This window comes from Lacerta agilis, chromosome 4 (genome assembly GCF_009819535.1).
Source record: "Lacerta agilis isolate rLacAgi1 chromosome 4, rLacAgi1.pri, whole genome shotgun sequence".
Taxonomy (NCBI): domain Eukaryota; kingdom Metazoa; phylum Chordata; class Lepidosauria; order Squamata; family Lacertidae; genus Lacerta; species Lacerta agilis.
Window position 1 is genome coordinate 15765352 of NC_046315.1, and position 71523 is coordinate 15836874.

The 71523-nt window shown below is 43.0% G+C and overlaps 4 protein-coding genes and 1 pseudogene across 5 annotated transcripts; 4 read left to right on the plus strand and 1 right to left on the minus strand.

Annotated features, from left to right (window-relative positions):
* Nucleotides 1–3967: 3967 nt before the first annotated feature.
* MRE11 (MRE11 homolog, double strand break repair nuclease) lies at nt 3968–28315 on the minus strand. The gene is made up of 20 exons (XM_033146134.1): nt 28245–28315; nt 25157–25257; nt 24841–24979; nt 23823–23983; nt 23559–23646; nt 22479–22620; nt 20380–20494; nt 19270–19455; nt 17347–17518; nt 16739–16819; nt 16119–16245; nt 15565–15665; nt 14158–14331; nt 13525–13587; nt 12278–12500; nt 11283–11324; nt 8738–8796; nt 7648–7715; nt 6328–6406; nt 3968–4407 (listed from the first exon to the last, which is right to left on the minus strand). Exons 2-20 carry the CDS (start codon nt 25174–25176, stop codon nt 4360–4362), a joined length of 2088 nt encoding a protein of 695 aa, XP_033002025.1. The 5' UTR covers nt 25177–25257; nt 28245–28315; the 3' UTR covers nt 3968–4359.
* A 186-nt stretch (nt 28316–28501) lies between these two features.
* Nucleotides 28502–34627, plus strand: ANKRD49 (ankyrin repeat domain 49). Of its 2 annotated transcripts, XM_033146135.1 has the most exons (4): nt 28502–28631; nt 28861–28984; nt 31890–32316; nt 33967–34627. In XM_033146135.1, exons 3-4 carry the CDS (start codon nt 32056–32058, stop codon nt 34426–34428), a joined length of 723 nt encoding a protein of 240 aa, XP_033002026.1. In that variant the 5' UTR covers nt 28502–28631; nt 28861–28984; nt 31890–32055; the 3' UTR covers nt 34429–34627. The 2 variants fall into 2 exon arrangements, with proteins under 2 accessions (XP_033002026.1, XP_033002027.1); XM_033146136.1 differs by lacking the exon at nt 28502–28631 and having other exon boundaries at nt 28810–28984.
* A 4695-nt stretch (nt 34628–39322) lies between these two features.
* Nucleotides 39323–48699, plus strand: C4H11orf97 (chromosome 4 C11orf97 homolog). Its single transcript, XM_033146137.1, is given in 5 exon segments — nt 39323–39406; nt 39409–39553; nt 43245–43349; nt 46935–47060; nt 48559–48699. Coding segments are annotated over 5 exon segments (450 nt in total). The 5' UTR covers nt 39323–39337; the 3' UTR covers nt 48564–48699.
* On the plus strand, nt 47670–48124 carry LOC117045255 (annotated as a pseudogene).
* Nucleotides 48700–61642: 12943 nt separating the features above from the next.
* FUT4 (fucosyltransferase 4) lies at nt 61643–62542 on the plus strand. Its single transcript, XM_033145748.1, has one exon. The coding sequence runs from the start codon at nt 61658–61660 to the stop codon at nt 62540–62542; it is 885 nt and encodes a 294-aa protein (XP_033001639.1). The 5' UTR covers nt 61643–61657.
* Nucleotides 62543–71523: the final 8981 nt, after the last annotated feature.

Below are 71523 nucleotides of genomic sequence, written 5' to 3' on the forward strand. Positions count from 1 at the left end.
TTCACTATGAAATACATTGTTGAAAATATATTTCAGAGAGAAGAATGTATTTCATTTTTATTCATAGCCAATGTTGGGTTTTAATAACTTAGCAGCTTTATTTAAAAAACGTAACCGACATACATTGACCACAGGCTTTCATCTCTGGGGACAAAACGCCTTTTTAAAATCAAAGCTAGCATGTCAAAGCAGGAAGACGTTGATTCTTATAGAGTCATTTGCTGCTAAGCAACAGAGGACAGTAAAAAAAAAATTTTTTTTGCTCGGGGAAAGACAATGCTTCACTATCCATCTTTCTTCATTCACGTGAAAGGATTGAAGTTCTTTTGCAAATAGTGAAAAATGAAGTTTTTCCTACTGCAAGGATAATGGAAAAGCACCAACAAGGCTACAATCTGCAAGTCGTGATTTCAGCTTGTGGGTAAGGTTTCTACATCCAAATTAAAATAAACTAAAATGTTTATGGGGCTCTATATTTCCTGCCAAATCTATGAGTTCCCCTTTATGAATTGATGGCAGTTTTCTTTCATATTTCATTTTTTAATTCATTTTCTTATCCTGGCATGCAAACTTTAGAACCATAAAGCTCCAGATATTACATCTTTCCCCTTAGGTTCTTACAACCATCAAAAGGCTCAAGTTTTAATGTAAACTATCCAGATTTTCCCCTGTAAATATATTTAAGAGAGTCAAATAAGCCTTTTTTTTAAACCACCCACCCCCATTCCAATTATGGCTGAGATTTCATTAAAACCTTCTTCCCAAATTTTGTTACCATACTAATATTTTACTTTTGTTTTTTGCATCGTTCATAATTTCATTAAATAAAATTCTGGGGGTAGTAGTAGGGTCACCCAACCTTTGCAGGGGTTATGTTCCAGCGGCCCTCATGCGTAAGTGAAATCGCATAAAGTGGGGAGCACCCCACTTTAATAGGGAGGGCATGCAGGTAGATTTAATAAATCCACCACTTTTATCACTTTCAAGTAAATTTAAGTTACAGGTTGGTAGCCATGTTGGTCTGCCATAGTCGAAACAAAATTAAAAAATTCCTTCCAGTAAGTGTGCATGCACATGAAAGCTCATACCAAGAACAAACTTAGTTGGTCTATTAAGATGCTACTGGAATTTTTTTATTTTGTTTCAAGTAAATTTAATTGTGTGCATTTTTTCTCAATTTTCTGCCTAATTTTTGTTGAACCTGTTTTCCTATATAGCCTTGTGAATTCTTCTCAGTTTCTTTTCCAGAATTTGATTTTGTTCTGCTTATTAATGAAGCTCATTTCTTTTATGCACATTCCCTTTATTAACTATCTTCACTGCTTCCTGTAATGTTTCCTCTGTGGAAACAGAAAACTGTATTGTTTTTAATATTCGGTTGGGAGCCGCCCAGAGTGGCTGGGGAAACCCAGCAAGATGGGCGGGGTATAAATAATAAATTGTTGTTGTTGTTGTTGTTGTTGTTAACAGTAAATGCAGATCAAAATCAATTTTCAGCTTATTTTCAAAATTCAGCTTTTTAAGCTTTTCATCATGGAGGGTCATTTTGTTGATTCAATTCAAGTATGTAAGTCCCACAGCATTCCATAAGTTCTTGTTTAAAAAGTATGTAAGTCCCACAGCATTCCATAAGTTCTTGTTCTTGCTCTTGGTGTTAGTAGCGTCCCTTCCATTTGACCTCCCTTTGCTATTCACAGGTAACAACCTGAAATCACTTTTAGGAAGCAGGCTTCAGAATTCCCCTCTTCTCATGAGGTTCAAAATACATTGCTGCGTTGTATTCTTTTAATTTACTTGATCCTGATAAATATGGCCTGCTGGGGATATGTTGTAAATATTGCTTCTTGGTCTTCTGCTCGGTTGGGGAGGGCTCGGTTCATGGTTCACAAGGCTTCCAATCTCCACCCCCAACGGTGGGTTTGTATCAGCAACTTTTTTCTTCTGACACTTCTGACACTTTAACTGTATATATTCCATTTATTTTATGTCAGGCAGGGTGTGACGGATTGGCCCTAGGGTGGAGGAGGTATTACATCCCAGCGCAGAAGGAGTTAATCCAACTTCATCTTGACAGACAGTTCATCCTTTGGGGGCGCCCCCCCCCTTTAAAAGGAGGGAACAGCCGTTTTGGCAGTTGAGAAGAGGGAGGGTGTGTGTGGAGACAGGGAAGAAGAAGGGTGTGGGGCCAGGATACTGGTGGTTAGGCTAGGATAGGATGAAGATTAGTCAGTTATACTGAAAGAGTTTATACTTTAGATGTAACTAAGCTGATGAACTATTGAAATACTTGAAACATGATGTTCTGAAATAAATAAAGACTTGTTTTTGTTGAGCCAAGAGAAAAGAGGCATTTATTTGGTCCAGCGATATATGGATGCTCACGAGGAGGTGAACTCAGGGAAAAGACAAAACTGACCTGCAGGGTGATAGTTTGTGTCTTGGAGTTTCCCTCAGGAGGGGCAAAAGGGCAGAAACCTTGGTAAGGCCACACAGTTGCTAAAAGGGATTAGCTAACTGACGCAGTGGTGGGATCTAATGAGAGAGAGCCCCAGAACTGATAGAGCTGAGAGGTGTGTGTGTGTGTGTGTGTGTGTGTGTGTGTGTGTGTGTGTATATATATATATATATATATATATATATATATATATATATATATATAAACAGGCCACAACAGCTGGACAAGAGAACCCCGTTACTAAGTTATCCCTAGTTCTAATAAAAGGGATTATCCACACAGACGGACCTTAAGGCATCAAGGTGGGGTGGATAGAAAAAGTGACCGGAACACCTCAGAAATAATACACTTAGTAACAGAGGGGTAGTTGGCAGGGAGGTTCGTCGCAAGGGTAATCACAATTATTTAAAAAATGGGTAATAGGCAATTATAAGTTAAACCCACCTTGCTATTTTTAATTTACAAAATGGTTGTATACAGAATAATAGTTCCTGAAACACTTCTCTATTCTAGCTGCTAGGTTTGACCAATAAGGAGGCGAAAACAGGTTGTGAATGAAGCAAGGGGAGGTTCTGGGGCTTCAGGTCATGAAGGCACTCCACAGAGAAGTCAAAGGAAATAAGTGCTGCAATGCAGCCTATGCAGACACTATTCACTGTACCTTTCTCCTTACTGCAGTATAATCAAGAGCCTCTATTCTGCTTCTATGTTTGATAAGACCAAACCAAAATTCAGAAGTATTCTAAGAAGGCATTATGAACCCTGTCAAAATCTTGATAACATGAGAAGGAAAAACATAGAATTTTAAGAAAACCCCAGTATTTGACGGTTCCATATCACATACATAACATTATTTGTTCTCCTATGTGTTTTTCTAAGACAGTTAAAATGTCTATTAAAATATCATCATCGTTGCCAATGGACTTTCCATGTAAAAATATACTGTTCCACTCAAACATTTACCAAATCCAAGATGGCTGGCTCTTCATGTTGGAAATTATCTGATGTTTCCAAGTCAATGAAACAATGGCCATAATTTGGGCAGATACAAAACAGAGGAAAAACTGAAAAACAAGAAACACCAGATGGGACTATGCCCTTTTGTCCATGTGCCATCTCAATTTACTTCTTTCTATCCATATCAATTAAATCCCTGCCAATTTTTCTTACAATTACAGGAATCCAACCAGCACCAGCTCAAAGTAGCCAGCAGGTGGAATTCCTAAGAAAGTGTTGCAAAGCATTCAAAATAAGGCATTGCCATAAAGATATTTATGCTTTCTGAGATTCTTCATGCTGAACTGTGCTTTTAAGCTTATAAACAGATTCAGAATGAAAGTCACATTTTATATCCAAGGACTTGGCAAGCCCTGCATACTGCCTCCTGCTTACATGAAGCAACCAAGACGGATTTAATACTTAACACTGTCAGCATTCCCTCTGTGAGGTTTAACAAATAAGGTTTATAAGGTTATAAGGTTTAACAAACATAGAAAGCAAGAATGCTGTCTGTTCACTTACAGAACAGGTCTCATTTATTCCTCTGTAATATAAAAAGGTAATGGAATTTTTAAAACCACTGGCTGTTCCTCAGCAATGGTCTGGGCAATGGGCCCACTGCCTCATCGTCTTCTTTGAGTAGTTATTCTATCTTAAACAAAGGCAGGGAGGAATATGGTTCAGCTCTTAGAAATGCCATTTGGATTACCGGTAAGCGATACTACATATAGAGAATAGGTAATAATTAATCTTCCATCAAGGAAGCAAAACATTTCAAGGCAACATGTAATTAACAGTGAAATTATTGGAGAAAAGCTGCATAGATCGTAAGATTTGTTTACAGAATTTTCAGGGTTTTTTTTTTCTTTCCCCTGTATTATCCTTCCATACAGCAGGCTCTGAAATTATCGCTTGCTTCTTCTTGAAGTACTCTTGAATAACTCAGAATCATTCTGTAAAATAATAAGAGAATTTCATTTTAAGACATCAACAAGGCCACATTTCCAAGGAGAGCAATCTCATTTTGTACATTTAATTTTTTACTGAACCTTTTTCACAAGAATACAAAAAAGCAGTACAGAATCACTGAAGTGACACAAAGCATGAGGAAAAACGAGACAGACAATTATGGATATGGTGCAGAAAATTTGTTATCATTTTGAAATTGGCCAAAACTACTGAGTCAAACTAAAAATAAAAGGAAAGATGAAATGTAAGTATTAGTACACAGCACTTTGTAGAGGGATTTGCGAGGTTTGACCAACAAGGAGACCAAGGGAAAACACCCATGTTGTTTCTGCAAATATACTTAAATCGAAACCAACAAAAGGATCCAGTCAATTCTTTCCCATTGTTATCAGCCTCCAAAATAATTCTAAGATCCCTTGCCAGACTTCCTCAAACTTATCAGTTGCATTCCTCCTGGCATGAGTGCACATGACCTGTATGAGGCAACATGTCAGACTCAGTAGTCCTGCCCTCAGTTGCAAAGCAGGTTGTTTGGTTATTAGAGCTGCCTGCAAAATCCATGCTTACTGCCATACTCCATACTGTGGGAGTCCAGCCTAGAAGCACATGAGTCACCACAATTGGGCAAGAGGAAAGTGGCCTTCCCAGACCTCAGTGACTGTCACACAGCTGTGTCCCACATTAGTTAACTGCACTAAATAACTAGATCTAGAATCCCTACTCCACCAAGAAAAACAAGAACTAAAAAAATGCAGAAAGAGGCTTTCTTCCCAATATGTTTACACAGTTGTGACTGAAACCCAGCATATTTTGACACCCAAGGCAGTTGCCAAATATGGGCCAGCTCTGTCAGGAAGCAGGTGAGGCAGTGGTTGTCTGAAACCATTCACTGAGGAAGAATGACTTTAGGGAGGAGAAATGTGTCTCCTTGTTCAACCAGCGGCGAAATGTTTATTCGAAGAACCTGTTTCCTAGTTCCAGTTACAGGTAGGTAGCCGTGTTGGTCCGCCATAGTCAAAACAAAATAAAATAAAAAATTCCTTCCAGTAGCACCTTAGAGACCAACTAAGTTTGTTCTTGGTATGAGCTTTCGTGTGTATCTGAAGAAGTGTGCATGCACACGAAAGCTTATACCAAGAACAAACTTAGTTGGTCTCTAAGGTGCTACTGGAAGGAATTTTTTATTTTATTTTGTTTTGACTGTTTCCTGGTTGTTTGAGCCATGAAAGGCATTAAGTAGGAGGAATTTGCTCACCTGTCAAAACTGAAGCATATGAATTTAAGCTTTTTGTTTTTAACAGGGTTTTCTCGCCATCACCTAATGACTGACTGCTTTGATTGGCATAATTGGTACTTCTACAAGTGGCAAACAGTACCTGCACTGCATCTGTACGGTAGGAACTTGATGACTTAGTGTGGCAGCACTGACACTTTGGAACTCCCTGCCTATTGAGATCAGGCAGGTACCTATTATATTCCTTTTGGCACCTACTGAAGACATTCTTATTTAGACAAGTCTACCCAGATATTGAGAAAGTCTGTAGGAATTTTAATTTGTCTTAGTCATTTTTTTTTGCGGTTTTAACTTTCTGTATATTTTAAATTGCGGTTGCAAATATTTTTTTCTGATTACCGTTTTATCTTTTCTGTAAACTGCTTTGAGGGTTTTTCCTACAAGTGGTATGTAAATTTTATGAAATAAATAAACGAACACTACCCTTTATCAGAGAGACAAGCTAATGGACATAATGAACTGGGAGCCAATACACAAGTTTTGAAGGTAAAGTTAGGAACAAGCAAGTTATTACTAAACACATATATAAAAACACACATAAACGACATTGTCCAGTAATATTTTATATACAAATTAAAGGAAGTACACTAAAGAGAAAATATTTTTGTACCTCATCAGATTCAAAGTCTACTCCTTTTGATGCCTGGCTCTGTGAGCTCCTATTGCTAGACACTGATGCTCCGAATGATCTAAACAGTATAAATAGGAGATACTGGTCACCATCAATGAAAAGCACAGCACTAAAAATCACAAAGTATAACACTAAAAGTTACACATCATCAATATCAGATTTGAAATAAATGAGAGATTACCCACAGAATCATATAATTATAGAGTTGGGAGGGCCCTCTAAGGACCATGTGGTCCAACGCCCTAAAACAGGCATGTCCAAAGTCAGCCCTCAAGCATGTTCACTTCATCAAATCTGACCCTCTTTGAAAAAAGTTTGGGCACCCCTGGCCTAAAATGAAGGAATCACAGCTATTGAATCCGTGCCAGATGGCCATCCAACCTCTGCTTAAAAATTGCTAGCTTCCGAGGTGGTCTGTTCCACTCTCGAACAGCTCTTACCATCAGAAAGTTCCTCCTAATGTTTAGTCAGAATCTCCTTTCTTGTAACTTGAAGAAGAAGAGGAGTTTGGATTTGATATCCTGCTTTATCACGACTCGAAGGAGTCTCAAAGCGGCTAACATTCTCCTTTCCCTTCCTCTATGTTTTATTATTCTTTATGTGACTGTGTACATTTCAGTTTTGTCTGTTCCCTAGCATCCTTTGGAATGAAGGGAAAGTAGCCTAAATGAATACCGTATTTTTCAATGTGTAAGACTAGTTTTTTTTTTATTTAAAATTAATGCTAAAAAGTTGGGGTCGTCTTGTACACGGGGGCAATCTCCCCCCATTTTCTCTATCTGGAGTCTCATACCGTCTTATACGTGGGGGCGTGTTATACACGTAAAAATACGGTAATTACTCACAGGTTAAAAAAATAATTTGTCTATAAAGAAGCTCATGCAAAATGTGGGCAGATGGAACACCATCCAATTTACAATTCATTACATGAACACATTTTTCAGGCGAAGAAAGTAGAATAAGCTTCAAGGTGCCCAGAATCTTTTGCAATTGTTGTTGTTGTTCAGTCGTTCAGTCGTGTCCGACTCTTTGTGACCCCATGGACCAGAGCACGCCAGGCACCCCTATCCTCCACTGCCTCCGGCAGTTTGACCAAACTCATGCCAGTCAATTCAAGAACACTGTCCAACCATCTCATCCTCTATTGTCCTTTTGCAATTAGACGACACAAAAATATTGTTTGAAAAAACAAGGGGCTCAGCAACCTTCTCCTGTACTTGTTGCCTTTCTGCTTTTTCTTCCTTTGTACGTATTTTTCAAGCAACCTAGAAGATCACAGAAATGAATGCACTAACTAACCTTTGATTTGCAGTGGAGGAAGGAGTAAAAGACACTTCTTCCAAATCTGAGTCATCATCTTCAATTACCTAGAAGAGAAAGAAAAAGGACTGTAGTGTCTAATGGCAATTCTAACACAGATAAAAAAATCACAAGACAGAGAAACAGTAGGAGAACACTTCAGTCTCCCAGGACATTCTATACAAGATCTCAAAGTAGCTGTCTTACTACAAAGGAATTTCAAAAATAGACATGACAAAGCTATCTTTAGCCATCTCACCCCTAGCTTTTTCCTGTAGACCAATTGCAGTAATTAACAGTCGTCAACAGGTTTTCCACACCTATCAGCCAATCACCCATTCCCACCACCCTTCTGAGTAATACCACACCCCACCCTCTCACTATATATAAGGGTCGGGGGGGGGGGGGCTTCAGTGTATCTGAAAACTTAGTTGGTCTCTAACGTGCTACTGGAAGGAATTTTTTTATTTTTTATTTTGTTTTGACAGATAAAAACTGAACAACTTAGGACCAGCTTACCTACGAGATTGTGTGCTTACTCAACCGCTTCACTCAGAGGAATTGGCGCTACTACAAATGCCACAAAATACCTGTTCCGCATTTGTAAGCACCGACTCTTTTAGTATGGCAGCACTTGCACTTTGGAATTCCCTGCATATTAAGATCAAGCAGAGACCTTCACTGTACTCTTTTTTCAGAACCTGCTAAAAACATTCTTGTTCGGACAAGCCTAACCAGGAGCTTAGAAAGTTTAGGTAATTTTAATGAGTTTTGTATATTTTAAAGTATGGTTGCGATTTATGATTTCATCAGTTTTATTATCTTTTTGCATACCGTTTTAAGGTTGTTGTTTTTTTTACAATCAAGCAGAGTATAAATTTTTATGAAATAAACAAACACAAGCTTATATCAAGTAAAATATCAAGTAAAATCCATTTAATCGTTTATTTTGCATTATGAGCTGCTTTTTAGTGGAAAGGAGGTTTGTGTGTGTTTTAAATGCATGCAAGCAAGAATACATATATACAAAGAAGCTGCTAACAGGCAAAAGGAAATCTTCCGCTTTAATAGCCATGAAATAACTACCCACCTCTGAATAACTCTTGATTGGCATATTCCGGGGAGGTTGCTGTCTTGATGACTTAAAAGCTAGAATAAATTATAAGTGAGAAGTTTTACTGTAGGGTGTTATATATGAATCAAAGGAGCTTAGTGGAATTTGTAACACCACAACAACAAATCATACGGAGTGGTTTTTAAGTACACAAAATGCAACAAAAAGCATGCAAGCTTTGAAAACCCACTTACTGCAAGTAACATGGGTTCTTGACAGTTATTCCCATCATTATTATTTTCACCATCATCAATTTATTAATTTCCTCCTAAACAACTGTCTCAATGAAATTTATAAGATAATTAAAAACAGTTAAAAACACCAAAACAAGTTACTTGTGAATTAACTTAATAAGAATGAGACATACTACTGTTACGAGTAAGTTTTTAGAAACCTGAAAGCTGCTCTATCCTCTTGTGCCAAGAGGAATACAGAAGGCAGAATCACTATGCTAGTATTCAGCCTTGAGAAGATACAAAAAGCAGTGGGTTCTTCACTTCTCTTGCTAGAAAGCAAACCGACATGAAACAGGAGAATTAAATGTAAAATATAAAATGTGAAAATCACACTGGCTTACAACCCAAGATAATTCCATGGGAAGCCTACATTTTACAGGTTAACAACATTATCACAATGCACAATCCTGTGCAAGGTCAGCTCCCTACTGTGCTTTATTTTCCTAGCTGCTTGAAAACGTCATTCGCCATTACTACCTGTAGAGCATGAACAACTGGAATTGCTATGAAGGCATATCTAGAAGTAGCTGCTGTGCATCAGATTGCTTTTTACAAAGAAATGGCAAATTACCGGTAACCCATAAGCAAGCAGGTACGTATATAGGCTGACACACACATTATAAATAGTAGCAGCTAGATATTATCAAACCTGCCCATCCTGGACAGAATGCTTCCCTATCATAAGGACAGGGTGGTAGCCCTGTCTTTGCTTGCAGCTACAGTGGTACCTCGTGTTATGGATAGGATCCGTTCCGGAGGCCCGTCCGTAACGTGAAATGCCTGCAACTCGAAGTGCTGCGTCTGCGTAGGTGCGGTGTGGTGCTTCTGCACATGCACGAAGTGCGATTTAGCGCTTCTGCGCATACGTGAGAAGCAAAACCCAGAAGTAACCCATTCCGGTACTGCCGGGTTGCCGTGGGATGTAACGTGAAAAGATACAACATGAAGCAGACGCAACACGAGGTATGACTGTAGTTTCCTTATCTAAAACAATTACCCATCACGGAGAGACCACACAATGGACAATTTAGGATCACACCCTGCAACAAAACCCAGCCACCAACTTTATCCCTGTATCTAACTTGGGCAACTTTTACAGGACCTAATAAAATTAGTAGCAACATCAAGAGCACATTCACCTGCTTATCTTCCAATGTTACATGCACTATCATCTGCCAACAATGCCCTTCAGAGCCGTAACACAACAACCAAGTCAGTCTCTATGCAAAAGATAATAAATGGACACAGGTCTGATATCAGAAAGAAATGTGCAAAATCCAACCGGAGAACATATCAATTTCTAAGGATACTCAACTGCTAACGTGAAAGTACAAAGGCACTTCAAAAGGAAAGCTCCAGTGTGAAATTGCTGAATGAAAACATGTCAAAACGTTCTGTCACTTGTGGTCTAATGCGAGTGGGCTTCTATTTTACTATATGTGTTAATTCACTTGGCAATGCCAGGATATTTGAATTCTCATCACCAATACTGTTTTTGTGACTGGTGACTGTGCTTATTTTACATACATTTACGTTTTAACCTAATTATTACAGACAGTATGCATTGTATTAAATTTCAAACGAACATCCCATGCCAAGTGAGAATAGCATTTCATGCATCTGATTAAGTAAACTCTAATCCACAAAGGTTTATGCCAGGATACATTTGTGAGTCTTTAATGTGCCACAAGACTCTTGTCATTTTGCTGCCACAGACTATGGGAGCAATCCTATGGAAAGATTTGTCAGGATGAACAGTTTAGGATGCAGTGGATCATCAGCTCAGCTGGTGTTAAGTTCCCAGCGCTAGCTCAGTCGAAGATGCATCAAATAACTTGCTCATCCATCTGAGCTGAGGCTAGTGTCAGTCCCCAAATATGGGTGTGGCAGGGTGCGTGGCAGGGGCAGAATCAGAAAAGTTGGCAAATTAGGCTGGATACTAAGCCCATTTGTCACGGTAACATGGCACAGAACACTATATTAAAGGTCTGTTTTCCATCTGCCAGGCTTAGGCAAAACAACAGCAGCAGTCCTATCGCTGGACCAGATTTGGATCTGGAGTAACTTTACACTGGCTTAAATTACATTGACAAACTTTATACCAGCTTCTTGTGCATAGGATTGCTCCCTAAGACTACTAAACCTCTGAAAATGACACATGTACGACACTATGACACATCAAAAACATCAAGTGGATTATTTTCTTAAGGTATCATTAAAGAGAGTAATAATTTCAGACATGCATGTCAATATGATATAGGGGTTCACTTGCATTCTGAACGTACCATCCATGATGGACATATTCTTTGTAGGAACGGATGCGCCTCCTGCAGTAATAGAAAAGTAAATATTTAGATGTTTACATTTCACCAATTGTTAACTGAGCCACTATGGTGCAGCAGACAGAGTGATCCAACCCTTTCCTCTGTGTTTCGCTATGCATGCCTGTTACGACATACCCAGCTCTAAGAATGGTAGCCTGTACCTGAGAAAGGAAGCTCTATTTTGGCCTGGAGAAGTAAGAAGAGGGTCTGAATTGTAGTAACTAGAGTAGCGCATGCTCAAGAAAGCATGTGCATGTGCATGCAAATGTAAGATAGTCTCTGCCATTTCTGTGAATGCATGTGCAGATAGAATTCCTCTAAGGAAAAAGTATGATGAAGAATACAAGCAAGAAATACACAAGGCTATGTGTGCATTGTGCTTCTGTACAGTTGTATCACACGACTCACAATACTGCCCCACAAAACCCTGAAGAAGCAGAGTCTCACCAGCAGAAACTGCTGCCTTGTATCATGGAAACAACAATGGTTGTTTCCTAAAGAACCAGCAAATATTACAGTAGTGGCCAGTGAGAGGTTTCTTGCAATCCTAAGAGCCACAAGTGTCTGGTGTTTTGGGCAGGCATGAAAAGGGTTGACAGAGAAGAGCTAGGGAAGAGAAAATGATCTCAGATTAAAGCTATAAGCAAATGCTTCCTTAAAACTGGAAACTGACCGTGAATCACCTATGCAAATCATCATAGAATGGATGTGTGCTTAAGAAATACCTCTAATTCAATTAGGATGCAATTCCCTCTTTGATCTGTTTAATCATAAGTATCTTTCTCACACAAGGTAAGGATTCCACCAGTTTGGAGGTAACAGGGCACATGGGTAACATATAGCCCTCCCCCCCCCAGCAAACTGAGTTTTATGTATATATGAATATTATTACTATCATCACCATCATAATCCCACAATCTTGGACTGCAATTGCAAAGGACAATAAGACTACTGGCCTCCTCTTCCTCGTCGAGATGCTCCTCTTGCTGTTACGTTCTGCCCTTTACCGCCTCTTGCCCGACCTCTCCCTCTTCCTCTGCTTGGTGGCATATCATCATCATCATCCGAATCATCATTAGCCCTTTGACCAGAGGTAGCCACATCCATAAGGTCATCATCACTATTGACGGAAGCATGATAACCTCCCTGAGATCTATGAGCTTTGGCCCTGTTTAAAGCCTGAGAGAAAAGTATTAACCAATGTTAAAGCATATTAACGGCCTTACTGGAACAAAAATCAAAGTTTCATCTGCTTTCCCCAGGGGGTTGGTTCAGGCATGATACTAAATCAATGCTGATGAACCTTTTTGAGCCCAAGAACTTTTGAGTGCGCACCATGGGCAACACCATCTCTGGTTCTTTCTCTCTTGGAAACCAGAAAGAACAAGTGGCCACCACACAAGTGGTCCCACACATGCACACACAGACACACCTGCCAGGTTCAGAAAAATTAAAACAGATATTCTTAAATTTGCATGATTTTACACAGGGTTCCCATCACCACCATAAAATCTTGAGCTTACATTGGTAGACCACACAGTAAAAATCACAGATCCATTGCTTGCCACAATGAAACATTGATTCAAGACATGCTTTTTACAAAGAATGACCCAAAAAACCCACCCTGTCAACAAATCGCTGAACACATCTGGTGATCTATGATTTGATGGCAAATTTTAGGCAATCCCTTGTAAAAACGATTAAAACCCATAGACTGTGCCTCTTACGAGCCGTGCTTTGGCATCCAGCAGTGATGGAAAACTCTGGATCTTTGGGTTTGCCAATGTAGACAGATACAATTTGTGATTTGATGGTAGCTGAGAGGGGAGAACTCAAAAGTATCTATTTTGCTGGAGCCAACTTGTATTAGCAGCTAAGCCGGAGTTTTGTGCTTCACGAGAATGAGTCTAGACACCCACTGGGGCTCAGAAGGAGTCTGGAAGTTTCTGCTTCCAGTTTTAATTAAACACAACTTGCAACACCATGTGATCAGGGCAAAGTTTGGGGAACATGTTTATTACCAAAGAAATATGAAATGGGTAAAATACTGAAATGAATGTCAACACACTGCAATACACATTTTGGACACAATGGAAGCTACTACTTGAATACTGAAGTTCTCTCTCTTTCTCTCTCTAAAGAAATGTTATTCAAGCCAATCAACTATATTTGCTGGCCTTTTCAATTTTTTCAGATTAATTACCTCTCGAACTTCCTCGTCTTCCTCCATGGTGTTTTTTCTTCTTGACTCTCTAAAGCGTTGCACCTGTATTGAAGTGGTAAAAGGTAACTATGGCAACTATGTATTTTTATACTTTTAGGGTAAAAAAGATAGGCAAAAAAGAGTGGGACTATTTTTCTACCTACCTCCCCTTATGTTTTTATTAGATAAGAAGTTTGTGTGCAGCAGCAGTTTTCTTTCCATTATTAAAACAACAAATACTAGGGGAGGCATATGTTATCAGCTGAGATGCTGATAGGCAGAGCTTGACCTTCATGACTTACATTGGTAAATGCATCCAGCTATTAAGTCATTCATGATTAAGGTTGATGGGTCTGAATCAACTGGAGGGCACCCAGCGGTGTAAAGCCAACTTATGCTATTTTGCTGCCATCTTGTGGCTTAAAATGGCAATGCCACTCAGTTTTAATAAGATGCCACATAAATTAAGAGGCAGAACACACTAGTAAAAAGGATCGGTTTGCTAGAACGCTGAATTGGGGGTGGGCCGGGGACCTTGAATGTTTACAGAAAATAATTGTTCCAATACCTTTCTTTCTCCCAAATACTGCTACCCACTGCCATTTCAAGAAAGGTAAGTCCCTCCATACTAACCTCTTCGTCGATTTTGGCTTCCTCTGCATCTGTATGGCGTTCCTTCAGAAACCGCTGCGTCTTCTCTAGCTGGAATTTCACCAACTCCTCAATTGCATCTTTCTCCTCCTTATCCACAAACTCTTGCACTGCCTCTCCCATGCCTCTCTCAGTCAGGAGGGAAAGCTGCACTTTCTTGCAGAAAGACAAACGAGATACTGCATTGAATACCCCAGATTTATTTAAAACTGGTGTTCTTGGGTAGTGAAACTATGTAACAGGGGGGAGGAGGAGACTCTTAAGATGAGCCGAAATGCAAGTGATTGAAAATTATTGGCTAAAGGCAGGGATGCACAGGGGGAAGTCATTGTGTTCACACAATTATTTAGTTCAATGCTGCCCTACGCTTTATGGTTCTTGACTACAAAAGCACATACTGTAATAAATCAGCCTGCGTTGGTTCAGATGTAACACCAAACCATGGTTTGTACTATGCAGTCCTCCAGGCTTTTCTATCTGACCCTCAGAAAAAGGTTCTCCACCTTTGTGTTAAGATTTGCAAGAGAGGCCCTGCTCATCATTCCAGTCAGTTTGTGGTGTAACAATGCAGAGCAGGGCCTTCTCCGTTGTGGCATGCCATATGCACAACTCCTTCCCCACAGACGTGCAATTGCTCCTTTGTTTTCAGGCCTCAGATTAAAACATACCAATTTTTTCCATGTATAAGACGACCTTTTTCTGAAAATTTTCAGTGATAAATTGGGGGTCATCTTATACACATGTTAATACAGTAAGTAAGCGAGGGCTGGAGCCAAGGGAGATTCCTCAAAAGACAGCTCAACAGCTCAGCAAACTAAGAAATCTTTAATAAAAATATATACATACAGTATATTGTTTAAAAAAACAGCTCAGCAAACTTACAAAAGAAGCCCAACAACTGTTTTTGCAGTGCTTTCTCAGGTCTATGGGAATGATGGTTTTGTGGATCATTTACTTGTTTTGTGTATTTTAATAGACATTATTATCAGACAGTTTGGATGCAATGATGAAAGAGTTTACCCAAACTGGTCTGCAAACCAGCTTCAAATTATGTGATTTTGATCCTGGTTTTGTGTCCACTCGCAATCCATGGTTTATTGGATGGTATCAATTCACACATCAGAACACATTGTGGTTTGCTTGTATAAGAATAATCCCTTTTTGTTGGGGGCACAAGCCTCTGTTGGTATTTTGCTGAAAAAACTTAACACTATTCCTCTTCTAGATATTTCCCTTCCACACAATTTCAGACTCTTAGAATGAAGAATCAATAGCTGTAAGGCTTTGAGAAACAAAATGCCCCTGCCATTGAATTAGTGTTAAAACCAGAAATTCAACCTGAGATAACAAGAAGGAAGCAACATCTCAAATTCTGAATAATAAGTTTACCTTCTCAGCTGTCTGAAAGTATTGTTTAACAAGATCCTCTACCCTCAAAGTTGTTGTCTCTGATGCAGGCTTGTGGACCAGTTTTCCAAAGTTAATCTCATCTTTTGAAAAAAGGAAAAATGATGCAATTTTTAGCCCATGTAGAGAAACTGTTTGCTACCCCAAATTATCATTACAATAAGGCAAAATGCATACCTGCAGGGTGAAATAATTCAGAAGAACAGTCCGTGTGTGTGTGTGTTTGAGAGAGAGAGGAGAATATCTGACCTTAACACAGAACAATTGCTAACCTGTGGTAACTAATATTATATGATATATATTGGTTGGTTACCAGTGTTTAAATCATACTCAGAGAGGTATTAAACTAGCACATCCTGCCAACACAAAGATTTCTGCTTATACAACAATGCTACATTATTGTTGTATAGAAGCATTGCAATGCTTCAAATACATTGTTGCCACACCAAAGTACTTCCATGAATAATATTGTTTCCCCCATCAACAATATTTGTTACAATTCTCTGCAGAAGCAACATTATTGTTCATTCTTTTACCATTTTTCTCTTTTTGCTCCCGGTGCCTGAAAAAATGTATGATATCTTTGGGATTAGCTATCCTATCCATGAACTTTTGGCTGAAGCGCACAATGTTGAATGGTTCAAAGCCTCCGCTGTAATCTACCTTCAAAAAGAGAGAGAAGAAAATAAGCATTAAAGGTGTAGGCTCTGCAACCAAACATATAAAATGATCACATTTTTATCAGTTTAGTTTAATGCCCTTGTGAATATCTAACTATCCATCCTGGTGTTTACAATACAGCACAACATTCAAGATACCCATCTTTAATAATTCATCTCAACATCAGGGTTTTACAGCAAACAGAAATGGTTTCAAACATCGAAAACCGCATTTGTTCTCTCTTTTTTAAATAGCTAGATGGCTTTTAAACCTCTTATTAATTCCCACAAGTGCCGCAGTTACACTGCTTCAAGGAATGCAGACAAGATAGTCATGTACTGCCACTCCACTAAGGGGGGCAGGGAGGCCCTAAAATGTATGCCGAACAAGAACACTTTAAAATACGCAATGTGTTTAACAATATGTTTGCTACATTGCTTTAATTTTAAAAAAACAAACCCATAAACGGCTTTTAGAATTAGGAGCCCCATCTTACTCGTAATCTTATTAGAGGCTTATCTGGTTGTCTGGGATTGTCAAGACGGTCTCTTTCTGAATTGTCCAACATGGCTTCAACCTTTAAAAATGGGAAGGGGAAAAAATGACATACCTGGCTATTTATTTATTGTTTCCATTTATCAACCACTTTACTATCTAAAAGATCTCAAATTGGTTTACATGCAGAATTAAGTACAAAAAACCACATCAAATTTTTCACATAACATAATACAAAGGCAATATATATATTGCCTTTGTATTACGTTATGTTATGTTATATATATATATATATATATAATATAAATTAAATAATAATTCATAATATTTTATTTTTATTTTTACCCTGCCCATCTGGCTGAAAGAACTACAAGGCAGTATGACATAAATATTTCAAACCCCACAACATGCAATTATTCATTCAATCTCACTCACCATCCATTTGACAACACTACTACTATCCACAGCCTCAAACATTAATATCAACCATTCATATTCCACAATATTACAACCCACATACAAAGTGTCCACATACACAATGAGATAGCACTCCTAATATCCGAAACCATAGTGGACTCGAGCCCCACTCCTATCTTTTCCAGCTCCTACCTTTTCCATGCAGAAAGCCTGTATTGCTTGTGTTACTTTAGGATTGTCAGGATTAAAGATGTCAGGATGGTCAGCAAGAACAATGTCCTCAATGTAGAAAGGCCGTACTGTTTGGAGAGCAATCTTTTGCATATTCATTTTTTTGCCTTTGATGCGCAGCAAGCCAACATGCCTGGAATGCATTGAGCAAAGCCGGGTAAATCAAATGTGGCAAAAAAACCTGAGAATTTATTTCAGCCATGATCACTGTTGGGCTCAGAGAGTTGTCAACATGATGGAAAGCTGTAACTTGTTATAGGAGCCTTAGCAGGTGGACAGGCCCATGTTCAAGGTCCATGGCTAGGAAAAGTTCACACTGGGAATAATCAAAATGGATCTGGGTCCTTATACAAATGTGCAGTGATGTGGAGATGTGCAAGAATCCCCTTCTCGTACTTTAGCTTAATGCAGGTCATTGCAGCTAAAGATCTGACTTACATTTTTAACAGAAATAACCTGCCGTTTGTAATCCCTACCCCATCATGAACCCTATTCTGCCTTCACAGGTTCCTTTCACCAAGACCAGTTGACCTTCCATTTTCCTTGCGTTATAGAACCTGTCCTTCCTCCTCAAGTATCTCAGCAGCTCAGCAAATGGTTTGGGAACTCACAGGCACCAGGAAAGCAGTTTTTAGTCTAAAATGTAGTCAGTAAATCTACAATCACAATTCTCTCTTCCTGAGATAAAACAAGGCTACATTACCTAAGCCACAGAAATCTATTTACTTGTATTATCTTCTCTTGAGAAGAGAACAACAATGACAGATTCTTGCACTCTGCATCTTGGATGGCACAGACCTCTTTCCTTCTCTCTCTCTCTCTCTCTCTCTTCTTAATTATTATTTGGTTCTCATGCCACTGCACGAGCTCCTTGAGGTCTGTCTTTCGTCAGAAGGTAGGAAGTTGAACTGGGACTTGAGCCAAAGGCAGTCCAACTTCCTCCAGAAGTTATACCAGAGGCTGCCTCTTAGCCCCAGAGAACAGGGCCTCCTCCAATAATAACTGGCCCCCTATCTTTCCTTCCTTTACTTGAGGAAAGAAATGCCAGATTCTCCCACTCTGCACCTTGCATGGCATAAATGTCCTGTGCAGTTCTCCATGTCTCTGGGTGAATTGCTCCATAGCCATTTGGATTAAGGGTTGCTGGTGCCCATGGAGGCTATTCTGCTACTAAGATTCTGAATGTATGTGTTTGTTTGTCCACAAATTTTATTTATTTATTTATTTATTCATACATACATACATACACATACACACATATATTCATACCCTGCCCTCCCTGGTCAGGACCGGGTTCACAACAATGCAGAGCTTGTTCTCCTTAGCCCAGCATCTTTGCCATCTCTACCTGTCACTTTATATCAAGCTCCACCCCTTGAAAAAACAGGGGACACAGACAAGAGGCTCAGTGCCTTCTCCCTTCTTGTAGACATTTCAGCTGAATGGTATGCGGCATGCTTGTACCAAGACCAGATAGCACAACTGGGGAGTCAGCAGCCACAAGTCAAGTCAGGTCCTGGACCCTTTGGTAAATCAATGAAATTGTAGGAAGGGAGGCGCAAGACAGTCCTAGTACTGTGACAACAGGAATTGCCATTTGTCACAGTGAGAGAGCCCTGAAGCCTTCTCTAGAACAGCCTTTTCGAAGCTGAGCAGATTATGGGGCTCAGGTAGGAGCAAGCAGCTAGAACTAAGGGGCAGGGCTTAAGGGAAGGGGAGATCTTCTAATCCCTCACTAGTTTCCCCTTAATACCAGGAATAAAAATTATAGTCCCCTGCTTTCACCTTATAAACAAGCCGAAAGGGTGAGAGCAAGCAAAGAGTAATTCACAAGGTCTTATTTAGTAAACCAGACAAAATAATAAATAAAACCTATGTACATACTTTTTGGCAGCTTCTCCTGGTGACAAAGATGTAACCACTGAACTTCCTGGCTGAGACACATAGAAAAGTTGTCGTTCATTTCGGGCAGGAGCTATTTTACATTCATGCTCATGACCCCAAATTACAAGATCAATAAAATCATCTAGAAACTGTTCTGGAATATAATTTGTGGCACCATGTTTGCTCCTGTACAAAAGGAAACATACAAACATAATTGCAAAACTGAGGAGGTGGTTTTAAACTGATATTAAACTAAAATATTCCAGTTAAAATATGTGTTTATAAAATATTTAATTCCACTTTAACGAAACACATGCAGAAACATGTGTATCAGGTACAATTTTCCAAAGGTAAGGAAAGGCAAATTAAATCAAAGCTCTAGGACAGACAGAAGTTCAGGTTGCAGATAGATCAACAACGGTCAAAGGTAAGGGTAGCACTGAAGCACAGGAAAATAGCCCAGCAACTCCTTCCATCTGCAAGCTGCTTTGTTGACTCAGAGAGTAGGACACTTGGGTCCTATTGCAAAGTCCCCAGTTCAAGTCCCCCATAGCCTTATGCAATCCTACCACCACTGAACCTCATTTTCTGAATAATCAAAAGTGACCCATCCACACCAAGGAGCCGGAATGAAAAGCAAAATTTACCCACTGTTATTTATAAACACAGGTAACAGAAAAGGTTACTCACTTGGCAAGAGCAAGCCATCATTCAAATGAGCACTTTGGATCCCACATAAACAAAAGTCATTGTTTATTTTTCAAACTGCTAAGGGCAACTATTCCTTACCCTAAGGATTACGGTACTTTAGACCTTCCCTATTAAAGAGTTAAAACCTGTTGCCTAAGGTTATTATTTATGTTCCTCCAAAAGCAGAAAAGTACTCTATATTCACATCAGCTGAGCAGAGTTGGTATCGTAGTCCACCATCTTTTTTCTGTCAGCGAAGAGCAAGCAAAATGACAACTTTAAAGCAAGGCTGAGCAGACAGTGGAATGGGGGGGAGAGAAAGGTACAAATTTCATCATCATCATTTGTACCTCACCCATGTGACTGGGTTGTCCCAGCCCCTCTGGGCCAACAGAATATACAAAAACACAACAGCAGTACCTGTTCTGGTGAATTACAAACAGATTAAACCAACTATCTTCATCTTCCTTTGGTCTCAGCATAGTTACTTGCTTGTTCACAAACATTCTGTGAAGCCTCTCATCTGGAATAGATCCTGGAACGGACATAATAATTACCTTGTAGTGAGTTGTTTGTGATGAAATACCGTGAAAATGACATACTGCAGTAAAAGACTTCCTTCACTGGCAAGAGGTTGGACTAAATTATCCTTGCCAGCCCAATGGTTTGTATTAAAGTTGCCAATATTTAGAAAAGGTCTAAAACTGCCTTGCAATTTACCACTTACATATTCACTTACAGCAAGTAGCATGTCCTGGGTCAGCAGCCAAGCGGCATCTGACACTTTCCTACAGTTTCATCACTGCCCCCAAGCTGCTGCACTGAGTTCCCTGTCCAAAAATGACACAGAGCAGAACTGCCAAGGATGCTCTCAGGACAAAGTAAAGGCTGGTAGCTCCCAGACCAGTGCTGTGTGTCCTAGTCAAAGAAACACAGAAAGGAGGTATGGCATCCAGTGAAGGAGGGAGCACTGAGCTTGGTGAGTTGGGCAGGAAGTGGTTGCCTACTGCCAAAGTATTTATTATCAAGCCTGACTAAAAGGAAAGCAGTGATCTCAATTGTTTAGATTTCTAGAATATTTATAACCTGATGTTATTCCTAAGAACAGTTTCTAAAAGAAATACAAGTGCTGGATGGAAGCAAAGCAGGGAAAACAAGCTAACGATAAATTGCCAGGCCAAAGCAGCAGCAGAGAAATCTGGGAAAAATATGCTCATGTGCCCAAGAGTTTATTGTTCTGTTTTGGGGAAGTGCTGTAGCTCAGAAGTGAGGCACCTGTTTTGCATACAGAAGGTCCCTGGTTCGAGAGAATCCTATCTGAATTCTTGGACAGCTGCTGCCAGTCAATGTAGACAATATTGCTCTAGATGGAACAATGGTTACATCTCAGTATAAGCTAGCTTGCTGTATTCCTACACTATCTACCAGCTCAAGTCAATTTGCCTCACATCTGCAATCTACAAGAACTTCCTTTTACAGTGGTACCTCGTTTTTCAAACACAATCCGTTCCAGAAGACCGTTCAAGTTCTGAAACTTTTGGAAACCGAAAACTCAATAGCCAACAGCTAGGCCTCTGGATCTTGCACTCACCGGAAACTGCGGGGTATGTTTGACTTCCGAGGCGTGTTCAAAAACCAAAGCATTTACTTCCGGGTTTACCACATAACACCGGTCCTGAGAGATCTACATTGGCTCCCATTACGTTTCTGAGCACAATTCAAAGTGTTGGTGCTAACCTTTAAAGCCCTAAACGGGCTCGGCCCTGTATACCTGAAGGAGCGTCTCCACCCCCATCGTTCAGCCCGGACACTGAGATCCAGCACCGAGGGCCTTCTGCCAGTTCCCTCAGTGCGAGAAGTGAGGTTACACGGAACCAGGCAGTAGTGGCGCTCACTACTGGGCAGTAGTGGCGCCCACCCTGTGGAACACCCTTCCAACAGATGTCAAGGAAATAAGCAGCTATCCTATGTGGAACCTATGTGAACCAACAGGTGTTTGTGTGACTTCCACATAGTAGTATTGGCAATGGCACTCTGGTTTCTGTAGAAAAGTAGAATGAAAGAAATAGGGAAATGTGGTCAAGGAGATAGCAAGCAGGCCAGCACTAATGAACCAGGAAGACAGAGGGGGGAAGTCGGTATTTAATTAAATAATAATAATAATAGGGGTTTCAATGAGCAACAAATAATTTAATTATTAAATGCAAAGCACTTTTAATGCACTCATTGCTTACCATCTTTTTTCCCTTTGATTTACTGGCAGGTATAATGGAAAGAGCTATTTGCTCTACTACAAACTTTTGAGACATCAAACCTAGGTTCCCCTTATTTGGTGAAAACCGTAAATACTGGTCAACAGACTTAAGGTTTTCCATATCAAACTCCACTAATCTTACACCCCAGGAACATAAAGCTAATTCTAATAAATAAAATTCAACATCTTCAGGCCAGACTTGATGTCCCTCCAAGATGTTATGGTTTCATTAAAGCCTTGCCACCATTCCAAAAAAATAGCATACCTAATCCATAAAGAGCAATTTTGGAACTGCCCTTCTGAAGCAAAACAGGACTAATGTCTATCTTCTCTACAGACGGTGATCGTCCAAAATGATTCACAAGTCCTGCACAACTTAAGATGTCCAAAGCACAAAGAGCATCTGCCTGTAAGATAGATGAAGGAATATCTACAATTAGCATTTGTTGATCATAGGTTGGCTTGGTCACCATTTAGCCCAGCCACACATAAAGTACAGATGAGGAAAATGTGGTCCAGCAAATGTTGGGACTATAATTCCCATTAGCCATAGCCAGCCAGGGATGATAGTTGTAGTCCAGCAACTTCTAGAGGAACACAGGTTTCCCAACCAACGTAAATCATTTAAGGGGTGGGAAATATTGTATTCTTTTCCAGATCAGCTAAACTAGGCTTATAAATAGCTACTAGCCTGGTGCCTGTAACAGCCTCTAGAGCTAGGCATCTGGGCAAGAAAGCTTTTGTAAAGTGGAATTGATTCTTTTCCCTCCTTCTTCAGGCCATCAATAGGCCACAAACAATGAACAGAGATATATGTAGACATAAAATATATTAAAAATGCTAAGTACTAATATCTTTGTGGACCTTAAACTAAACTAAAATTGATTACATGGTAAGTGTACATGTTTATGCCATTAAAAATTATGCTTTATCCTAGGCCAACAAAGGAATTAGAGAGCCACATCAACCCCGTTTTCAGCACCTTATGTAACAAGTTTATGCCTTCTTAAAAAGCATAAATCATTTAAAAACCTCAATGCAACTATTTCAAAATTACAATGTAAGCCACCATAACCATTTCATACAAGAATTAAGACAGCAGTTTACCTAGGCACCAATGTTGCAATCTCACTAAGGCTACAATCCTAACCCAAATTACCTGGAAGCCCCAATGACCTCAATAGGACTTACTTCTAAGTAAACATTATTAGGGCTCTACTGTAAGGACATGCATAAATGTTTGCTGGATTCTGATGTTTAAATGCTTTACTAATCTTCTGAAGGTTTGTCATATCCAATAATTCATTTAGCCTACTACTTATCAACTTTTGTATAACATTCGTACCCCTGTTGGATCATCATGGTTGCCATGAATACTAAAAACTGGAATAGAAATGTTGAGATTGCCATCTTGATAGTTCACCCAAGGAAACCTGAACAGGAGAGCAAAGTTTAAGTTAATTTATGAACAAAAATATCACTGCTCGAGTCATCACTTTTTACACTGAAACATGCCATAAATGAATGGCCACAGAATAATTATTATCATTTATTAAACTCTATTTAGAAAACATTACAACTATGATAGTTTTATCATAAAGATACCTACTTGCTAAAACCAAAATTAACTGACTGGTCACTCAGAATTTCAAACTGAATAGGACGGTCACCCATACAATATTTCCTTAATAATTCTAAGCAAGTATGTAATGTTTTTCTGGAAGGTTTGTTTTCATGAAAGAGATCTCCTCCTAATAAAAGAAAATCCACCTATAAAAAGGAAAGAGGAAAGTTATTTTAAAATATTGAAAAACATTTCTATTTACAATTTTTTACTTCAGTTTTGTAAAACCATACACCTTTGCAAAGAGTATTAATAAATAAATAAATTGGCAGTATTACATTATTATTGTATTTATTATTCATAATAATATTATATACGTCATATTAAACAGCTAAATTTCTCTGAGCAGTTTTTGGTTACCTAAAAGCAATTTACAGTGCAAACAAAATCTAAATAATCAAAATTAATCTTGCTCTTTCAGCATTGATTAGCCTCAAAAAAGTCATTAAACAGAGAACAGTACATAAAATGGCAAATTTATTCGGGAATAAATATTTAAGTTTGTAACTCTTTAAAATTAATACAGTATATTCATTTTTAAAAATCAGCTATAATACATTAAATGTTACAGTGAAAGTTCAAGAAACTGATGCATTGGCAGAACCACATTACTATTCCCATAATGTCCCCATCTGTATTTTAACAATTTATGAACATTTCCCGCAACACGTCACATCTCTGAAGCCATTTAAGTAAAATATCTTGCGACATGTAGCCCTTCATTACTATTCCAATCCTTGCTTATGGTTGAAGGCACTCAGAATGAGGAACCTGTGTTAAATCCAGCTCCCTTCAGCATCAGTCAGATGGCCCAGTGGCCAAGAGGGATGAGGGAAGCTGCAGTTCAACAACCATCTAAGGGACACAAGTTCCCCATCCCTGGCCTACACAATGCCATGGATTACATGCTACACAGAGAACTGTTGGCACATTAAAACATTTATTTCTAGAAAATTCTGGTCCCTTGATGCTAACCATATAAAGTGTTATGAAACTGCCTTGCCTCATTATCTTGAGCAAGTTTCAATATTTCATCAAATGTTACAAACGTATCATTTCCACGTGCAGCATCCTTCTCCAAGTACCCAAGATGAATGTCGGTAGCAACTAAAATTTTAAATGTAGCATTTTCTTCATCATCCCTAAAGAGAACATGGGGGGGGGGGGAGAGAAACATAACACTGTTACTATGAGATTATACTACAATGAAGCATTTTGCAAAAGTCTGAAGTTGCACCCCCTGAATTCTACCACTATTCAGACTCAATTTTATAAAAGGATTCACACAAAGGGAGACAAAATATTAGCAGGGGACTTACGTGGAAGTAGCAGGCCTCATCTCTGCAATCACACTGGCGTCCCAAACCCACGGGACTCCTCACAGTTCAATAGTGCAGCTGTACCACTGAACATTTAGAGACTGAAAAAAGGAGAATCAGAGTCAGGACCTAAGAGTAACATCCAAAAGAGGAAAACACTCAATGACAATCTGTAGGCAAAGGATAAAACTGATACAGTGGTACCTCAGCTTACAAACACTTCTGGTTACAGACCCCGCTAACCCAGATGTAGTACCTCGGGTTGCGAACTTTGCCCCAGGATGAGAACGGAAATTGCGCAGCAGCAGCAGGAGGCCCCATTAGCTAAAGTGGTAGCTCAGGTTAAGAACGGTTTCAGGTTAAGAATGGACCTCCAGAACGAATTAAGTTAGTAACCAGAGGTACTTGTGGATTTTTAACACATACATATTGCTTTTCTACTCAATGAGGCTCACAGAAAAGGCAGTGCACAAGCATTCAGTGCTACTATTGCACATACCTGACATGGCTGCTTGTTTATTTAAGGAATGTGTAATGAATGAATAAGTAGGTCAAAGAATCTAAACTTAAGATTGCAGCTCTAAAGACACTTAGCTCCACTGAAACAGTTTGACTTTCTCCTGAGTAAACATGCATACAACTGCTTTGCATTGAAACTTATTTAATATTTGTTACAACAACAGCATAAAGTCATAATCAGCATGGCCTATGCATGTTGTCTACACACAAAAGAAAGTCCCTCTAAGTTTCTTTTAGAAAACCTGCAGCCCTAAGAACACATAAACTTGGTCTTTGTGACAATGTTGGTTTTCTGTTGGTCATCAAGAAATTACTGGTTTTTCTTTTCATTTCTTTGAAGCCTCACCTTGAAAAGTGACAGCCCCACCTACGGAGGAAGACAAGCTAAGGCTTGAGCCTGGCGTGGTGACTCAAAATTTCGACTGGCATTCCTCTTTTGAGATCATGCACTTTTACTGCAATCTTGGTATCTATAGTATCTTATCTATCCAAACACATCCTCTGGAATGGACTGAGGCAGAATTACCTGTCCCCAGAAAGATTTGAAAGGAACTATGAATCATACAGTTGAGGCTCCAGTACTTTGGCCACCTCATGAGAAGAGAAGACTCCCTAGAAAAGACCCTGATGTTGGGAAAGATGGAGGGCACAAGGAGAAGGGGACGACAGAGGACGAGATGGTTGGACAGTGTTTTCAAAGCGACTAGCATGAGTTTGGCCAAACTGCGGGACGCAGTGAAAGACAGGCGTGCCTGGCGTGCTCTGGTCCATGGGGTCACAAAGAGTCGGACACGACTGAACAACAACAACAACAACAACAACATGAATCATACAGTGAGAATGTAACAACAACAACAACAACAACAACAACAACAACATGAATCATACAGTGAGAATGGGAAGCCTCCTCCATTCTGGGATTCTGGCATAGAGAATAGCAGAATGATCCAATCACACCTAATGGAATGATCAACTCATTAGCAGAGTTTAACTGCACCTGCCTCCTCACCAATGACAAGCACCTCTAAGCATTCCCTAAAAATCATGCTTGCTTTTTGAGAAAACATTGACTCTTTTCTTCTCCATCATCTGTGGAGGTTGACAGTGGCAGTAAGATTGTTTTTTGTTTTTTTCTATTGCAGAGAACTTGGGGGGGTGGAAGTAAAGATTTGTTTTTCTCCCTTTCCATTGGGCCTTTGCAGGAAGAAACATTATTTCCTTGTTTATTATAAAAAAAAGCTAAAGCATCATTCAATAGGAATTCCCAGTTGTTTACATAAAAGAAAAAAACCCAAAACAATAAAAATATAGGTAAAACAAATAAAAATGATTGAAAACAGACAGACTAAAAAGGCAACAAAATCCTAAAATCCAGATTAGTAACAATAATCAGGGCTAAAATTAAGTCCAAAAGGCCTGTTGCGTTTCTTTTTAAAATTATTTTGCCTGGCACCAAAAGGACAACAAATCAGGCCCGAAAAGGATATGCACTGCAAAACTAGGGTAACACCACTGATAATCCACTCATGCATGGACACAGCAAGCAACTTCCCCTGTAGGTAGATGATTCTACTGAGATGTTGGCATGAGGCGTGATATACCGGTAATGACCACAGCCCATGGAATTCCAGATACTTGATTAGCAGATATACAGCAGGCAACCTCCACTATGAGCAGCTAATTCAACTTTAATCTTAACATGAAGGGTGATCAAATGATCACTGTGATGCCAGAGGCTTATTCAGGAAGCAGCACAGCCAGAACACTACATCATGAAGAGACACAGCAGGCAACCACCACATGAGGTGCGGAAGATGCAAATACAAGATCAGGCCTTCTGGGTGGTTCCTTCCTCCTCCATACACACTCTGTGACCTCTTCTAGCACTACCTTTTATCTGTTCAGCTGCGCTTTTAGATTTCCATCAAATGTTCTTAACCGGCCTTCAGGTAAGCCACTTTGGGCCACTAATGAAGGCAACAAACAAACATCTTCTGCTTAAGTCCTGGGGTGATAGATTGATCACACCCAAATAGAAACACCAGCTGTTTTCCCCCCGGAAAGAGGCACTTGCCAAAGCAGACTCATGGAGAGACATGGCAGGCAACATCCTCTATGGGCAGAAAACGACTCCTGGGGTAGCTCGGTCGGTACTAGAGCGCGATGCTCTTGAATCTCAGTCAGGGCCATTGGTTCGAGCCCCGTATTGAGCAAAAGATTCCTGCATTGCAGGGGGCTCGACTAGATGACTTCCGTGGGACCTTACACTTCTATGGAATCTACAGCAGCCTTGACGTGAGGGAGGGGCCAATGGAACAAGCGTATTACGCAAGACACGCAGTCTTCTGCGCGTGGGAAGAGACCCTTTTTTGGTCCAATTATTTCCTTTCTTTCCCTGGAGACGCAGGCTATTTTGGGGGCGGGGGAATGGAGAAGATGTCTGAATTCTACTTTAAAAGCGAAACATCTCCCGCGGGGGGCGAAAACGGGTGGGCCAGGCCGCAGCCTCTACCGGAGACCCAGCTCCCCTAGTGCCGCCTCACGCGGCGCACGCTTCCCGCGCTCTTACCCTCCTTCCCGGCGCGCGGCCTACAACGCAACGCCTCCAGTTTCCATAGCGCCGCGGCAATAGGGGGGGCGGGGAGAGAAATAACCCCGCCCCTTTCCGGGCGCGCACGCGCAAGGCAAGGCCCGTCACGCGACAGCGTCGTGAACCCCGCCCCCGCCTCCGAGCTAGCTCCTCCTTTCCCTTCGTACCCAATGCACGCGTCGCGTCACGCCCCCTCTCCTCCTCTAAACCCGGTCCCCCAAGCACTGCAGGCAATCCCCACTGCGCAGCCGCAGCAAGGGTGAAAGAGTGACACCAAGGCCCGAGGAAGGCCGGAAGTCCCCAGGCGCCTGGGGTTGCTGCCGGTCATTCCTTGGCCCCGCCCCTTCCCCCGTGCTGGAGGCGGGGGTGAGTTTTCCTCGCGGCGCTTCCGAGACGGGCTGCTGCGAAATCCCTGCGGAGGTTCCAGCCGGGTCCTCCAGCCGAGGTGCTCCGTCTTTCGGGCGCCGCTTGCAAAAATAAAAGGGGGGGGGGCAAGGGATATTTATTATTATTATTATTATTATTATTATTATTATTATTATTATTATTATTATTGAAATAAGTTGGGTTAATGAATTGCTTTTTATTTTGCCAGCCTTTGGAAACTTGATGCTTCTGGTTCTGGAGCGCTGCAGCTTGTTGAAAAAATAAAAAATAAAGGAGAATAACGGCATGTGTCTGCTAAGCCCCGCTGAGTTCAATGGGACTTCTTGCTCCAGGTAAGGGTACACGGGAGTTGCTGCAGCGGGTAGTGGGATTTTGCAAGCGGAGGAGCGCAAATGTCAGTTTCCTTGGAAACCAGGATGCAGCTAGGTATTTTTTTAAAAAAAAAATATCTCCTAGAATTTATACACCGCTTTATTTTATGCGCACAGTAACAAACCTCTAAGTAGCTTACGGAAAGCATAAAATCAGGAGAACATTTTGTTGTTGTTGTTGTTCAGTCGTTCAGTCGTGTCCGACTCTTCGTGACCCCATGGACCAGAGCACGCCAGGCACGCCTATCCTTCACTGCCTCTCGCAGTTTGGCCAAACTCATGTTAGGGCCAAACTCATGTTAGGGAGAACATTTACCATACATTATAACACACAAAAAGTTAGAATGCTAAATCAGATCAAAATGCAAGTCAGCACTTCTAAGCACCTGGGATGGCATGTGTAAACAATGTATTTAGCAGGCACTGAAAAGAGTACAGTTATGTTTTTAGCTCTGGTATAAGTAATGTGAAGGTTGCAACACAAAGAGCTTTCTTTCTGGTAGAGCCTTGAGCAATTCTTAGGCGAGTGTTTTGCATGTCGAGGCTTAATATGTTTTTTTTTTTTACAACATGCAAAGCAGGTTACAGGCTTCTGTGGTCTGACCATCAGCCAGCTGCAAACGGGGACCATTCATCTTCCAGTGTGTAGAAGAGGGTATTTTAGTGTGTGACGTTTGGGTGACAAGCTGAATCTGCTGAAATCCCTCTTCTACACAATTGCTAAAAGTGAAGGGGGCCCCTGTCCTTTTGCACCTAACCACCCTTGCCTGATCCTATGCATGCTTACTTGGATGTAAGACCCGCTGAGTTCAATAGGAGCTACTCACACATAAGGCTGCAAATCCAAATGCCTCTACTTGGAAGCAAACCCCATTCAGTGAGATTCCCACTGAGTCTGATAGTAGCTTATCCCACATGGGAAGTTGCCATGGGCGCAGGCACAGAGTGGGTGTGCAAAAATCACACCTCTCCACTGTAACTCGTGAGTGAGTAGGAGCCTGCCCGCCTGACTGCATGCTCCTGTACCACTCCTCCTCTCCTGCTCTTGATTTGCTGGCCAGCTACTGAAAACAATGAGTGGTTGTTAATCCAATATGTGGTCAATAATTTCCATTTACCAGTTGATTGCATTGTGTGTCTTTGTTATATCTCTTTGTTGCAGCATTGGTTTTTGTAATGGAATATTTTAGGGACATTCTTCAAGTTAAGATCGTACATTTGCTTTACTTGAGAGGCCTTCCTTCAGGTCCTGCCTCTAAGGCAAGGCACAAAGCTGACCTTGTCGGCTGTGGTGCCCAGGATTTGGAACAGCATCCCAAGAAATTTTTAACTGATCCCCTCACGGTCCACTTCTTGGATGGGTGGCAATGACTATTCTATTCAAGCAGTCTTCTGTAGGAGTCTGATTTTATTATAATAAATAGCTTTGTGGCACCGTAAAGACTGACAGATCTATTATGTGAGATAGCCTTCCCACAACTGGTGCCTGTCAGATTCCCCTGCCCCTCCAATTAGCTCGTATGGCTAATTACATTATGGGAGTATTAGTATAAAAAAGGGGCAGCAGGTTGGGGAAGGCCACCATAGGTTTTCGTGAACTGCAGTCCCATTTCATCAAAGGCATTATGAGTTTCAGGGAGCAGGGATTTCTCCACAGTGACATCGGAGGGGAACAAAACAAGTAGGCTATGTTAATCACTGTGGTTGTTCACGGCACACTTGTTGTCGATAATCCAGGATAACGCCAAATGCATCTGATGAAGTGCCCTGTATTCCACTAAGACTTGTTCCCTAACAAATTGGTTACTCTTTACACTGCCACAAGACTCTCTTACTGCTTTTGGGATGTTTTGGCTATGTATTTTGCAGCGCTTTTAAGTTGGTTTGTTTTGTTGTGATCTTGAACCATAGTTTTTTCCTTGATTTTATTATATAGCTGTCTTGATATTTGTAAGCCCCCTTGTTTGGTTTACTTAAAAATAGATAGTGGCATGTAAATTAATCAGTAATAGTAATAATAAGATTGGGAAGGACAGGGAGGAAATTTTGCTGGCCTAAGTTTGGACATAATTGCCACAGTCTCTCCACACAATGCTCTCGAAGATATCTAACGAAATGACTAAGCTTTGTGTGATGCCATAAAATGCCATCTTATACAATACCTACTCACTTTAGCTGACCTTTCATAGGAGGGGTAAGGTCTGATATAAGCCGGGATTTGAGAGCAGAAGGATTCCTTTGTTGTTGTTGTTCAGTCGTTCAGTCATGTCCGACTCTTCGTGACCCCATGGACCAGAGCACACCAGGCACCCCTAGCCTCCACTGCCTCCCGCAGTTTGGCCAAACTCATGCCAGTCGCTTCGAGAACACTGTCCAACCATCTTGTCCTCTGTCGTCCCCTTCTCCTTGTGCCCTCCATCTTTCCCAACATCAGGGTCTTTTCTAGGGAGTCTTCTCTTCTCATGAGGTGGCCAAAGTACTGGAGCCTCAACTTCAGGATCTGTCCTTCTAGTGAGCACTCAGGGCTGATTTCTTTAAGAATGGATAGGTTAGATCTTCTTGCAGTCCATGGGACTCTCAAGAGTCTCCTCCAGCACCATAATTCAAAAGCATCAATTCTTCGGCGATCAGCCTTCTTTATGGTCCAGCTCTCACTTCCATACATTACTACATTACTACTTACTACTCTTTCATAGGAGGCGTAAGGTCTGATATAAGCCGGGATTTGAGAGCAGAAGGATTCCTTTGTGCACTGCCACAATTCTTTTTTCTTTTTCTTTTTCTGTGTTAAATGCTAAGAACTTATATCTTTTTTGTGTGTACTGGTCACTGTATTAATCATTTGTTAATTTTTCTTTCTCTAAAGGTTGCCATGATGTTGATGCAATCTATGCCACTAGCCTTTGTTAGCTGTTTCTATGTGCTTGTAAATTCTGCTGATGAACAATCAGGAAATGAAATGAGCTAGAAGAGGAGGAGGAGGAGGAACTATTTCACGTGTGAATTGGGGCTTGAGAACTCAAGTCTGCAGAATGAATGAAAGTGGGAAATCCTCAGAGAAGAACATAGAGGAGGATGCAAAAGATTATAGAGACTTTCCTGAGAGCTTTAACCAGCTTGAATTGTTGGAGACCCACCGGCACCTGATCCCCACAGGGACACAGAGTCTTTGGTCTGGAGATTCTGATGATGAAGATCAGGAAGAAAAAACCGAGGAATGGTACCAGGCTCAAGAGAAGAAGCTGGAAAACAACCCAGATAAGCTTCTGCTTTGGGCAGCAGAAAAAAATAGGGTAACCCATTTCTTAATCACATTTCGGAAAATCATATTGGGGCTGCATGTGTTGTTGTGCCAGAAACCTAAATTTCTTCAACCTGATGTGGACAGTCATTCCAGGCTTCATGATTTATGAAGCTGACAATGAGTGCCGAAGCTGAGCGCTCTTCTTTTCCGTTCTCCCTCCTCTCATCATGTTCTGGCTTTGGCCCAAAGTTGTTGATGATTTATTATTATCACAAATGAACGATTTGTTACATTTGTTAGTCACTTTGTACAAAAAAAGTCTCAAAATGCTTTAATTCGATAGAATACCAACAGATAAAATAAATTAGAAGGCAAATATCTAGCAAACAATATACAATACAAAATTCCTTAAAAGCTCATGTAAGAGTACAATAGGCCTACCTCCCTGCCTTGTCCCCCACCCAACTAAAAGATGAGCACCGCAGTGGATGCTAACAAATATTATCCAAGAACTGGATACTTTTAAGCTATTTTCTTGATTTGTTAACCCTAAGTCACAGTACCCCAGGGAAGACTCTTTCTGGATGAATACCAACCAGGAACATCTAATCAAAACCGGAGTGCAATGAGGGAACTGAGGGTTGCTCAGACCTGGTGCCCATTCCTAGCTTCATAAATAAAGTTTAGTGGAGCCCTGGATTATTGTCAGAATTGGGGCACTGTGACATGCTTCCTGCTACAAAGAAAAAACTGTAGTTGCAAAGTGGGATTTGATCTTTCATCTCCATGCTTCTTAAGTGGTTTTGCACAGAAGTCAAGGCCAATAAACATCCTTGTTTATTTTGTGCTATAATCAAAGCATTTCTCTTAATAGGTTTGCGTTACTTCATTCTGTCTCTGCAATGGCTCTTGTACAATAGAGATCCAGTGGAATGTGGTGGATACAGTGTCAGGCTAGGAACAGAGGGACCAAGGTTCAAATCCCCCACTCTGTCGTAAACCTTGTTCAGTGATCTCGGGCCTATCACTCTTTCTCTCAGTACATCCAGTTGTAAGGGGGGCGGGGACAGGAAGAGAAGACCCATGTATATCGCTCCAAAGCCCTTCCCCAGGAGAGATGGGGCAAAAACATATCTAAGTCAACTCTGTGTTCCATTATTACTATTTATTTAATAATTTTGTATACCACCCTTCATCTGAAGATCACAGGGCAATTCACAACATAAAAATACAAAATGAAAACACGAAATGCAAAATAAAAACTGAAGCAAACAAACCAATAACTTCCCTCCCAAGGAACACATTTTAAAAGCCATAGAATGTTAATGAGCTAAACACCTGGTTGAAGAGAAACGTTTTCATCTGGCGCCTAAGGATATGTAACGAAGGAGTCAGGCGAGCCTCGTTGGGGAGAACATCCCACAAACGGGGAGCCACTGCAGAAAACACCTTTTCTGTGTTGCTACGCTCCGGCCCTCTCATGGGGGAGGCACACGAAAAAAGGTCTCAGGTAATAATCACACATGGTCCAGGTCAGGTCACATCATTAGGCTGAGAGAGAATAAATTTGACTGAGGTTCCGTGAGCTTTATAGCTGAGCAAAGTATTGGTTCAGTGTCTTCAGCACTGCTCTTGCTGTAAAAGCAATGCATCTAGCTTGTAGGCTTACTGAAACTTATTTGTCTCTTCACCCCCACAGCTCAACACGGTGCACAGGCTCCTGTCTCAAAACCTTGCTCCAGTAAATGTCCAGGATGAAGATCTCTATACCCCTCTCCACCGGGCTGCCTATAACGGGCACTTGGAAGTTGTACGGGAACTGATTGCCCACGGCGCGGATGTCCATGCCTTGACAGTGGATAGCTGGACTCCTCTGCACAGTGCCTGCAAGTGGAACAACACCAAGATAGCATCGTTCTTGCTCCAGCATGGGGCAGATATCAATGCTCAGACCAATGGCTTGCTGACTCCACTTCACCTTGCAGCAGGGAACCGGGAGAGCAAGGAAACCCTCGAACTCTTGCTCATGAATCGCTACCTAAAGCCAAATCTCAAGAACAACTTGGACGAAACGGCGTACGATATTGCCAGGAGGACTGATATATATCACTATCTGTTTGAGATTGTCGAAAGTTGCACAAATTCTGCGTCCGATTCTTAGAAATTGCATACGTTTGAATGTCGAAACACACACTGCCAGCGCCTTTGTAAGAAGTTCTCTTTGTAATTGCACTCAAAAGTCGGTGCTTTCAAACCCACCTCTTTGGCGTAGCTTTACTCTGTGAGATGCTGAAATGAGGTCTCGTTTTGTTAACGATGTCATTATTTTTATACTATAAACCACTCTACCCTTAAACTTGTGAAACATTTCCACTTTTACTTGAAAAGCTTTGGAGGAATCCTAAATATCTTGGTGCCGTTTCCCACATTGACCACGTAACGAGGCAGAAGTACTCCCACCCATCAATCTCATATCCCAAAGCATGGGAATACACAGGAGTTGGGAACCAGCATTGTTTGAAACATTTGGGGTGTTTTGTGTTTTTTTCCTTTTAAAACCATTGAGAATTACTGAGACCCCTCTGCTAACTTACAGGGGCTGTGCTTGAGCAGAAAGAAACCCGTACAGCCTCCAGGCAGTTGTAATGAGGTTAGCAGCCACCCATCAACAGAGGAAAAATACCTTCTCAGCTATTAAAAACTGAGCTACCCTGAAATCAAAAAGTGCAATGTGATGGTCAGATTTCAGTGTCTGGTGCAATATATAATATACCTTGTCTGCCTACCTTCAAATCATAACATTTTGTGTGCTCAGATTTTGCTTTTTAAAGGGATAGTGTGAATGAATGGAAATAATATGCTGGGATTACATTACTTATTTGGTGGCTGTGTGAGCAGGATTTGAATCCTCATTCAATCCCATTGATGGGTTCAATCATTGAAAGTTATGTGGATTCTTTGTTTACTGTTGCCCTCCATAGATGCTTAACAGCGATAGATTTTTTTCAAAAGCAAATCTGGGAGCAGAAAACATTACCCTGGAGTGGCACTCTGAGATTTCAGAACTTGGTAATTCATGTACTTTCTTCCTTTGTTACATTTTCATATAATGCACAGGGATGAGCTGGATGTCATTCATGAATGAGAAGTAGCCTGTAGTCACACACAGAGGTTTTATCCATTCCAAAGATACTTAGGGTTGGTTCACAGAATACTTTTAAAATACAAGTTTGAAAAAGTTCATATAAACAGTAGGTGCTGTCTCTATGGCTACATGCAATTCCCCCCTATAAATCATATTGGCTGTGCCAGATAGAAATTGGTGCAAATAAGTTCTCAATTTCATGTACAGTGTCAATGGGTAATGTATGAATTGACATACATGTAAACACTGCGTTTGCTCCTTTTGAATGTTTTGTGTGAATCAGCCCTAAATTAAAAGTCAGACCCACTGACATTGGGTGGTAATGTGATGTTACCTCATAACTCGATTCACTGAGGCTGAAAACAGTGTGGGATGCTGGAAAGGCAGTGGTAAGGGGGTACTTTCTGTTGTTCTAACGGCACCTCTAAATAAATGTTTCAAGATTTGACATCCAAGCCATTTTAAGTTAGCAGTATACTAATTAAAGTGGCTAGCAGATCACCATCTTAAGGTTGCACTACAAATTTAAACTGCTTGGGAACCAGTTTAAATGTGACAATTTCTCCCAAAAGAACACCGTGACTTGTAGTTTTGTCAGTGCTGAGGCTTCACTGGAAAATGATTGCCAGTTTTATCTCAAACTGCAATTGCCATTCTGTGGTTGGGAGCTGTGACTAATAAGCAGGTTTGAAACCATTTTAAAGGTGTAGTGTAGAAAAAGGAGTTTTGTAGTACGTCTTTAAGTAGTGCAAAATTGCGAAGATCTACTGTAACTGAAAGCTGTAAAGCGCAAGTATGTTATAATATAACAGAGAGAACTGGAGTATTTATTATTGTATGAAACGACAAATACAGATGATATCAAAGTTCACTTTAAAGATTTTTTTATTTTTTGTGAGGTACTTGTTAATGTTTGAATACCGCATGAAAAGTGAAACGGAATGTAACTGAACTTAATACAGGTAACACTTGAAGTACAGTATACTGTAATTCTGCTGTGAGTCTTATTTAAAAATAAAATATTTAACACAGTGAAATGTGATCAGGTCTTCAGCTGCAAGGTTCATTGCAATGATTTGAGGGTTGAATAAGAGCAGTACTCTGGATACTAACAGCTTTCAGAAATACTGTACAGTGCAGCTAAATATCTAAAGGTCTGTATTTAGGGGAAATGAGTAATTGTATGTGTGTAACTGAAGGATTGTGTAAAAGCTAGAGCACTTTCAGGAAAACTGACACTGTCCTTTAAAAAAAAATAATTGCATGTATATGTTGGCATTTCTTTGAGAGTGTTAGTGGGGCTCACTACTGCCTGTGGTTGTGGTGGAACACAATACAGAGTGTTGTGTGATTAACAGCACATGATCATATAAAGCTGCTTTTTACTGAGTTGAACTGCTAGTCTGTCTAACTCAGCATTGTCTCATATGATCAGTAATATGCTTTTAAATAGAGATTCTAGAAATTGAGCCTGGGACCTTTTGCATTCGAAGCATGTTATTGGAACATGCTCAGTGGGATTGTGACTCCTCGGGCCATGTGGCCAGCTGCTGAATTTCAAAATCTGTTTGGGAAGCTGTGTTTTTGCTGGAACTAAGCCTATTTGCCAAACCATGGTATATTTGGTGGGAAAGTGCATAGTTTGTACCTTATCCTACGTAATGCTCAAGATATCCAAGACTGTAAGTATGCTTAGAGAAAATCTACATACCATTTTAGTTTATCAGATGTATTTGCATTATATTAGGATATCTTCTATGTGATGTCACTTCAGAAGCAAGTAACAGCACACAGGGACCATACATATTTTAACCATGCTTTTCCCGGGCCTAGTCCAGCACACGGAAAGCACACAGCATTTACAAAGACATGGAGAATCTGGTAGCTGGCGTTCCACATAGTAGCATTTCTGAAGCCTTAATCTCAAAATGTTCATTCAGCTACAAAGCCATAGGGTATATTCCTATGCAGTGTGTTTACCTAGCTCTATTAAAAAAATGATTTTACAATACTACCCAATGCAGGTTTGCTTGGATGTAAGCAAGTGTGGCATAGTGGTTACAGTACTGGAGCTGGGTTAAAGTCTCCACTCAGCCGTGAAGTTCAGTGGGTGAACTTGGGCTTGTCGCCATCTCAGTCTAACTGGCCTCACATGATTGCGGTGTTAAAAATGGGGCAGGGGGAGAGAACCATTTTTGACCTTGGAGGAAAGGTAGGATGGTTGGCATCCATCTGCCTCGGGAGACAATGGAGGAGTGAGCCTTTGGGGTCTGAAGTCAAACACTTGGAAGGTTACAGCGCGTGTTGCGGCTGTAGAGAGCGATACGAGAAAGACATGTTTCGTTGCAGCTGGGGCAAATGGAGGCGTCCAGCTAGATTTACTTATTAGATTTATATCCCACCATTTTTTTCTTTTGGGTTTACACGAGCTACAATGTGCTTAATTGTGTGTTTCATTTACGGGCTCCCCCCCCTTGAAGTCAACAGTTGGGAGATAACCTGCTCCGCTTTGCCTAAGACCCGAACGCAATAGTCCTTCTTGCGCTGGTTCAAATCCACGGGCTTAAAGCATGCCTAACATGTTGTATTCAGGCCAGACGTGGGGGAACCTTTGGCCCTCCAACAAAGTTGATGTTGAAGAATCTTTGCTTCAACACTGGTTGTGCTCCCTTGCCACTGGCTGTGCTCTTTGGTGCTGATGGGAGTCTAGCAACATCTGGAGGCCAAAGGTTCTCCACATCCGATTTAGTTCTAGGTGTGGATTTCAGCAAGGCCGTTTCCAGGGGGGGGGAGCTCTGGTCCCTGAAAGGAGCCCTGATTGGGATGTGAGTGGCTGAGTGGGAAAGGGGGAGGGAATGTAGACAAGCACACTGGTACAAGTTGCAGAGCTGAGCTCTGACCTCTGCAAGTGCAGTTTTCTCCCAATTGAAGTGCAGAGTGTTTGAGGACCAGGACATTCGCAGGGAAACCCAAATGCTTGTTTACAAAGCTATTGTACTACCAACCTTGCTATATGCTTGTGAAACATGGACCACTTATAAACGCCATCTCCAACTCCTCGAAACATTCCATCAACGGTGTCTCCGAAAAAATTTACACAGCACTTAGGAAGACAGGTGAACTAATACCAGTGTACTGGAAGAAGCAAAGATCACCAGTGTCGAAGCAATGATTCTTCAACATCAACTTTGTTGGACTGGTCATGTTGTGCGGATGCCTGATTATCGTCTTCCAAAGCAACTACTCTATTCCGAACTTAAAAATGGAAAGCGTAATGCTGGTGGTCAACAAAAGAGATTTAAAGACTCTCTCAAAGCAATTTTTAAAAAATGTAGTATAAACACCGACAACTGGGAAACACTGGCCTGCGAGCGCTCCATTTGGAGAACAGCCTTTACCAAAGGTGTCATGGGCTTTGAAGACACTCGAACTCAGGACGCAAGGGAGAAACGTGCTAGGAGGAAGGCACGCTTGGCAAATCCACACCGTGATCAACTCCCGCCCGGAAACCAATGTCCCCACTGTGGAAGGACGTGTGGATCCAGAATTGGCCTCCACAGTCACTTACGGACTGACTGTTAAAACCGTGTTTATGGAAGGCAATCCTACTCGGCTACCAGTGATCGAAGAAGAAGAAGTAGAAGTTGTTGCAGGTGCCTCAATAGCCTTCGACAGCAGCGCTTTTGCACTGTGACGCCTCTGCTCGCTTCACCCACCATCCATCCCCGCCGGGCTTCTTAGCCCAGCATCAGTCGCCATGGCAACGCCCAAGAGGGCCGGGCCTAGTCTCACTCTAGAGTCTAGACCGCCTCTCTTCTTGGGCGCTGCTGCGCTTTCCCCTGGCCCCGGGGAGCGGGCGGAGGCGGGAAACTTAACTCCCAGGCTCCCTCGGAAGCTCCCCCGAGGGAGGCGAGTCGCGAGCTCCATGCTCCCCCTTCTTCTTCCTCCTCCTCCTTTCGCCGCCTCGGGCTCCTATGGCAACCGGCCCGCGCGTTTCCCACTTGCCTGGGCGCGGCTGGTGCAAGAGGCGGCGGCGGGCGGCGAGGCATGAGAGCGGCGGCCGGGGAGCGACTGGAGCAGAGTCCCGGGGAGTCGGGGAGCAGCCGGAGCTACGCGGAGTACAATGAAGCGGGGCAGCCCTGTGAGTGGGGAGGGGGTCGCCGAGGGTGGGGACACAACTGCGTAGTCCCCTCCACTTCTGGAAAGCGTGGCATCCTCTTTCGAGCCAAGGGGAGTGGGTGGGTGGTGGGGGCATTGCTGTCGCTACTGCTGCTACCTTGTGCAAAATGTGTGTTGGGGGGTGGGTGCTGCCCTCTCCACCCACCCCCATTAGAGGGAAAGGGCACCCCACCCCTCTTGCATTAGGGACTGCCTGGCACCATTGGACCCTCCCCTCCAATGCCCTTTGCCCATGATGTGAGGCCATTGTTCATTTCCCCATAGAGAACCTACCTCCCTTGCCTCCCAAAGGGACCACCCACCCTCTTCCCCCAGTGCAGAGGATCCTGCCTGTTCCAGTATTATTATTATTATTTATTTAATTTGTATACCGTCTTCCATCTGAAGATCCCAGGGCGTTTCACAGCAGAGAAATGCAAAACGAGAGTACAAAACGCATAATAAAATTCTGCAGTCGATCTCCTTTGTAATGTTTTGTTTTGAAATCTTTTAAGATGATACTTTGGTTTTCCCGTTAATTAGGTTGCTTTGGCTGTGTGTACTTTTATGTTTGACTTCCTTCAGTAATGTTTCATTCCGGATTGTTTTATTGACGTTTTAATGTGCTGTAAACCACTTTGAGATTTTTCTTAAAAATATAAAGCGGTATAGAAATGAAATGAATGATAAATGATAATACAGTGGTACCTCGGGTTACGTACTTAATTGGTTCCGGGTTGCCGTTCGTAACCCGAAAAGTACGCAACCCGAAAAGCACGCTTTGCGCATGCGCGAACTGCGCAGAACGCTTCTGCACACACGCCAAAAAACACTTCTGGGTTATCAGAGTACGTAACCCGAAAATACGTAAGCCGAAGCGGACATAACCCAAGGTACGACTGTAATAAAAAAGCAAACCAACAACCCCCCCTTCCCACAAACACATTTAAAAAGTCATAGGATGTTAATCGGCCAAATGCCTGGGTTAAGAGGAAGGTTTTCGCTTACTGTGCTTTTTCGCCTTGTGCACATATCAGTCTCCCTTCCATGGGGGCATTGCACACCCCACAAGGGTTTATACCGCTTGACAAATACATCACTATGAGGAACTCTCTTCAGTTCCATTCTAGAAGGGTTGGTGTCCTCCCCTTTCCTCTGCTCACCACCAAGAATCGACATTCAATTCCCAATTATAGTCAATTCCATGGGGGACATCCCATCCCAATGCTATACACAGTATACACCCCATCTCCTTCAATGTAGTTTTTCCAAACATGTTGGAGGTTTCGTTTATCCCATGGGGAAATTTTCTCACTGTGATGAGCACAGACCACTTTGAGATCTGTTACTACATCGCTGACCGCCATTTCTACTGGGAGAGTTGCCTAACCTAGCAAGCTTTCAATCCATCAGCTATGGAAGCATTATTCATACGCAGGCGTTTTAACTCACCAAAGGACAACTTAACAAACACTTCATTTACAGAAAACCATCTATACATAATTACCTTCGAGGGCTGCATGCATGTGTATTCCATTTTATAGATACATACACATGCCTGAAAGTCGTGATTTGCTTTTGGTTCCTTAGTTTGGGTGCACCATATGTAGAATACAGTGAAATGTCACTGAACCGGAAGCAGCAACTGGCTGGGGTGCCTATACAATATGTGGGGTTACACCTGAAAGCGTGGCTGCCAGTGAGCTATTGGGCCCAAATGTATACAAAACTATAGATTAGCATTTGCAAAGTTTGACTGCATTTAAGCAGTTTCATGCCACACTTGGACATCCCATTACAAGGAGACATATGCTGGGTTCCTCTAGTGCAGGGGTGGGGAAACTCTCTTACCTGCCCCCTCCCAGACTAACTGATTATACTAGTCATGGGGAGGGGCAACAAGTTGCAGTGGGATTGAAACTTCACCTCCAAACATGGCAGTAGCCAGGATTGGGGAGTGGAGGAGAACCAATGCAATGTGATTTGTTAGTTAAGTATTTCTATTATCTTACTTGATGGGGAGGGCAGCTGCCCCTCCCTGCCCCCCCCTGGCTACACCCATTCCTCCAAACATTGGACAGACTATTCAAGCACCCCTTTGGCTCCTGAGATTTCAGCAGGAATTGTTTCCTTCTGAAGCATAACTTTATAACCTTAAAGGGGCACCAAGCTTTAGGAAAACAAATTAAGAGCCACTGTTCTCTGAATTCTGGGACCATTTTCACATTCTGCACCTTTCCCCCACTCCCACAGAATGTCAGTATATGCCTGTTACCTGATTAACACTCCATGTGGCAGTTCAGTTGAATAGTGTGTGGAGATAAAAAGCATTTAGTTTGTTTCAAAAGCCTGTTGCATATTTGTTGTTGTTTAGTCGTTTAGTCATGTCCGACTCTTCATGACCCCATGGACCAGAGCACGCCAGGCACACCTGTCTTCTACTGCCTCCTGCAGTTTGGTCAGACTCATGTTGGTAGCTAACTGTCCAACCATCTCATCCTCTGTGCCCTGTATAATATAAATTTATACAGTGCCCTCTAGTGCACAAAAAGGGATGATAAAGTCCCTTTCCCAAACAATTCGCCAACCTGCTCCTAACAACCTGGCAGTTCGAAAGCACATCAAAGTGCAAGTAGATAAATAGGTGGGAAGGTAAATGGCGTTTCCGTGCACTGTTCTGGTTCACCAGAAGCGACTTAGTCATGCTGGCCACATGACCCAAAACCTGTGAGATGAGTGCAGCAACCCCAGAGTCATCCGCAACTGGACCTAATGGTCAGGGGTCCCTTTAACTTTACATAATTTTTTCAGTACCACTCCATACCTCCGTACCACTGATTCCTAAATGGTTATGAATCTTTATAAGTGACTCTTCTGTCTGTTACCTAAGAACAACAACCTTCAATTAAAACTGGAAGCATGATGCTTCCAGCACAGTCTTAACTAGCCTACTCAGAAGTAAGTCCTACTGAACTCATTTGGGCTTACTCCCAAGTAAGTGGGGTTAGGATTGCAACATTTATTACTATGCCCCAGAATTCAGAGAAGCATCACTTCTGCTTGTCGTAAATCATGCAGTGGGAAACCTCGTCAATCAGACAATGTAATGGCTTTGGATTATTCTGAGTCTTTAATTATGGAATTAATGTGTGACGATGCACACATTGGGAGAGGGCCATAGCTCAGTGACAGAGCTCACGATTTGTGCACATAGTGTTCCATTTTCAGCCCACAATATCTCTAGGTAGGACTGGGAAAAACTTGTCTGAAACCATAGTGAGGCAATGTAAAATACTGAGCTAGATGAACCAGTGGTCTGAGTTACTGTCTTCACTGGTGTGTCATGGGAAAATATAAAATGATTAGTGATTGCATGGAAGATTATTTCACTTCTCAGTATTATTTCCATATCTGCTATATCTTGCACCTGAGAACAGAGTACCAGAAAAGTATATTTAAGCTATGGGTGCATCAGGGACTTAAATAAAACATGATTGATATTTTTCATATCACATTTTTAAAACATTTTGTTTGCATTTTTGAACTTTATATTACAAATGAGAATGATTTTAAATTTTATTATGTCAAATTGCTTAATTCTGATACAGTTAAGTGAAATAAGGTTTGTATCATATGGGATTCCTTATCCCTGTAAATTGTCTTTAATAAAACAGGGAAGAAGTTTGTATATGTCGAACCACCTAGGAGAGTTAAGGAAGTGCTGGAAGAAGAGCTTTATTTTCGGAGGGATGAATGCAGAGTTAAACACCCTTCAGAAGGTAAGCCCTGTGGCCGGCAAAGGTATAAAATAAAAATAAAATGATTTAGTAAAGAAAAATCTGAAATGTTTAGTGGGTAATAAGTTGTAAAAATCTGGTGTAAATGCCGCTTAACTTGAGGAAATATATAAAGTCAGGTGTTATGGGTAAAACAAAGTTCTATTTATTTATCATATTTGTATCTTACAATTTTCCAGGCCTTCAGAATGATGCATGTCATATTATTTATAAGTGTGATATCCACCAGGACAAGGATTTCTGCTTGGACAATGGAATTTCCTTTCCCTCTCCTCATGCTCCTCTGTGTCATCCACCAATCCCTTTCCAGAGGGTTGGGGAGGGGGACCCAGAGCAGATTTAGAGGATGCATGGATAGAGGAAATAATTTCTGTTGCACATCAGAAGTTGTGGTGCTAGCGAAAGAACTTCATTGGAGAGCTCCCAATATACGGTATCTTACCTGTCCTTCCCCTTAAGGTTCCAGGGTAGGTTACAACAATATAATAAACGGATAAAAGCACTAATCAGAAAAGTAAGTAACACTGCCCCAAATGGAGCACAACAGCATAAATTCACCAAAGAGGTTGGGTCCCACAAAACAATTGCAGATTTGGCTGCTGTCCCAAACTCAGAGGCTGAATACAAGAGCAAACTCTAGCAAAAGCCAGTACATTGGTTTGCCCTTATTGAACTCATTTAGTAACCAGACCAAATATGAATCACAGAGTGGACTTTTTTCATATTAAGTATTTCATTTGTCTTTTAGAGTGGCAGTTCTTTAACCGCATTCTCCGGAACAACTCATTTAAAGTTTAGGGAAGCCTCAACAAAGAAATCCAAAACAGCAGTTGGTAGTTGCAAGCTGGCTTTGGACAACTTAATAGAAGAAGAGGGCCAGACCCTATAAATACTATCACCTTGCATGTCAGCATTTGTATGCAGCCCTTTTATCAAGAAGCTCAAATCGAAATACACAAGTTCAGTAGTGCTTTTTTTCTGGGAGTACGCAGGGTTACACATACCCCTAAACATTTTGTGAATCTTTGTACTTTTGTCCATTTACTGTATTTATTTCCCCTGATTTTAACTATAAAATGGTGATTTTCTTGAGTCAAAATGAGAGTACCCCTAAACATTTTTTTAGGGGAAAAAAAGCACTGCACAAGTTTATTCTTTTTATTCTCACAACAACCCTGCAAGGTAGATTAAACTGAGACAAAGGGGGGGTGGGACTTGACCACCTAGTAAACTTTATGGCTGATTAGGGGGTTGAAACGAAGCCTAAGGCCAATACTCTATTGACTATACCACACTGATTCTCTGTTAAGACATCCCTCGTCCCCTTTGATTGACATCGATGTGTATTTTGTTACTCCACGAATTTGCCTTAGCTGATGGTTTTCAGAGATGCTACCTTGAAGGAACGTTTTCCGTAGCTGGAAATCCGTGTGGCTTGTGGTGGAACTTTGAACACTGCAGAGGATCCTGTGGCAAGTTCGGTATATGGTGGGACACTGGCCTCACAATTCACCCTACATGAACATTACAACAGACTTCCGCTGCTCCCCATTGCAGGAGAACATCAGCAGACTGAGCAAGCTGTCTTTCTGAAAAGCCGCACAGCCATTACCGATTTCATTTAGGAACCCTTGAGAAGCTTCAAAGGAACCCCAACGTTCCTGGGAAGCCAGTTTGAAAGCCACTGGTGTAAGCCCTATAGTTGTTAAGTCCTCAGAGTTATCAGCCACGTCGTACCACTGCAAAAAATGCATGATGAGAGGCTTAATATTTGCATCTATCACAGGCCTTAAAATAATATGCAATATACCCAACAGATCACTCTGCTCTGCTGCAGAGGGTCTCCTGCAGATTCCAGCTATATCAGGAGGTCCATTCCATACAATATAGCAGTCACGTCCAACATCCATAAGGTTGCAATCTACAGTGGTACCTTGGGTTACATACGCTTCAGGTTACATACTCCGCTAACCCAGAAATAACGCTTCAGGTTAAGAACTTCGCTTCAGGATAAGAACAGAAATCGTGCTCTGGCAGCGCAGCGGCAGCGGGAGGCCCCATTAGCTAAAGTGGTGCTTCAGGTTAAGAACAGTTTCAGGTTAAGAACGGACCTCCGGAACGAATTAAGTACATAACCAGAGGTACCACTGTACCATCCAATATAAAAAACTGGCAGTGATCTACCACACTCTCCCATTGTCATTCTTCAACTTAAACATATTATATTTGGCTGGGGAAACCCAGCCAGATGGGCGGGATATCAGCGCCCATCCAGAACTAGGAGGGAGAGGCCATTTTAGTTCCATGGGAACTGGCGGGAGGGGGGAGAGGGAGGGGGGACGTCATTGTCTCTCTCGTGTGCCGCCCTTCCATCAGCTCCCTGACTGGGTGCCTCCGCAGCAGCAGTCCATGCAGAGCCCGTGCATCTCATCTTCATGCACACGTACACACAAACACAGGCCTGCTCTTCCTGGGAGCCAGCAGGGCAGCATCCCTTTCACATCCCCCCAGGAGTACAGCGGGAAGGACAGGCAAGCACACACACAAACACACAGGCCAGCTCTCCTGGGGCTGACAGGGCAACATCTTTGTCACGTCCCCCCAGGAGTGCAGTAACTGACCTGCGATCAACCATAATCTATCCCAGGATCTACCAGTCCGTCACGATCGACCTGTTGTACATGCCCGCAATATAGGAACAGCATTTAGGAAGGTGGAGCTACCCTTTGGAGCTCTCTCCCATTACACACTAGGGGACGCGGGTGGCGCTGTGGGTTAAACCACAGAGCCTAGGGCTTTCTGATCAGAAGGTTGGCGGTTCGAATCCCCGTGACGAGGTGAGCTCCTGTTGCTCGGTCCCTGCTCCTACCAACCTAGCAGTTCGAAAGCACATCAAAGTGCAAATAGACAAATAGGTACCGCTCCAGCGGGAAGGTAAATGGCGTTTCCGTGCACTGCTCTGGTTCGCCAGAAGCAGCTTTGTCATGCTGGCCACATGACCCAGAAGCTGTACGCCGGCTCCCTCGGCCAGTAACACGAGATGAGCGCTGCAACCCCAGAGTTGGACACAACTGGACCTAATGGTCAGGGGTCCCTTTACCTTTACCTTTTGCCCATTATACACTAGACAGGCGCCAACTCTGTTGTCTTTTCAGGACCTACTGAAGATCTTCCTTTTACAACAAATGGAGGGCGTTTTTTATCCCAGTGTGTATCTGTATTAAACTGGAAATTTATTATATATAAGGGATGCTTTGCAAGCATTTTTACATATAGAGTTGTGGTTTTTTTAATTGTTTGGGTATATTAACTTGTTTTTTACATATGGACTTGTTTTTATTATGAAACTTCTTGGAGATATTTTATGGCAAGCCGCCCATAAACGGAATCAAATCAATAATGCAAGGTTCCTTCCAGACCTACAGTTGCATGATTATGTTTTGTCAGCCAGTGGTTTGTACAAATATTTCGGTCCGTGGGTATTAATTGCTTTCCCTCCTACCTAAAAATATAGAAGGTCAGCTTGGAACCCCAGTGACAATAATGCTCTTCTTGTATTTTGAACAGTGGCTTTGGAAGGAATTTGGAGCTTGAAAAGGAATTTCCCAGTGGGAGGCTTCAAGCCGGCATCACAGAATCCAAGTAGCTTGCTTTCACAGCCCAAGTACTACTCCAGACATGCCGTAATAAGAAGTAAGAATGAAATATCTGGGGGCTGCATCGTGCATCAGTAAACAACTCTGACTTTCAAAACATTCACCTGGGATTGTCCATCTCGGTGTGTGAATCCTAGCATCCATCAGCTTTTGAAAAGTCACATAAACTTTTTTTAAGGGAAGAAAAAAACCAGCATCCTATTTGTTCTTCACCTTTCCTTCAAGGTGCTGTATGTTTTTTCCATTTTATCCTCAGAGCAATCTTGTGAAGTAGACTAGGCTGAGAGAGAGTGAAAGCAAGAAAACGTCCCCCAAGGCTACCTAGTAGAACTTCACGGCTGCGTGAAACCTAGGATTGCATGGTTGTGGTAGGGTAGCGCTCTACCTGTTAAGACACCATACTGGATGCTCTTTAGATCTTCAGAGATGCGACTCTGCTTTAGGATTGCTACTCCTTGCTCTCATTACTCCCCCTCTGCCAAAAAATCCCAACTTCCATAAACATCTGCAATTTTCCTTAAACTTGTGAACCTACAGCTTCATTGGTTTGATTGCAGAAAGTTTTGCACACATTTGTACACTTCAAGCTGTTTTCCCCCTTGTTGATTAAAAATGTTAAATAATTTGTGCCCCTGGCCCGCGTGCGTGCGAGGGATAAAGCGAGGAGGGAGAGGAGTTGACCGTTGGCTGCCCCGTCCCGCCTAAGTAGGGCTCATCCTGTCGGGGGTCTTTCCCAGCCCAGCTGCTGGCCATGGCATTCTGCGGGCGAGGTCAGAAAGTGATGGTGCAGCCCATCAACCTCATCTTTCAGATACCTACAGAATAGGTTCAGAATTCAGGTGTGGCTGTATGAACAGGTGAACATGAGGATAGAAGGCTGTATTACTGGATTTGATGAGTATATGAACTTGGTTCTGGATGATGCTGAGGAGATTCACTCCAAGACAAAATCAAGGAAACAGCTGGGTCGAATCATGTTAAAAGGAGACAATATTAGTCTTCTACAGAGTGTTTCTAACTAGAAATAGCTGTTGAGTCTGTTTTGCTTATTATTTTAATCTTTAAACCTATAGGAGAAAATATGCAGTGGTTTAATGGTATCACTCCCAATTCTACCATTGGTGTTTAAAGAGTGAAGATTAATGAAGCCAGTTACTAATAATAATAATAATTTATTATTTGTACCCCGCCCATCTGGCTTGCATAATTTTCAATAACTTTTCTACATTGGTGTTGAATTGTAGTTCTTTATAAATAAAACTTTTTGTTAGTAAAATAGTAATAATAATAATAATAATAATAATAATAATAATAATAATAATAATTTGTGCCCCTCTCTAACTGAATGGATTCAACTTCTGTAGCTGAGAGGCACCTCAGGTAAGTTTCCACCCCCATTTTACAAATAATTGTCTGCTTCCTCACACTCAGTGAGGTCATGCTATAATGAATAAATAAAAGTACATATAAGTGGAAATGCCTCACCAATAAAACATTTACTAATCTCTATTTTCATCCTTTCCCCCCTCCTGCAGGATAGCCCCTGTGAAAAGCAGTGTTGATGGAAGTGACAGGAACTAGGCAAATTCACAGCTGCTATTTTTATCCAAATGCTGAGTACTATATTCTAGAACTTGTATCATAGCATGTAAAATAAAGTTTGCAACCATGCATCACTCAGTGTATCTGTGTTGGTCTTCTGTTTAGCTACAAAATGCTCTGAGGCAAAAGTGCTTCACCTCCCTAAATTTTTATTACCTGCACTGCAGACTTGTATATAATGGCTCACCCACCCGCCTGTTTGGTAGAAGATTGTTCTTTTGCTAGTTCAATGGCCCGTTTTTCAGCAACCAGCATGGAAATGCAGGCTAGTAAAAGTTGGCTCATATACTGTACAAGCAATGATGAACAGCTGTATTCAACACTGAGCTAAGCAAAACATTCCACCAGCACCATGATTTTTCCGTGTACAACAGGCTATTCTCTCCCCCCACCCCCGCAGCTCCGTAAATCTGTTCTGGGGGTACTCCCAACTCCCTGGAGCAGATCTGGGAACAATATAGGGTGCACGAGCTGGAAGAAGAAGTGGGAACCCTGTTGTTTTTGTGCAACTGTTAATGCCACTCATGTTTAAAAACAGCAGCAGGTATGTAAGATCTCTACAAATGTTTGCATGTTTGTAATGGTGTGGTGCCATTTTGAAGAGTTGCACTGTGCTCCTCCTTTGTCCTCCTTTGTACTTGCCCCAGGGCCTCTTCTCTGCTCACTGCCAAAATAGAAGTGGCAGCAGGTGAGCCTGTAATCACACCTTCTGCTGTTAAAAAAAAGTTGGAAAGCCTTTGGGAGTGGGAAACTGGAGAGAGCGCAAATCTGCCCAGTGCTAGAGGCATTGTAAGTTAACCATTTCTCCTGCACCATTCTCCAAACTAAAATCCCCCCAAAGTTGTTTTGTCTTTAGGGCAAATAACTTTTGGGGAGGGTGGGTTAATACAGGGGTTTCCCCCAAGCACCATAGGCTTGATATGGATTCACATATCCTGGTGGCTGCGGTGAAACCTTTCTCTTCTTTGACGTAACTCTACATTCTCCACTCTCTCATACTAACACCACATTCCATGTCCATACTATCACTTCCTGCCTTGTCCCAAAATACAATTTCTGCTTCATGGGCAACCCTGTGCACCAGCTGCACAAATATAAGACGCAGGACACGTGGCTTGCTAGGAGTACATGTGAAAAGCATCTAGGGGTCTTAGTAGACCACAAGCTTAACATGAGTCAACAATGTGATGCAGCAGCAGCAAAGAAAGCTAATGCAATTCTAGGCTGCATCGGGGTCCCTTCCAACTCTACAATTCTGTGATGCCATGATTCTGTGTCAGAAGGAAGCACCAGGGAGTTCAGTTGGAGTGATTCCCCTGTAAGCTTGTATATAGGATTACAGCCTTAATCCTGTTGGTTCTTGATATGTGTGGGGGTGGGGGAGAAAGCAGGCATGGCACAAACAGACAGGGAAGTATAAAAGGGAAGCTTAGGTGGCGTTTTAATAAAGAGGAATGGAGATTTTGATGGAGTGTATGTCTATCAGCAGCTATTACACCTTTTTATTAAATTAGACTTGCTTATGCAGTCGTCTTCCTCTGGCGATCACTAGTAGCCGCGTAAGATTGTCTTCCATGAACACGGTCTTCACAGTGAGTCCGCAAGTGACTCTAGAGGTCAGTTCTGGACCCCACATGTCCTTCCACAGTGGGGGCATAGGTTTCCAGGTGGGAGTTGATCACAGTGGGGGTTTGCCAAACGTGCCTTCCTCTTAGCTTGTTTCTCTTTCTCACCCGGATTATGAGTGTCTTCAAAGCCCATAACACCTTTGGTAAAGGCAGTTCTCCAGTTGTAGCACTCACAGGCCAGTATTTCCCAATTGTCAGTTTTTAAACTACATTTTTTAAAAATTTGCCTTGAGAGAGTCTTTAAACCTCTCTTAGAGAACTGGATATGGAACAACTGATTGGTTCAAAATTGGGAAAGGAGTATGACAAGGCTGTATATTGTCTCCCTGCTTATTTAACTTATATGCAGAATTCATCATGCGAAAGGCTGGACTGGATGAATCCCAAGCCGGAATTAAGATTGCCGGAAGAAATATCAACAACCTCAGAAATGCTGATGACACAACCTTGATGGCAGAAAGTGAGGAGGAATTAAAGAACCTTTTAATGAGGGTGGAAAAGGAGAGTGGTCTGAAGCTCGACATAAAAAAACTAAGATCATGGCCACTGGTCCCATCACCTCCTGGCAAATAGAAGGGGAAGAAATGGAGGCAGTGAGAGATTTTACTTTCTTGGGTTCCATGATCACTGCAGATGGTGATAGCAGTCACAAAATTAAAAGACACCTGCTTCTTGGGAGAAAAGCAATGACAAACCTAGACAGCATCTTAAAAAGCAGAGACATCACCTTGCCGACAAAGGTCCGTATAGTTAAAGCTATGGTTTTCCCAGTAGTAATGTACGGAAGTGAGAGCTGGACCATCAAGAAGGCTGATCGCCGAAGAATTGATGCTTTTGAATTATGGTGCTGGAGGAGACTCTTGAGAGTCCCATGGATTGCAAGAAGATCAAACCTATCCATTCTCAAGGAAATCGGCCCTGAGTGCTCACTAGAAGGACAGATCCTGAAGTTGAGGCTCCAGTACTTTGGCCACCTCATGAGAAGAGAAGACTCCCTGGAAAAGACCCTGATGTTGGGAAAGATGGAGGGCACAAGGAGAAGGGGACGACAAAGGATGAGATGGTTGGACAGTATTCTCGAAGCTACTAACATGAGTTTGGCCAAACTGCGGGAGGCAGTGAATGATAGGCGTGCCTGGCGTGCTCTGGTCCATGGGGTCACGAAGAGTCGGACACGACTGAACGACTGAACAACAACAGCAGAATTCATCATGTGAAAGGCTGGACTGGATGAATCCCAAGCCAGAATTAAGATTGCCGGAAGAAATATCAACAACCTCAGATATGCTGATGACACAACCTTGATGGCAGAAAGTGAGGAGGAATTTTAAAACCTTTTAATGAGGGTGGAAGAGGAGAGTGCAAAATATGGTCTGAAGCTCAACATCAAAAAAACTAAGATCATGGCCACTGGTCCCATCACCTCCTGGCAAATAGAAGGGGAAGAAATGGAGGCAGTGAGAGATTTTACTTTATTGGGTTCCATGATCACTGCAGATGGTGATAGCAGTCACAAGATTAAAAGACACCTGCTTCTTGGGAGGAAAGCAATGACAAACCTAGACAGCATCTTAAAAAGCAGAGACATCACCTTGCCGACAAAGGTCTGTATAGTTAAAGCTATGGTTTTCCCAGTAGTGATGTATGGAAGTGAGAGCTGGACCATAAAGAAGGCTGATCGCTGAAGAATTGATGCTTTTGAATTATGGTGCTGGAGGAGACTCTTGAGAGTCCCATGGACTGCAAGAAGGTCAAACCTATCCATTCTGAAGGAAATCAGCCCTGAGTGCTCACTGGAAGGACAGATCCTGAAGCTGAGGCTCCAATACTCTGGCCACCTCATGAGAAGAGAAGAGTCCCTGGAAAAGACCCTGATGTTGGGAAAGATTGAGGGCACAAGGAGAAGGGGATGACAGAGGACGAGATGGTTGGACAGCTACCAACATGAGTCTGACCAAACTGTGGGAGGCAGTGGAAGACAGGAGTGCAACAACAACACTAAACAACAACAAACTACATTTTTATAAATTTGCCTTGAGAGAGTCTTTAAGCCTCTCTTGTTGACCACCAGCATTATGCTTTCCATTTTTCAGTTTGGAATAGAGTAGTTGCTTTGGAAGACGATAATCAGGCATCCGAACAACATGACCAAGATACACAGGGGCATCATTCTCTCTATTTCTGATTCAAATCTTTCTGTGATAATGCAAATGTAGCCCAAATACCACACTACCAACGTAAAAGAGGCAAGGATCAGTAGTGCCCTCAGGGTAGGATGCCAGGGCACCACTCAGCTGAATGAGCAGAAGTCATGTTTTCAAGTTTTTTCCTAAAGAGGGTTTCTTCCCTTTTGAGAACCTTATGTCCAGAATCTAAAATGGCAGAACTGCGCCACTACTCAGGGTAACCCTAAGGTGTGCAGACATACAAGGACACTTCAGGGGAATAAATCCTAAAGGGGGAAGTAAGGTAAAGGTAAAGGACCCCTGACCATTAGGTCCAGTCGTGTCCGACTCTGGGGTTGCGGTGCTCATCTCGCGTTACTGGCCGAGGGAGCCAGCATACAGCTTCCGGGTCATGTGGCCAGCATGACAAAGCCGCTTCTGGTGAACCAGAGCAGCTAATGGAAACGCCGTTTACCTTCCTACCTATTTATCTACTTGCATTTTGATGTGCTTTCAAACTGCTAGGTGGGCAGGAGCTGGGACCGAGTAACGGGAGCTCACCCCGTCGCGGGGATTCGAACCACCGACCTTCCGATCGGCAAGACCTGGGGTCTGTGGTTTAACCCACAGCGCCACCCGCATCCAAAGGGGGAAGTAACCTCCCTTAAAACAGCCTATTTTGAGTCCAATATTTGAGTCCTTTGAAGCAGCCTATTTTGAGAACTATTGTTGCAGAATGCCAGACTAAATCTCCTTTAGTATAAAAAATGATAAAGGGGGAAGTAACCTCCCTTAAAATAGCCTATTTTGAGTCCTATATTTGAGACCCTTGATACAGCCTTTTTGAGAACTATTGTTGCAGAATGCCAGACTAAATCCCAGGCCTTTGAACAAGCTTTTGGATGAAGTTGATCATTGGATTCTTCTTCTCGGTCTGTCCTATGCTTTCCGTGTTGTGAAATGAAAGATCAAATCAATGTGCGTGGTTCCCTCCCATTCCATACTTCCATTATATATTCACAACCACACTGTGAATGACACAGGATGCCAGAGTAAGCAAAAGGTAAATGATAATTGCGAGGGGAGGGGATTTCCTCATGTGTTCGGGGGGGAAAAGGTGAAACCTGTTAACAGACTGCAGAACCACCATTTACTGGTACAGTTTAATGAAGCAATAAAACATGTTAAGCCTAAGACTTCACTATAAATCACAAGGTTGCTCCCTCACTCACATCTCTTAAGTGCCACGTCAACCAGCAAAACCCACTTGAAGCAAGAGAAAACGGCGTCCGGGAAGAAGAGGACTCAGTGCTGCTTGCTGCTGCTGCGGAAACCATTATTTTATGTTACGCACCACCCGCAGATCTATGGATGTAGGGTGGTATACAAATAATATACATATATATCTTTCTCAAATTGTATGGAGAAAGAGAAATTGGATGGTGTCTGATACCGAGTGAGGCCATTGGCCATGAAGCTTGCTGTTGTCTACACTGGCTGGCAGGAGCTCTCTAGAGTTGAAAAACATAAGAAGAGTCCTACCGGATCAGAACAAAAGAGGGGGAAAGGCGACGTTATCTGAGGAAAGTGTGTATAGTGTTTAGAGTGCTGGAGAAGGGCTTGGGAGTTCAGAGTTTAAATCCCCCTCAGCCATGAAGCTCTCTGGGTGCATGCACCACTGCTCAGGGTAACCCCAAGAGAGCCCTCACATATAGAAACGAATCTGACACCAATAAAGCCATGCTGATGTGGACAGCAGGGGGGAAAGAGATGTGAAGCTCCCCTGTGCTGCAAACACTCTCTGAGTCATGGACCTTCATCTGCAGAGAATGTCATCTGTAGACTCTTGCAGGAGAATGGCAAATACATGGTTTGGAAAGGGTGGAAGTTCTCTAGATGTTGCAAGATGCCATCTCCCATCAGCAGAGCCTAACAACATCTGGAAAGGTCACAAGCTCCCCATCCCATTCCCTAGTACAAGTAGAACCACCTTCACGGCTGGAGGCAGCAATGCTTCTGAATACCAGTTCCTGGAAACTGCTGGAATGCTCTTGTGATAGTATCCTGGCTGAGGGTTTCTCAGTGTCATTACGGTGGCTCAGTGGGTGTTAACCAGAAGGTTGCTGGTTTGAGCCCACCCAGGGATGGCTGTGAGCAGGATTCCTCCATTGCAGGAGGTTACACTAGATGACCATTGGTGGTCCCTTTCAACTCTTCAATTCCATGATCTGAGTAACCACTGTGACACCAGCAATCTCCTTACGTTTTTCAGCAAGGAGGGGTGAATATAGGACAGGCATAGGCAAACTCCGGCCCTCCAGATGTTTGGTCAGGGATGATGGGAATTGTAGTCCCAAACATCTGGAGGGAAGCCCAAGCCTGATATAGGATGTGGGATCCCATGTCCTAATTTGACTGGGGGGCTGGGGAGAAAGGAGGGTATCTTCCCTGGGAGAGGAAGCATGCACAAAGCTCAATTGCTAAAAATTAAGTGAGGTGGGAGGGTGGGCAAAAGCCTTTCCGGAACTGTACCCTACCCAGAAATTTGAAAATTCCAAACGAAGGAGAAGAGGCCTGGGGTGTGATTAAGCAAAGGGCTTTTGCCTATGTGTTTTCTTTGTTGATTTAACAAAACGTCTATGCTTGCTCGATTGTAGTAAAAGGCTTCTCAGCGGCTTGGGTTTGGGTGGCAAGAGGCAAAAGAGGAACAGGTCTGTGTATAAGAAAGATTTCCAGCAGGTTGTACCTCACTTGACGACATAGACCCTGGTGACAGCGATGAGGTTTCTTGGGGTTGTGAGAAGTGACTTGATGCCCTGATGATGTTCACAGAACCGTAGAATTGTAGCGTTGGGAGGGGCATCTAGTTCAACCCCCAGCAAAGAGAAACCTGGTGGACAAGCAGTGGCAAGAACAGGCCCATCTGCTTCACCCAACCAAGTCTCTGTTACACATGCTAGGTCAAGTCCTCCATCCACAATCAAGTCATGGATCCAGTTACAGGTAGGTAGCCGGGTTAGTCTGCCAGTCAAAACAAAATAAAAAATAAAAAATTCCTTCCAGTAGCACCTTAGAGACCGATCAAGGGAGGTAATAGTACCACTATATTCTGCTCTGGTCAGACCTCACCTGGAATACTGTGTCCAGTTCTGGGCACCACAGTTAAAGAAGGATACTGACAAGCTGGAACGTGTCCAGAAGAGGGCAACCAAAATGGTCAAAGGCCTGGAAACGATGCCTTATGAGGAACGGCTTAGGGAGCTGGGTATGTATAGCCTGGAGAAGAGAAGGTTAAGGGGTGATATGATAGCCATGTTCAAATATATAAAAGGATGTCATATAGAGGAGGGTGAAAGGTTGTTTTCTGCTGCTCCAGAGAAGCAGACACGGGGCAATGGATTCAAACTACAAGAAAGAAGATTCCACCTAAACACTAGGAAGAACTTCCTGACAGTGAGAGCTGTTCGGCAGTGGAATTTGGTGCCAAGGAGTGTGGTGGAGTCTCCTTCTTTGGAGGTCTTTAAGCGGAGGCTTGACAGCCGTCTGTCAGGAATGCTTTGATGGTGTTTCCTGCTTGGCAGGGGGTTGGACTGGATGGCCTTTGTGGTCTCTTCCAACTCTATGATTCTATGAGCTTTCGTGGTCTTATGAATCATTGACCTGGCATTGCACAGCAGCACCTTCAGGTCATGTGGGTCTCCCTTGCTGATTCCAGTATCCATCCAGTCAAGACCAGACCTGGAGGCAGGGATAGTCCTCAAACAGCGACTAAATCTGCTTCCTCGGTAATGACATGGTCTGCCTTTGAGCATGTTCAGTATGCATTTCATTATTGCATCGTTATCACAGCTTGCATCACACTTATCTGTTCTTAGGTTTGCAATACCTCGTACAGATATCTACCTTCTGGCATTCATATCTCCTGCCAATAAAATTAATGGGTCAGAAAATAGTCAAATAGAAATGTAAGCACTTGGTCTAGAATGATCAGACCAACAAATTGGAATTTATAAGATTTTGGAACACAGAAATAAAGTAAATAATTAAACCATCAATTCTAGCAGACAAGAGGCCAGCTAAATTGTATAACTTGGCATCTCAATGATTGGTATTGTTAATTGTATTATAACTTGGCATTATTATAATGAGGCTATTATTGGATTGTTGTGATTGAAAACGAATAAAAAATTATTATAGAAAACCACTCCTTTAGTATAAAAAATCACAAAGGGGGAAGTAACCTCCCTTAAAATAGCCTATTTTGAGTCCTATATTTGAGACCCTTGAAACTTCCAGCATATCTTCAAAACCACCCTGTGAGGTAAGAACGACACAGGATGCCAGAGTAAGCAAAAGGAAAACGATATTTGTGAGGGGCGGCGATTTCCTCATGTGTTTGAGGAGAAAAGATGAAACCTGTTTGCTGACTGCAGAGCCACCGTTTACCGGTACAGTTTAATTAAGCAATAAAACATGTTAAGCCTAAGCCATTAGCCATGAAGCTCGCTATTGTCTACACTGACTGGCAGCAGCTCTCTAGGGTTGAAAAACATAAGAAAAGTCCTACCAGATCAGGCCAAAAGAGGGGGGAAACAATGTTATCTGAGGAAAGTGTGGTATAGTGGTTAGAGTGCTGAAGAAGTGCTTGGGAATTCAGGGTTTAAATCCCCCTCAGCCATGAAGCTCTCTGGGTGACCCTGGGTCTGTCATTAACTCTCAGTTGTGACCCTCACAGGGTTGTTGTGTGAGAATATTATAGAGATGGGGAGAACCACCTTGAGATCCTTGGAGAAAATACAAGCAAAGTCTAGGATTTGGAAATCTCGTGGCTTGCCCCTAACTTGGCCTGGCATCATTCTTTAGAATTCTGGTTGGGGGAAGGGTCATGAAGTTGACGGTATAGAAACTGCCTTGTATGCAGGACGTCCCAAGTTCAATCCCCAGCATCTCTAAAGAGAGCCCTCACGTACAGAGACGAATCCGACACCAATAAAGCCATGCTGATGTGGACAGCAGGGGGGAAAGAGCTGTGAAGCTCCCCTGTGCTGCAAACACTCTCTGAGTCATGGACCTTCATCTGCAGAGAATGTCATCTGTAGACTCTTGCGGGAGAACGGCAAATACCTGGTTTGGAAAGGGTGGAAGTTCTCTAGATGTTGCAGGACGCCAACTCCCATCAGCAGAGCCTAACAACATCTGGAAAGGTCACAAGCTCCCCATCCCATTCCCTAGTGCAGGTAGGACCACCTTCACGGCTAGAGGCAGTAATGCTTCTGAGTACCAGTTGCTGGAAACTGCAGGCGGGGAGATTGCCCTTGGGATCGCATCCTGGCTGAGTGTTTCTCAGTGTCATGACGGTGGCTCAGTGTGCATGTAGCTGTTAACCAGAAGGTTGCTGGTTTGAGCCCACCTAGGGATGGCTGTGGGGACGCGGGTGGCGCTGTGGTTTAAACCACTGTGAGGCTTGGACTTGCCAATCAGAAGGTCGACGGTTTGAGGCCCCGCGACGGGGTGAGCTCCCATTTTTTGATCCCAGCTCCTGCCAACCTAGCTAGTTCAAAAGCACACAGTGCAAGTAGATAAACAGGTACCGCTACGGCGGGAAGGTAAACAGTGTTTCTGGCTTCGCCAGAAGCGGCTTACTGGTAGTCATGCTTGCCACATCACCCGGAAAAACTGCCTGCAGAAGCAGACAAACGCCGGCTCCCTCAGCCTGTAGAGCAAGATGAGCACCGCAACCCCAGAGTCATTCGCAACTGGACTTAACTGTCAGGGGTCCCTTTACCTTTACCTTTACCTTTAGGGATGGCTGTGAGCAGGATTCCTCCATTGCAGGGGGTTACACCAGATGACCATTGGGGGTCCCTTTCAATTCTTCAATTCCATGATCTGTGACACCAGGAATGTAGAATTAGATGGACCATTTGCCTGATCCAGCAATCTCTCCTTATGTTTTTCATCAGAAGAGGGGTGGATATAGGATGTGGGATCCCATGTCATAATTTGACTGGGGAGCAGGGGAGAAAGGAAGGCATCTTCCCTGTGATAGGAAGCATGCGCAAAACTCAATTTCTAAAAATTAAGTGGGCAAAAGCCTTTCTGGTACTGTACCCTACCCAGAAATTTGAAAATTCCAAACGAAGGTGAAGAGGCCTGGGGTGTGATTAAGCAAAGGGCTTTTGCCTATGTGTTTTCTTTGTTGATTTAACGAAACGTCTATGCTTGCTCGATTGTATTAAAAGGCTTCTCAGCGGCTTGGGTGGCAAGAGGCAAAAGAGGAACAGGTCTGTGTATAAGAAAGATTTCCAGCAGGTTGTACCTCACTTGATGACATACACCCTGGTGACAGCGATGAGGTTTCTTGGGGGTTGTGAGAAGTGACTTGATGCCCTGATGATGTTCACAGAACCACAGAATTGTAGGGTTGGGAGGGGCATCTAGTTCAACCCCCAGCAATGCAGGAATCACAGCTAAAGAATCCCTGACAGATGGCCGCCCAACCTCTGCTTAAAAACCTCCAGGTAATAGTATGTTGTAAATTTCAGGTCACTTTTCCAGAGTTTCCCCCAGAGGTTAAAATCTATGTTATGCTCTACATATATCAATTGCTCAGTGTGTCGTTTCAGCTTTAACAAGCTCGTCTTTTGTTTCCCATTCTAATAGAAGATTGCACATTTTAGACAAAAGTTTATCCTTATTTTGCATGAGGGGTGTGTGTGTGTGTGTGTTTGCCAAATTGTGAGCTTTGGTCCAAAAATCCATTCTTTCTATCTAATTTAAACATATTGTGTAACTGGTGATACTGCAACCAATCTGTAAATTGGCTCCTTAGGTTTTCCATTTGTTTCAATATGCTATTAACTGAAAGAGAACTATCTGAAAATGATTCATAGATGGTACTTTTTGTTGGAGATAACCTAGACTGAAATTCCCAGGTGTCGGAAAAGGTTGTTTATGTATGCAACAACTGCGGCCCATGTTTTATTAGCTCAAAAGTGGAAAGTGAGCAAGGTCCCAACTAAAGAGGATTGGCTACTTAAGTTGACAGAATATGCACAACTTGCAGATTTAACGTATAGAAAAAGAGAGCAAGAAGAACATACGTTTAAAGAAGATTGGGGAACATTTATTGAATATACGGAAAATAACTGTATACAGCAGAAAACGCTGGCAGCATTAAGATAAAGTCAACAGAGTAAATATTTTTTGATGGATATAAGAGTGGAATATTTATTTGAATGGTTATAGTAAAACATGCAGGGATGTATGATATGTAAACTGAACAATGGAAAGAGAAGAAGGGAATTCATTGGATATTTTAAGGTTTGTAAAATGTTTATTTGAAATTGTAAAACAGAAAATTTAATAAAAATTATTACAAAAAAAACCCACCCCCCAGTGAAGGAAAGTCCACTTTCCAAGAGAGCCTGTTCCACTGTGAAACAGCTCTTACCATCAGAAAGTTATTCCAAATATTTAGGAATCTCCTAAATATTCAACATTTCAATAAAGGAAAATGTTGAAAATTTATTGAAATTTGAATCCGCTGCTTCCATAGAGGATGATGATTTTGTTAAATCATTTGTTTCAAGAGGTCTAGAAAAACACAAAGGAAAAGAACAGCATGGTCACATGGTCACAGTAAGCCTAAAGTAAAGAGTTGGAAATTATATGCATAGCTAGGGACCAATGGGGAGGCAATGACATCTGCCAAGGTGACAAAAGGGAGAGTCTTGAAACACAGTAGGGCTACAATTTCCAGCCAAATGGAAATAAAGGTCAAAAACATTTCCTTTTTTAAAATCTTTATTAAGTTTCAAAAAAGAAAGAAAGAAAAAACTCAGCCCTCCAGATGTTTTGAGACTACAATTCCCATCATCCCTGACAACTGGTCGTGTTAGCTAGGGATGATGGGAGTTGTAGTCCCAAAACATCTGGAGGGCTGAGTTTGCCTATGCCTGATCTATACAATGCCTTTGAGCATGTCTGGTATGCATTTGGAACTGACTGGAATAAGAGAACAAGAAGAACATACGTTTAAAGAAGATTGGGAAATGTTTATTGAATATATGGAGGAAAATTGAAAATGTAGGCAGCATTAAGATAAATTCAACAGTGTAAATAAGTTTTTACTGATGTAATAATGGAAAGCTGAATGGTTTAGTTTATATAAAATATGCAGGGATTTATGTTGTGCAAAATGAACCATGGAAAGAGAGGAAGTGAAGTCACTGACATTTTAAGGTGAATATTCTAAAATGTAAAACAGAAATTTAATTTAAAAAAAAATCTTTCTTGCATCGTGATCACAACTTGCGTCGCACCTCTCCGTGCTTCGGGTTGCAATACCGCAGCAGGTTAACTCAACCAAAGGCTGACTCTGGGAGCGCGCTGTTAAAGCGAGAGCTTTGGGCATTTCCCTCCCGGGTAGGCAAGACAGAAGCCGTTCCAACTCCAACTAAAGCCGTTCCAGCTCCCAACTAAATCACTGCATCTCCGAGCAGGCAGAGGGCAACAGCGCAGCAGAAGCCATCCGATTTCGCGGGCTCACACCCCCTTCCACGTCTTACAGCAGGCAGAAATCCAACAGGTGCGTGCCATCCCTTCTCCCGCTGTGCTGGCGGAGGGGGAAGCTGCCCCGGCTGAATCTCTGCCCGTCCCAAGGAAATCGGCATATACAGACAGACAGACAGACAGACAGACAGACAAACAAACAAAGGGACAAGGAGCAACCAGGTCGTGTCCGGCGGCTCTCCAAGGAGTTCGGATCCTTGGAGTGGCCACCCTCCCGCTAGAAGCAGGGCTTGGAGGAGGCCGGAGAGCCCGCGGCCCCCTCTGGGGAAGGCGGGCCTGCAACCCCGGACCCATCGGGATGCACCACTCGGCGCCCTCGCAGGCGGGGCTGGGCAGGAGGCGGTGGCAAACGCCGCCAAAGGACCACGATGCGCCCTCGGCACCTTCTTCATCCCCTCGGCCGGCGGCGGCGGGGACGGCGGCCCGCGATGGAGCCCCCGGAGCCGGGCTTGTTGTGTCGGCTGAGAGGCCGGCTTGCGCGCTGTGCGCCCTGGCCGTGCCACGGCTTCTCCTACCCGGGGGTGCCGGGGCTGAAGCGGCGTCTGCTGGCGGTCGGGCTGTCCTGCTGCACCGTGCTGGCCTTCTACGCCGCCAGCAGCCTGCGGGACCTGCCCCCCGCGTGGGGCCGGGGCAACGACGAGGGCGACGAGCCGGTGACCGTCCTCATGTGGTGGGAGCCCTTTGGGCGCAGCCGGCCTTTGGGAGACTGCGAGCGCCGCTTCGGCATCCGCGCCTGCAACCTCACCACCGACCGGGGGCGCCAACTGGAGGCACAGGCTGTCGTCTTCCACCACAGGAACCTCATCGCCAGCGGACTCAAGCACCTGCCTCGGGTTAGACCTCCCGGGCAGCGCTGGGTGTGGATGAACTTCGAGTCACCCTCGCATACCCAAGGTCTCCGGGACCTGGCGGGCATCTTCAACTGGACCATGTCCTACAGGGTGGACTCCGACGTCTTCCTGCCCTACGGGTACCTCCGCCCCAGCCAGACACCCGCCCCACACCTCTCCATGCCCAGGAAGACCAAGCTGGTGGCGTGGGTCATCAGCAACTGGAACGAAGAGCAGGTCCGCGTCCGCTACTACCGCCAGCTGAAGGACTACCTCCCCATCGACGTCTACGGTGCCCACGGCCTGGAGCTGAAGGACAACAGTGTGGTCAAGACCGTCTCCGAGTACAAGTTCTACTTGGCCTTTGAGAACTCCCAACATCTGGACTACATCACTGAGAAGCTCTGGAGGAACGCCTTCACATCCTGGGCAGTGCCCGTAGTGCTTGGCCCCGCGAGGTCCAACTACGAGCTTTTCGTTCCCTCCGATTCTTTCATCCATATCGACGACTTTGCCGGTCCCAGGCAGCTGGCCCTTTACCTGAAATTCCTAGATAGAAACAAGAGCCGGTACCGGAGCTATTTTGCCTGGAGGAAGCGGTACGATGTGCAGGTGACGTCCTTCTGGGAGGAACACAGCTGCAGGGTTTGCGACGCAGTCAGGACTGCGGGCAAGCAACCCAAGACTATCCAGAATCTAGCCAGCTGGTTTGAGAGTTGACCCCGTATGGGGTTAGCTGCGGTTTCTCCTTGGTGTAATTAAGGGGAGTATGTGAAGGGTCAAGGGCCTGGGGTGGCAGGTTCTTGTACAGATGTCTACACCAAAAAAGGGAAATCCTTGGAGTTTTGTCTAAAGGCAAATTTGCAAGTTTGGGTTGCTTGCCTCATGGAGAGTCAGAAAGGATGTTGAGTCTTTTCAGTGTACCCATGGCAGAATCTAGATAGGAAAACAGCATTTTAATGATTCTGTATGTAATTCCCCCGGCACTTTGAAAGCTAGCACTTTAGTTCTTGCTGATGTACTATAATTTTAAAATTATAGTTATCCGTAAATGCAATTCCTCTGTCTACACACACACACCAGAATTGCAAAACGTAATAGCCCCAGAAGGACTCTGCCAAATAATTTTGCCAAACTTGTAGCCCACAGTGATTTTGCAGGGTGTTTTTGAGGTGGTGACTTCTTACAAGTGGACTTGTGGCATGATGGTGCCTGATCTTGAGCATGGCCAGCTAGTTTGGGATGGTGACTTGCCAGCTCCAGGCTCTGCCCATATTTTTAAGCTTTTCTATTTCACCGTGACCCACGATAGTCGATCGCTGATTGATGGTTCCATGAGCCTAACCATCGTGACTAAATTCCCTGGTAATGTCAGAATGTAATCTCACCATGTAAAATGATTGCATAACCAAAGACCAGTGATGCTGTCTTACCTGTTACCAAATGGTAATTGCAGATTCAGGACATTGCAATATGTGAACTTATCTTGACATGGGCTTTCAAATAGGGTATTATAAGTGCAGCTAAATTAAATTTCATCATTGGGTGCTGATAGACCCAGTGCTGCTTCAGAACCAATGTTCACCTAAATACATCCCATCGTGGTCTTCCGTAGCTGAATCCATAGATGCTGCACAGACCGAACACAACGTGCCGAGGACTTAAATATCTGTTTCTGTAACCATCCTTTCCTGCGATGATAGCTCTTTTGGATTGATGGCCTCCGCTGTACTTAAGGCTTGCCTCAACCTGGAATGGGGAGCCTATGGCCCCCTGCAACGCAGGAATATGCAGCTGTCCTATATGGGGATCGAACCTGCAACCTTGGTGTTATCAGCACCACAGTCTAACCAACAGCTATCCAGGCTCAATAGCATTTGTTTTCATCTTGTGTTCCTGGGAACTCAGATTCCTTAGAAGCTTGTGAGAGATTCCTTGGAGAGAAGTTCAACAACAGTTTGGCAAACTTATGGTGGGGGGTGGGGGGACCAGCTTATCGACTACTGCCGATCTTCTACAATATGCCGGCATGGTGTGTGTGTGTGTGTGTTCAGGCACACACTTATGGTGAAGACATACATCATAATACAGAAATCTCACCTGGCTTTTCAACTTTCCGATACCTGTGAATCAAACACTGGCTGAGCCATCAGCCTTCCCCAGCCCCCCCCCCATTCCCAAGTTTTTGGTGGACTGTGTTTTGAATTTAAAATATTAAGTGCCAAATTCATGTTTCTATGTACATCCATTATAGATATATTTTAATGCTCTGAAATGGGAGAAGTGTATTGCACCACAACGTGCCTTCTTCTGCAGACTTGTGGAGCTGTTTCTCCCTACTGCAAAGACCTTGAGAGCACAAGGTGTATGCCATGCATACTGAAAGTAAGGGTGCTGTCAAATTAGATCTGCTGGTTTACAAGTCAGGTATCATGTCTGTCTTCATACAGTATTTAGTTCGGTGGCGGAGCCCAGCAGTGCCCTGCAGGTATGGAGAGGGGAGCACATAGCTCAGTGACCGAACACATACTTCGCATGCAGAACATCTCAGGTTCAATCCATGCTATATCTCCAATTTTAGTTCCAGGAAGCCAGTGATGTGAAAGTCTCTGGTCGACAGTATATGTTGACAATAATGAATTACCGGTAGATTAACCAGCTATCTGACTTGGTAGCTTCCTTTGTGTTTTTATGGATTCATGTTTGAGCTGCTGTGGTATTGCATCCACAGATAAATCTGCGTTGGCAACTTTTTTCCTAGGTGTAAAAACTTGAATCACACTCCTAAAGATGGTTTTAATAGCAATAAACCTAAATTCTCCGTGAACCCTCAGAGAAATCCCAACAGGCAAGAATTGTACAGACACGCACAAGCACACAAAAAGGTGTGGGTGTCAGGACAAACAAACAACCCTTTAGAGTATAAAGTACAGTATTTCTTTCATTAAAGTAACTAGTTGTGCCCAGGGAGAAAAGTGAAGAGAGCCAGAACAGGAAGAAACGATTTAAAATGTCTTTGGCGCCTGAGCTGGGAGTTTTGTATTTGTTTACAGGCATTTCTGTAATTTTCCCCATGTTCTCATAAGAGGGGAAAATTTGACTTGATCTGTGACTTCATCAGAACTTTTTTTAAAAATCTTTATTTTAGTACCATGAGCCTGTATTGTGCAATGATTAATCTGCAAAACTCAAAATACCGTGATTGACAGGTGCTATGCAAGTCAGGAAAGTTCCCAATTTATATTCATGATGAACTTTGCCTATCTGCAAATGGAGAATGTGGATTTTTAGGGGTATTGTTCTGTGGGGCTGAGAAGAGAAAAAAAGTATGGATATGTATTTGTTTTTAAAGGCAGGGAGCCAGAGGCCAAGTGAAGAAATGCCACCTCTTGACAAATAGGCTCCCCATAATAACAAAATACTTTATTTCTGCCAGTTTTAGCAGAAACTGAAGATGTGTGTTTACTTTTCCCCTCTCAATAAGCTTGATAGCTAGTAATTGTAAATGTGATCAGACTCGGAATTTTTCTCTGGTTGCTGGATTCTACTTTAGACTCCTGTCTCCCACAATTCATGGTGTGACTGCAGCAATACAGAAGCATTTTGAATAATCATTACTGTATCTGCAATATGTCCTTATCCATGGATAGGCAAACTAAGGTCAACGGGCTGGATCAGGCCCAATTGCCTTCTGGATCCGGCCCACAGATGGTCCGGGAATTGCCACGTGATTGCCAGTGTGTGCATTCTTTCCCTGTCCCTCACATGGCGCCTCCTCCCTCCCTCCTCCTGGATTCTCCGCACCCTGCCTAGAGGAGGAAGGGGGCTGGGCTTTGTTGCTGCCAGCAGCAGCAGCGCTCGAGCGGCCATTTTAAGCAGCCCCTCTCCGGCCCCCTTTTGTGCACCACTCATTGTACCCCCACCGCTGCCGCCAGCCCCTGCTGCCCGCAAGACACTGGTAAGCAGCCACCAGGGCTCGTGGTGCTCTTGCATCACCCCCCCCCAATATAGTCCTGCCCCCCACAATGTCTGAGGGACCGTAGATTGGCCCCCTGCTGAAAAAGTTCACTAGCCCCTGTCCTTATCAGAAGATGAACAGTTTTGAATGATCTTTTTGTGGTTTATACAGAAGGAAATGAAAATGATATTGCTACCTATTAGACTTGGGCTATGTTGGGACGCGGGTGGCGCTGTGGTCTAAACCACTGAGCCTAGGGCCTGCCGATCAGGTCGTTGGTTTGAATCCCCGCGACGGGGCGAGCTCCCGTTGCTCAGTCCCTGCACCTGCCAACCTAGCAGTTCGAAAGCACGTCAAAGTGCTAGTAGATAAATAGGTACCGCTCTGGCGGGAAGGTAAACGGCATTTCTGTGCGCTGCTCTGGTTCGCCAGAAGCGGCTTAGTCATGCTGGCCACATGACCCGGAAGCTGTATGCCGGCTCCCTTGGTCAATAAAGCAAGATGAGCGCCGCAACCCCAGAGTCAGACACGACTGGACCTAATGGTCAGGGGTCCCTTTACCTTTACCTTTATGTTTTAATAATAGCAGATCAAAGACATAATTTATTTAGAGAGAAAATAAAGTGTTGCTTCACCACCTTGTGCAAAGTCCAACCTCAATCCATCACTTGGAAGTTGCTTGGTTCCAATAGGAAAAGCTTAAATCTCTTTCCACTGAAATCAATGGGATTTAAAAAGACCTACCGGTATAATTTTCTCCAGAGATGCAGTCAGGTCACGAGGGAGTACCTTTTGCATCAGCTGTAGGAATTTCACCGCCTACAGACTAATTTTCCAAGTGGTTAAAGAGAGGCAAAATCCCAGTTGCTAAGCATTTGGTGCAGTCTCTTAAGAATTTGGAAGATTCCCCCGCCCTGCCGCCCCCATCAAGGAGCTGGCACATTGAATTAAGGATAAATAAGCCAGAGCTAAAACTAAGTGTTGCAATGTGACGTGTTGTCATTGGCTCTGCCAGCCATTCACCTATAAAGGTGCTATTTAGTCATGGTTATCTGCCATCAGGAAGTTGGATGGTGATGTGCACTCAGTGCTTCATCCTAGCGTTCATGTTGAAAACTGCATTCTAATGCACATTGGTACCTGAAGGAAGTCTGCTTATGTGCACAGATTCCCTTTGCTGAATCAGGGTGGTATATATTCCATGCAACATCAGGAGATGCAATTATAAGTGGTTATAACTGGGTGCATAGGATTCTGCTGTATGGCGTCCTTGTGTAAATCATGCACTAAACCTTATTGCTTTCTGTTGTGACTTGCTTGGCAAAATGACCTGTTAGGAAGTCCTCTTGTTTATTTCTGACGTGTATGTCTTAAAGTAGTATGGGAGTGATTCTTTGGGGGGGGGGAATCGAGTGAGGCATCTCAGTTATCTGGACCAACTGAGAGACAAATTTATATGGTCCTGCATTTTTTTTAAAAAAAATGCATTTCTGATGCATGTAACTCAGGTAATTTTATATTTGCTGTCATTCTGATCCCAATTTGAAAACATATTTTTATATTTGCAGACCTATTTCTGATAAGGTGACAATAAAATAAGTTAAACAAAGCATATTAAGATGTATGTTCCCTTTCTCTCATTTTTGTTCCTTTTCCTTAAACATTTGGAAGTTGTTGTTTTTTTAGTTATTATTCATCCGGTGAGTGGGAAGAGTGTTCTCTCCAGCCCCTTTCCTCTGTCAAATGCAAACAGCTTGAATACTGTTTCATTGAGCTGTCATGGCCTGCGATGGGTTTTTTCAGCAACCAGACTTCAGAAAGTTTGAAGGTGGCATTATTTACGCATCCGCTTCTGAGAGAAGCACCACCTTCTTTGCTCAACACCAGTGGCGGCAACTTTGGATTGCCCCTGCCTTATCAAAAGCAAGCCTGTTCTCACCCTCGATTTTTGGACTTCTAATAAATTCCTTTCGTTGTCGCTCCTTAAATTTAATCCGTGAATGAGGACTGTGTGCAATGAAGAGAGAAAGCTGAAGTGAGAAGGACTTTGGTTACAGAGCTCCACTGGGAGGAGCAGAGGGAAATACAGCCTCATAAAGGTGGGTTTAAAAGGGAAATCGGCCAATAAAAGGTTCGTTGCCATGTTCCCACCTGCTCCTGCTGCACATGAAATTCTTCCAGTTCAGTCCCACAAAAAATACCCCACGCGTCCTGTTTCCCACCCTATAATTTTTTTCCTCGCTGGACCGTGTCCTTAAACTCATGACAATGCCTCTGGGTTGTCTAGATGGAGTATAGAGGGTGTGGGGGGTGTCAAAAGTAAATAGCTGCACATTTGATTTTTTAAAAAATGGTTCATTGCTATGAGGAACAGTTGAAGGAGCTGGGTATGTTTAGCCTGGAAAAGAGGAGGCTGAGTGGAGATAGGCTGGCCATCTTTAAATATCTCAAGGGCTGTCATGTGGAAGATGGAGCAAACTTGTTCTCTCCTGCTCTGGAGGGTAGGATCCGAACCAATGGCTTCAAGTTACAAGAAAGGAGATTCAAACTAAACATCAGGAAGAAACTTCTGACAGAGCTGTTTGACAGCGCAGTGGTCTCCCTCGGGAGGCTGTGGACTCTCTGTTCTTGAAGGTTTTTAAGCAGAGGTTGGGTGGCCGTCTGTCAGGGATGCTTTAGCTGACATTCCTGCATTGCAGGGGGTTGAACTAGATGACCCTTGGAGTCCCTTCCAGCTTTACAATTCTGATTCTAACAATTGGGTGCATGCTCTGGGGTTGTTCCTTTTGCGGCTGCACTTGCGCTGTTCCACACCTGCCGCCCTGGAAACACCTGTATTCTGCCTTTCTTTGTGGAATCAGTAATTTGGAGTGAGATAAGACTGTTAATCACCTACCCGGATGAACACATTACGGTCTGGGTGTAATTTAAAGTTTGCTTTCTGAGCAAACATGGGGCAGTAAAGAGGCAGTAAAGTAAATCAAATCGGGAAAAGATTATTCTAACCTAGAATACTTTCCCTAGAAAATACAATAGGCAGCCGAGTCATATCTTACGTGGCACCAGAAAAACTAAGACTGGTGCGTGCATGAGGGAAGGGTGAAGCAATTTGTTTCAGGTGACAGATCCGACTCCCCCCCCTTGTTGCACCACTACCTGCCCTGTTGCCCCACTGCCTTTGCCCAGATCACTGCAGCCACAGTGCCCTTGCCTTCACTGCTAATACTGCACTTGTGATGTTGTCACTGCATTATGGCAGTTGCAGTGAGGGAGCCGGTGTCAGCGTGGACGTGATAGCAGAGGCAGGAAAGGGGCCCGAATCAGGGGTGGGGCATGGCATTTTGCCATCAGCAGCAAAACGTCATGGGCCACCCCTGAGAAAAAGCCATGCCACCACACAGTGGATTCAAATTAGAAGATTCTGCATGGAATCCATGGGGAAAAGCTTCAGCAGACTCCCACTGAAGGCCTTCAACAAACAAAACTGGTTGTAAAGTGTTTTGCTCCCCCTACTCCTCCAAATGGTGACAGGTTCAGGAGTGCCAGCTTGGCACTGTGACTGTGGGTGCCCAAGGACATGGGTGCCATGCAGCGTGCATGGCCCTGGTGCCGAAATCTGTTCGGTGCCCGCCCCCTTCATGGGGAAATTTGTGGGTGCTCGGGCACCCAAGTTGGCACCTATGGACAGGTTCTAAGGCCTGTTTTTATTTGAAAAAACTGAAGGCTTATTGGTGTTTTGTAATACTTAATAATACAGGTTGCACATGGCTGGGATCACAGGATAAACTGGGAACAGGCAACAGGATCTGGCCAGCAGGCCTGATCTGGACCTTCCTTCCCTGCAGGCCACCCACCTGCTGGTCTCCTGACATTACAATGGTGCCAGGTGACCCAAAGTCATAGAATTGAGAGCACGCCCTAAGCACCTTCTCTTTGTTCCTTTGCAGCTGTGGCTTGAACTCAAGCCAGGCTGTGCCTCCAAATTCAAGCCAAAGGGACATGTTGGCTTTGCAGTCATGGCTCATGCCACCTCCACAAAGAAAGAATTCCATTGTCAACTGCGTCAGCTACGCCCCAGTAGCTACCTCTAATTTCTCCCACCCAAGTCAAGAGAGTGACTATGTGTCCTTGACAGTCCCTGTTTGAAAGGCACTTAGAGAACTAAGAGTTCTCTTTCTCAAGCTCTGGGAGGAAGCCCTTTCATTGCCTACAGACAGCCACCCAATCTTAAACAATAATACAACAACCAGACTTAACATGGACACTGGTACCAGAGCCTGCAATAAACCCAGATGCCAACTTTGCTGCCACATACACCCGGACAACACCATTACTGGCCCCAACAACATCAAACATACCATCTCAGGACTATTTAATTGCTCATCTTCTAACATTGTGTATGCCATCAAATGCCAACAGTGCCCTTCAGTTCTCTATATTGGACAAACAGGTCAAACCCTACGCCAAAGGATAAATGGACATAAATCTGACATCAGGAATCACAAGACAGAGAAGCCAGTAGGAGAACACTTCAGTCTCCCAGGACATTCAATACAGGATCTCAAAGCAGCTGTCTTATTACAAAAGAATTTCAGAAATAGACTTGAAAGAGAAGTTGCTGAATTACAACTTATCACTAAACTGAAAACTGTGGAGAGACCTGGTCTTAATAGAGACATTGGATTCTTATCTCATTATACGTGATAAATCTATTTGTAGCCATCTCACCCCTTGTTTTCTCCTGTAAGACCAATTGCAGTCGTTAACAGTCGTCAACAGGTTAACCACACCTATCAGCCAATCATCCATTCCCACCACCCTTCTGAGTAATACCCCTCCCCACCCTCTCACTATATATAGGGTCTGGTGACTTCTGTTTCAGTGTATTTGAAGAAGTGTGCATGCACACGAAAGCTCATACCAATAACAAACTTAGTTGGTTTCTAAGTTGCTACTGGAATGATTTTTTTATTTTTTATTTTGTTTTGGTTCTTGTATATAAACCTGATATCCACTGACCAGGTGCATAAAGCTTTTATGGGATGGGCACCATGTTGATGGACCAGGGGGCTGATTGGGTATAAGGCAGCATCCTACATTTTGTGCATAAGGGCCCCAGTCTTAATCCTCAGGATTGCCAGTTGAAACGATCTCAGACAGAAAGGGCCCAGGAAGACTACATTGTAAATATGTGGGGCAGGGAAGAAGGAAGGAAGGATGGGAGGCATTTCCCATCTTTGGGATCTTCTATTGAGGGTCCGTATAGTTAAAGCTATGGTTTTCCCAGTAGTAATGTACGGAAGTGAGAGCTAGACCATCAAGAAGGCTGATCGCCGAAGAATTTATGCTTTTGAATTATGGTGCTGGAGGAGACTCTTGAGAGTCCCATGGACTGCAAGAAGATCAAACCTATCCATTCTCAAAGAAATCAGCCCTGAGTGCTCACTAGAAGGACAGATCCTGAAGTTGAGGCTCCAGTACTTTGGCCACCTCATGAGAAGAGAAGACTCCCTAGAAAAGACCCTGATGTTGGGAAAGATGGAGGGCACAAGGAGAAGGGGACGACAGAGGATGAGATGGTTGGACAGTGTTCTCGAAGCTACTAACATGAGTTTGGCCAAACTGCGGGAGGCAGTGAAGGATAGGCGTGCCTGGCGTGCTCTGGTCCATGGGGTCACGAGGAGTCGGACACGACTGAACGACTGAACAACAATTGAGGGCAGCAGTGAGATTCAATTTTGGG

What these genes read in the sequence shown, in the direction of transcription:
- ANKRD49 (XM_033146135.1), top strand. Translation starts at nt 32,056, where the DNA reads ATGAATGAAAGTGGGAAATCCTCAGAGAAGAACATAGAGGAGGATGCA. An exon ending in GGGCAGCAGAAAAAAATAGG is followed by an intron (nt 32,317 to 33,966) that starts GTAACCCATTTC and finishes TCACCCCCACAG; the next exon opens with CTCAACACGGTGCACAGGCT.
- MRE11 (XM_033146134.1), bottom strand. Translation starts at nt 25,176, where the DNA reads ATGAGGCCTGCTACTTCCAC. An exon ending in ACCATGATGATCCAACAGGG is followed by an intron (nt 22,621 to 23,558) that starts GTACGAATGTTA and finishes TCTATCTTACAG; the next exon opens with GCAGATGCTCTTTGTGCTTT. An exon ending in AAGACGAGGAAGTTCGAGAG is followed by an intron (nt 12,501 to 13,524) that starts GTAATTAATCTG and finishes CTTTTCTCTCAG; the next exon opens with GCTTTAAACAGGGCCAAAGC.
- FUT4 (XM_033145748.1), top strand. Translation starts at nt 61,658, where the DNA reads ATGTGGTGGGAGCCCTTTGGGCGCAGCCGGCCTTTGGGAGACTGCGAG.